This window comes from Populus nigra, chromosome 2 (assembly GCF_951802175.1).
Source record: "Populus nigra chromosome 2, ddPopNigr1.1, whole genome shotgun sequence".
Classification (NCBI taxonomy): domain Eukaryota; kingdom Viridiplantae; phylum Streptophyta; class Magnoliopsida; order Malpighiales; family Salicaceae; genus Populus; species Populus nigra.
In genome coordinates, this window is record NC_084853.1 from 26,659,410 (window position 1) to 26,731,498 (window position 72,089).

The 72,089-nt window shown below is 32.8% G+C and overlaps 5 protein-coding genes across 7 annotated transcripts; 1 reads left to right on the forward strand and 4 right to left on the reverse strand.

Annotated features, from left to right (window-relative positions):
• Window positions 1-3,603: 3,603 nt before the first annotated feature.
• Window positions 3,604-4,044, reverse strand: LOC133682895 (ATP synthase subunit alpha, chloroplastic). Its single transcript, XM_062106441.1, has one exon. The coding sequence runs from the start codon at window positions 4,042-4,044 to the stop codon at window positions 3,604-3,606; it is 441 nt and encodes a 146-aa protein (XP_061962425.1).
• Window positions 4,045-9,106: 5,062 nt separating this feature from the next.
• LOC133682881 (chromatin modification-related protein EAF1 B-like) lies at window positions 9,107-21,994 on the reverse strand. 3 transcript variants are annotated; one of them, XM_062106428.1, is made up of 23 exons: window positions 21,689-21,994; window positions 19,944-20,136; window positions 19,763-19,817; window positions 19,584-19,681; window positions 18,024-19,485; window positions 17,819-17,938; window positions 17,404-17,670; window positions 16,869-17,057; window positions 16,629-16,709; window positions 16,336-16,393; window positions 15,735-16,255; window positions 15,562-15,615; window positions 14,591-14,648; window positions 14,290-14,486; window positions 14,128-14,181; window positions 13,955-14,035; window positions 13,575-13,712; window positions 13,323-13,439; window positions 12,809-12,906; window positions 12,415-12,630; window positions 11,943-12,318; window positions 9,744-11,537; window positions 9,107-9,532 (listed from the first exon to the last, which is right to left on the reverse strand). In XM_062106428.1, exons 2-22 carry the CDS (start codon window positions 20,084-20,086, stop codon window positions 9,894-9,896), a joined length of 6,027 nt encoding a protein of 2,008 aa, XP_061962412.1. In that variant the 5' UTR covers window positions 20,087-20,136; window positions 21,689-21,994; the 3' UTR covers window positions 9,107-9,532; window positions 9,744-9,893. The 3 variants fall into 3 exon arrangements, with proteins under 3 accessions (XP_061962412.1, XP_061962409.1, XP_061962410.1); XM_062106425.1 differs by having other exon boundaries at window positions 13,323-13,442; XM_062106426.1 differs by having other exon boundaries at window positions 13,323-13,442; window positions 19,944-20,146.
• Window positions 21,995-24,339: 2,345 nt separating this feature from the next.
• Window positions 24,340-26,737, reverse strand: LOC133682897 (protein XRI1-like). Its single transcript, XM_062106442.1, has 6 exons — window positions 26,678-26,737; window positions 26,412-26,522; window positions 25,532-25,595; window positions 25,340-25,439; window positions 25,218-25,264; window positions 24,340-24,713 (listed from the first exon to the last, which is right to left on the reverse strand). The coding sequence occupies exons 1-6, from the start codon at window positions 26,735-26,737 to the stop codon at window positions 24,340-24,342; spliced, it is 756 nt and encodes a 251-aa protein (XP_061962426.1).
• Window positions 26,738-45,256: 18,519 nt separating this feature from the next.
• On the reverse strand, window positions 45,257-46,617 carry LOC133683195 (small ubiquitin-related modifier 1-like). The gene is made up of 3 exons (XM_062106741.1): window positions 46,415-46,617; window positions 45,762-45,911; window positions 45,257-45,499 (listed from the first exon to the last, which is right to left on the reverse strand). The coding sequence occupies exons 1-3, from the start codon at window positions 46,523-46,525 to the stop codon at window positions 45,425-45,427; spliced, it is 336 nt and encodes a 111-aa protein (XP_061962725.1). The 5' UTR covers window positions 46,526-46,617; the 3' UTR covers window positions 45,257-45,424.
• An 11,014-nt stretch (window positions 46,618-57,631) lies between these two features.
• On the forward strand, window positions 57,632-61,213 carry LOC133682604 (uncharacterized). The gene is made up of 5 exons (XM_062106017.1): window positions 57,632-58,114; window positions 58,364-59,590; window positions 60,112-60,261; window positions 60,344-60,524; window positions 60,852-61,213. The coding sequence occupies exons 1-5, from the start codon at window positions 57,890-57,892 to the stop codon at window positions 61,034-61,036; spliced, it is 1,968 nt and encodes a 655-aa protein (XP_061962001.1). The 5' UTR covers window positions 57,632-57,889; the 3' UTR covers window positions 61,037-61,213.
• Window positions 61,214-72,089: the final 10,876 nt, after the last annotated feature.

The window sequence follows — 72,089 nt, forward strand, 5'->3', positions numbered from 1 at the left end:
TTGGGTTATTTGGGTCTGGTTTCTACTCCTATTCTCCCCTAGGATAGGCCAACCTTCTTCCTCCATGTTTTTCTCTAAGGCTAACCGGTTCATGTCTCTCAATTCCACTTAGAATTGGTTGGCCGAGGACTAATTTTTTGTTAGGTTTTACAAAATGTATGGATTTATCAGTGCACATAGTCATCGTTGACTCAGAAATCATCAACGAAAACTATGTCGCTACCGATTCAGAAATCGACAGCAATGGTAGAGTCGTTTCTAGCTTTATTTATTTTTTTTGTTTGGTGTTTATATTTTCCCCTCTCAATATAAATTTCATCCTCGAAATTAAAAGGACTCGTATTGATAGTGCCTTCAGATTCTCAAAGCAAATACCACAGTAACCAACTCTAGGTCGTGTATCAGGAAATTCTCTACATATATTCATCTACCAAGGTTTTTCCCCAATCATCACTTTTAATACCAACTCCAAACATTATCACAATCATACAATCTTACATTCACATTTGTATCATGGCAGTGTATCTACACAAGTAATAACAATTCTACAAGACATAAAGATTCTATTTCATTTTTTTATCTCAAGTATAGTCACCAAATCATGCTGCAACCTATTTCCATTTACTTGAACTATTCTCACATAACTCATCAATCTCATAGCAAAATTCAAGCATAAACCTCAACATAATTTCAATTCCAGCACACAAATTGTTCTTAGCAATCCAGCAGAATCACACTTCATGCATTTCATCATTTCTTTACACATTTCATGTAAGCTCTTCAATCATATGTGAAAAATCAAAGCATCAATCATCCACATGCATTCTGTTTTAGTTTGAATAAGATCTTAGGAGTTCAACAAGGTCATTTTCATGCATTTCATCACATAACACATTTTATCTAGCCCTTTACCTATGGTCGGTCCTCAACCAAGTTTTGTTCATTCAATTTCAACCATAAAATAAATACGCGAGAAAACCACCAATTTCACATAACACATTCTATCTAGCCCTTTACCTATGGTCGGTCCTCAACCAAGTCTTGTTCATTCAATTTCAACCATAAAATAAATACACGAGAAAACCACCAATTTCTTCTTTTTTTGGTATGGGTCTAGCCCATCCTAGACCCAACAAGCCTAGTCGGGTCACTGGCCCAAACCAGCAACTCAGTTGGGCACTTTTGCAGGTTGCATGTGTGAATTACTCATGCATGCACTGCACAGTGCGAACGTAATTAAAATTATCTTCACATAGTGCCAACACTAAATGAAATGCAAAACGGGGAGAGAAGAGAAATGGTCCTCTAGTTTCCTCTGTTTGTCCTATTCTCTCTTATCCTTTTTTCTTTTTCTTTTTTCTTTCACCCCTTCTTTCTTTAGTTCGTGGCCTTTCTCTAGCTTTTATAAGGCCAGAGAATGCTTGGTTTTGTAAGGCTTAGGGACCAAGGTGAGTGTTTTTCTGCCCTTGGATCTTGGGAGAAAGGTTTTAAACCCTTGATATGATCCTTCTAAAGTTTTTAAATGGGAAACAATGAGAAAGTTAGGCATTTTTCTGCAATTGACTGACCATATCAATATCGCCTGAGACCACCTGGACCTGGTATGGGGTGCATACCTTTTGACCAAACTCATTCTTGTTTGATTTGGAGGTGTATAGCTCTATATTTGATCATTTAAAAGTGTCCACTATACAACGTAATATTTGACACTATGTTTTTGGCTAATTAGGGACATGATGTTGTGGAGATCCATGGAGAAAATGGGATGTAAACGTTTGATATTGTGGACATGGGATTGTAGAGAGAGTGTTTCTTAGTCGAATGGTAGTGGTTTCAACCTTGGACGTGGTCGGAAACGCCGCATTTAGCTGTCTGAAAGTACCCCCTTGACCAGCCAAAAATCAAAGAAGAAAAATAATAATACTTTAAACGGTGTCGTTTTGGTTAATTCCTGTAGATTAGGGTTTCCTTTTGATTTAGGGTCTGTCAAGTTTCAAAGCAGTCCTTCATCTCTTGATTTCTTTCTATTTTATCCTTAATTTGCCTCTTTTTTTATGCAATTGTGTCCCTGTCAACTTCATTTGTCACCCTTGAATTTGAGTGTCGTTTACAAGTTAGTCCTTGATTTTTGATTTATTTAATTATCCCCCTGAATGACCACTAAACTTTCAATTTTTGTAATTTAACCCCTGATTTCTCACTAATTTCGGTCCCTCAAGTTGTGTGCAATTTGCAAGTTGATCCTTGGCTCACAAAAATTCAATTAATCCCCTATTTGCTCACCAGACTTTGATTTTATGCAATTAAGCCCCTGATTTGACTAAATTAGACTTCTCAAACTTCCAATTAAGTCCTTAACATCAATTATTTCAGAATTGGCCTTCCAAGTTAATCTCCTTTTGCAATTAAAAAACCTTAATTAAATAGACAAACCTTCTTTAAAAACACACACACACCGTGTGTGTGTTTAATTTTTTTAAAAAAACATGGGTAGCAACAACAATCATATCAACCATCATATTAAAATATAGAATAATACAAAATAAACATGCACACATTTATGTTTACACAAACATCCTAAAAATGTCAATAGAGAACATGAGTTTTTCAATTCAAATAAAGTTCTACCTAATCTATTACAAGGAAAAATGTAGCTTTAACTAAGGAACTACTCCTGTCTCTGGACCCATTAGTCTTGGCTCATGTCGCAAGCAGGACTCATCAGAATGGATGATGGGTCCTGCCAAGGGCAGAACTCATTCGTAAAAAAAATTTAAAAGTGTGTAGCAAGCAGTGAAGTCCTTCTCTGACTTTTTCTACTGGTGAACGCTAGGCAGGAAGAGACCTTATAGCACCCAGAGGCGAGTTAAGGAAGTCAACTGGAAGTAGCTAGATATATAGGTAGTGTTCGCTTCTTAGGCATATAGAACGTCTTCCTTCTGATGCCTACCCCAGGGCATATCGTATCGTATAAGTTAAGTCCTATGGAATCTCTTTTTTAAAGGTGAGAAACTTTCGTATCTTATTAGCTTAGTAAGCTTCAGCATCATCACTAAGCGGCATTGTAGCAAGTAGAGAAGATAGCTTTGGTAAAGGAAGGAAGGCTATGGCTAAATCACTAGTAGTAGATCTGATAGCTATGTCCCTAGTAACAGATTGTTTTGGCAACAACAGAAAGGAAGGGGTCCATGTAGTTGCCCGCCCCCTTCTTAGTCAATGGGGCAACAGGTTCGGCATCGACTAGAAAAGAGAGAATCCACTTCAGATAACCACGCCTCTTCTAGGCAGCGTGTGGAATGGCCGAGAGCGGACCTTTTTGGATATATAATCCAAGTCGAGAGTGGAGTTACGGGAACAGCCGTCTGATGGAAAACGACTTTCACGTTCGGTTCAGAGAGCACTTTTATTTCGGTACTTATCCTCCTGTTTTATGGATGCAACAACATGGCGAGCTGTGCGTTCTGGAGTGGGACCTTGCGTAATCCTGCCTGTCCCCGGCTAGTCCCTCCATACCAGCTAGCAGTTTAGGGACTCCCCTTCTTTACTGAGTAGGGTTCCCGGGTGCCTATGCGATTATTAAGTCAGGGTGCTACTGTACCAGAGTCATCTATCGTAGTAAAGGAAAAGTGCCTGCCTCGCACTCTGAGGTAGTCTTTCTATCGTAGCGAATTGCGCAAAGGCTTCTAATTCTGCGAATTGCGCCAATTCCAATTTTAATTTACCAGCTACTTGTTTCATAACCTTAATTTGAGCTACGGATCCTACTCTAGAGACCGAAATACCCACATTAATAGCAGGCCTGATTCCAGCATTGAATAGATCGGCGGATAAGAATATTTGTCTGTCTGTAATGGAAATTACATTAGTAGAAATATAAGCCGAAACGTCTCCCGATTGGGTCTCAACTATTGGTAAAGCAGTCATACTTCCTTCACCTAAAGAAGAACTTGGTTTAGCGGCTCTTTCCAAAAGGCGTGAATGCAAATAAAAAACATCTCCTGGATAAGCTTCACGTCCAGGCGGTCTTCGTAATAGAAGAGACATTTGGCGATAAGCGCAATCTCTTCCAGTCTATCCAATTGCATAAGGACATCCGGTTCTAGCATCGAATGGCTCTTTCTTTTTGGCTCTTCCAACTTTAGAGTTTCCTAATTTAAGAAGTCCCTAATCTATTCTATCAGTACTACTAACGAGCTAACATGCTAACAGTAGTTAAAAACTGGTCTTTCTCCGGCTCCCCTTTTTACCTAGCATAATAACTAACAGGCTTAGAAGACTAGCAGTTCTACTAATAGGATAAGAGTGAGTTGGAAAAGGTTATTCTTCTCATTCCTTCCCTTGATCTGACAGTGCAGAGTAAGAAGGGCCTAAAAAACATTACCAGTAATCTGAGGCAAGCGCATAAGAGAGCTAGCTTGTGTAAGAGTCATAAGAGGACTAAGAATAAGAAAGGTCCAACTCGTACTAAGGCTATCGGTACTACTCTTCCAAATTTCCTAACGTGGAAAAGGTATCTACTATGTTTACCCTTTCAGAAAGACCAGCTCTCCCCTTAGTTGGTTTAGTCCACGATTAAAAATTCGGTAAAGGTCCATTTGTCATATATATCCCATAGCATATCTAATCTAGTATATGAAATATATGAGAGGTCCATATACATTGTTTTACATCCCATATTCCATTCTGATACATGGAATTCAATCATGTATCAATTTGATCTAAAAATTAATCAATCCAATTTTTCGTTTTAAATTTTTAAATATAGATATATTTTTTTTTCTTTTATAAGGGAAGAAATATACCATTTTTTATGTATTTCTAGCCGAATAAAAAAAAATTGGATTGATTAATGTTAACAAAATTAGGAATTCCTAACGAATTGAAGATTATTGTGTATACCAAATTCAAACAAACTGACATTCTTATTTAATATTCCATTATTTATTATTACTGATCAATAAAACTATCTTAAAAAGGCGGGAGGAGGGGGATTTCATTTTATGGTAAAAAGTTTATTCATTTCAATTATTTCACAAGAAGACAAAAAAGAAAACAAGGGATCCGTTGAATTTCAAATAGTAAGTTTTACTAATAAGATACGACGGCCTGGTCCAACTGGGCTCATGTTCCGCCTTATTTCTCCAAGCCCATCTAGTATGGACGGCTACTGCAAATAGAAGGCGCCAGTCTATAGACCTTGGTCCCTAACTCATTTGCCAAATTAAAGTCAACCCATTCTTGAAATGTCTTCCTCTTGCCATTGTGAATGTGCAGTTCCTTCAAATTCAATTGCGAAAAGAACTGATTCTAGAAAATCAGAAAGTGCCACAGCGTATTATTGAACAGCAAATGAAATACCAAGGTTCACTTTACTGAAAGCGAGAGCCCAAGAGCGACGAAATGAGTTTCTAAAAGAAGTGGGGTTCTAGTCCTGCATTTGATGCTGATTATAGTGCGTCACGCTACTAGACAACGGATCTATAAATTTTATCTCAATCAAAGGGGTTTTTTCTTTTCTCCCATATAATTTGTTTCATTGATAAGAGTTTTTTTATATTATTTAAAAGTTAGGTGATCATAATGTTTTTTTATTTGAGGATGTATTGAATTTTCTTATTAAGATATTTTTTTGCATTTCAAAAATTCTTTGAAAAATTTAAAATTTTATAATTTTTTTCTCTAATATTATCATATTAAAGTTGATGGAGCTCTCAATAAATTTTTTATTCACATCATATATTTTATATATTTGTATTATATATGAGAATTTTTTAACAATAAAATCTATTAAAAAATAATTTATAAATATTATAATATAATATTATTTTGGGTAATATAAGATATTTTAATTTTATAACATAAGTGTATGAGATTCAAAGTTTTATCAACGTTTTATTATTTTTAGATTTTTTATTTAGTAGTTTTAAATTATATATATTATTAAATACATAAATAAATTATGTGTTAGGTCCTGCACTTAGCAAGACTTATTAGAGTTTAGTCCTGTTAGGGGCAGGACCCAAAATAGCTTTGGGCCCGGCTGCACAACAGGACCCAATAAGTTTGGAGACCCAAAAGCACTAGGTCCGGACTCAAAGCTAATGGCTCCTGCGTCATGACCTAACTTACTTGGGTCTGGTGTCAGGACCCAAGACTTTTATTATAAATAAAAGTCTTGATATTAAAAATATTCTTATTTGTGTTATAAAGATTATTATTTTTATTATAATTAATATTATTAATATAATAATGAATAAATTAAAAATATTCTTATTTCTATTATAAATATTGTTATTTTTATTATAATTAATGTTATTGATATTAAAAATATTTTTATTTGTATCATAAATATTATTATTATTATATTTCTCTTGCATCCAGCGTCATGACCCAAGGTTCTTGGGTCTTAGGTTTTTTGTGTTATAAATATTATTATTTTTATTATAATTAAAGGTATTAATATAAAAAATATAATTATTTGTGTTATAAATATAATTATTTTTATTATAATTAAAGGTATTAATATAAAAAAATATAATTATTTGTGTTATAAATATAATTATTTTTTATAATTAAAGGTATTAATATTAAAAATAGTATTATTTGTGTTATAAATATTATTATTTTTATAATAATTAATAGTGTTAATATAAAAAAAATATTATTATTTGTGTTATAAATAATATTATTTTTATTCTAATTAATAGTATTAATATTAAAAATAGTATTATTTATGTTATAAATATTATAAGAACTTAGGTCAGGTTAGTTTAATATTATTATATTCATTAATATTATTAAATTTGTAAAAAATATTATTACTATAAAAAAACATAAAAATGATTTGAATGGTAAAATCAATTATTATTATTATTATTATTAACTTGGGTCAGACATCCCTTTCCAGGCCCAAGAAACTTGGGATAGGAAAGGGGCCCCTCTCCCAAGGAGCTTGGGTGTGGCTGTAGCGCAAACTCAAATTCCTTGGGTCTTACAACCCCGTTAGACCCAATATTATTGGTCCTTCGCCAGGACCTAAGGCTAATGGGTCCATCATTAAGACCCAATGCTCTTGAGTCCTGCGTTAGGACCTAATTTATTTGGGCTCTAGCAGGACCCAATGCTCTTGGATCCGATGTCAGAACCCAAGGCTAATAGGTCCTGCGTCAGGACCCAATTCTCATGGGTCCGGCGTGAGCATCTAAGGCTAATGAGTTTTGTGTCAAGACTCAAGATTCTAGGATATTATGTTTCTAAATATAATTATTTTTATTATAAATATAATTATTTTTATTATAATTAAAAGTATTAATATTAAAAGTAGTATTGTTTGTGCTATAGATATTATTATTTTTATTATAATTGAAAGTATTAATATTAAAAATAGTATAATTTGTGTTATAAATATTATTATTTTTATTATAATTAATAAATTTGAAAAACATTATTATAAATATTAAAAAATAAGCATAGATTTGATTTGAAATGTAAAATTAAAAATTATTGTTGTTGTTGTTGTTATCAATAATAAATTTTAAAAAAAAATAAAAATTTTAGCACACAAATTAAATTTATTATTAATATTATATATATTATTGTTGGATCTGAAGTTGCAACCAAACTCAATACTTTTAAGTTCAATGTTACAATCAGACCTAATACTTTTAAATTTTAATTTTTTATGATATTTGCTAGCTAACTAGCAGAAAACTGAAGGACCTCGAAATCCTTTAGTTTTCAATCCTGACAAAGAGGTTTGGGTTTTTTCTGATCATTCCAGGCGCACAAGAATCTGGGGATTATAAATCCCATCAGGCGTGAACTTAACCCCCACATGCTCATTCATATTATTATTTAAGGTTGTCATTTTCGTTTCGGTAAGTGTTTTGTTTTTTCAATTGGAATGAAATGTTTTAGTTTCGGAGTATTTCGGCTTGCCGTTTTGGGATTGTACTGTTTATATATATATATATATATATATATATATATATAAACATAATTTAAATTCAAGATAAATTAATTATAAATTATGTAATACAAACACAATGCCAAACAGATATAATTTCAAAATTTAAAATATTTCTAAATACTCAAGATTAAATAGATCTTTAACTTAAAGTAATTCAACTTAAACAAAATATCAAAATATTATGAAAGTAAAATGTTTTAACACATATTTTAAATATAAAATTAGGTCAATATTATCAAGGCTAATGGAATATAAAGCATCCCTTATTTTGCTCAAATTCCTACAAAGTATAAACATGAAAAAAAAAAAACATGAATATAAACCATATATATTAGTGATAAATCTAATTTTAAAAAATTCATATCATTGTTAATGAAAATAGTAATAATAATTTTCAATATTATTATTAATATCATTGTTATTGAAAATAGTAATGAAAAAGAGCTTTTTATATTTGGGTGGTTTAATTAATTAAATTGAACAAGGTTCAATTTGATTCAATGGCTTTTCAAGAGCGGAACGGAACATGTGGAATGAAACCGGAACGTTCCGGCTGAAATTTAGCCGAAAAATCCGGAACGAACCGAGATTTTAAATGAGATAAAAATTATTCTGTTTTGTTCCGTTTTTTGAATTGGTATAGAATGTTTCGGCCATTCCAAACAAAACGGAACGGAATTAACAACCTTGTTATTATTATTGTCCACTGTTACAAATATTACAATAAAATAATAAAGCAAATGAAAGAATATATATATATATATATAGACACACACGTGAAAGGCGCCAAAACAATTTCGGAAACAAGGACTTGGAACAGTATCAAAACTCCAAAAAGATGCTGCCAAAGAATGTCCTAGTTTGTGCTGTACAAATACAATTTGCTCTTGCAACCAAGAACAAGAAAGGGAAGGCGATTTGCATTTCTTAATGCAAACCACTTTAGACTTCATTTCCATCTACAGCAAGCAACCTCGGTGATCACAACTGTTGTAATCAAGGGTGTAAAAACAAAGCTAAGCCTTCTGATGAACAGAAACGCAAAGTTCAATATGTACAGCAGGAGATGGATCAAGGCTTGCTGCAAATGGAAGAAGCAAGTTCATGCATGTTGATAGGTACCATGGCAGAGAGTGATTGCCATTCTAATTGCGTGGACCGTGTATTCACAAAACTTCTCAAAGGCTTTGCCCATAACAATGAGAGCAACTAAACTTAATCTGAAAGTGTGTAAATGATACATGCACTAACCTACTGGGGCACAAACAAAAATAAACGGGCCCCTCTGCACAGAAGTGGGGAAACCAGACAAAAAGGTGGGGAGAAGTACAAGAAATGGGGAGATGAGACCCTGTACACACCTCTATATCTGTCTCCATCTTCCCAAAGCTCTACACCGGTGGTAATTTACAAGATTTATTAAACGGGCCCCAAATAACCCAATAAATCAAAAAGAACAAAAAAAAAATGGCCCGAAGAGATCTCTTTGCTAACAGAATCTGGAAATGACAAGCCACCTCTTCTCATCTTGCAATGCCCCTGCTGCAAAGTAACCAGCTTCATCTGCATGAAATTCATGACAATTAATCTCTGCTCATCTTAACTGAAACAACTGAACTCCCCACATCATAGGATACAGCTAGTAGAATCAGAGAATTTTGCTTGATGGTAACAACCAAAAAGTTAATGTGAATGCAATGATATCCTATCAGAGTCGATCAGAATCTGCAGCTTAACTAAGGAGTGGGAAACAAAAAAGAGAAGCCAAATCTACCTGTACACAGCTGTCATAAGGGCATGCAAACCCGACCCCAGAAGTACTGACTGCTTCCTGAACTGCACAATCCACCAAATTGCTCCATTCCAGACTAGAATTCCTTGGCCTGATATGTAAACTGCCTTGTACTGATTGAAGATGCTGTGTCTACAGCTGAGACGGCTGCTGTGGTGGCAGCAGTTGAGGTGAGTGTTGTTGTTCTTGCTGTGACTTTTGTTCTTGTGGCTGCAACAGTTGTTGGCATGGGGGTGGTAAGGCTGTTGATTTTTGTGGTTGTTTGTGCGGCCACTGTGCTCCACCATTATGGCCATTCATGGGCAAACCTCCTGATAACTGCCTGTGGACTGAACCTAGGCTGACAGCTGGCTCACTCCCAGTTGCACTTGTAAGAGCTGGGCTACCAATAGGACCTTCCTGAGAGGCTGAATTTTCCATGCCAGAATCATGCAAGGGTGATTCTGATGATTTCCACTGTATCGCAGAGGCAGAAGAGACAACTGGTGCCACATTAGCTGTATCATTACAGCCCTGGGTCGTCATTGTGGATGTTCTTGTTCCTGTCCGGGAGATGTTTGGAGTTTGCTGATCAGTATGACTCTGATCATTTTGAGGCTTAGTTGCCAGATCAGAATTCACCTGCCAATTCTTTTGAAGCATTCTCTGAACAGCTGGTTGAGGTTGACTAACCTGCTTCTGGTGTGGCTGTAGATGTGCTTGCAGATGCTGATGATTAGGGACCATAACTGGAGTGTTTTGGTGAGTGGCTGTTAGTGTTTGACCAGAGAGTACTGGTTGAACCTGGCCTTGAACACTATTATCCAAATGGGAAGGCATTTGCTGAAGTGGTTTTGACGAAAGGTTTGTTGAGCCAGAATATAACTTTTGCTGTGGCTGAGAATGGTTCAGGGATTGTGAAGAAACCAGTGGTTTAGACGACTGAATTGGACTTAACCCAGCCCCAGAATACAAGCCTGGACCCTGCATCAAGTGCATGATTTGCTCTCCTTTCTCTGCACCTTGGTTTCCTGGAGGAACAGAAAGGCCATTCAAAGGAGAATGATCAATCAAGAGGTTCTGGTGCACCACCATGTTCCCTCTTCCCATCCCCTTTAAGAGTTTAGCCTGCTGTGGAGACTGTGAGTGTTGTCGTTGTTGAGGGTGATGCCGAGCAGATTGTTGGAATTGCTGTGGCTGCCATTGGCGTTGCTTTCCCATCTGATTGGTCAACCCGCTGGAACCAGTTTGGGGATTCCAGCTGACAGCATGATGTGGCAAGTTATGTTTCTGCTGCTGTTGCTGCTGCATTGAAATGGGAGTCATTGGGGAAGGTGGAGTTATAGGGGGTGGTGACAATGGCTGCGATGCAGTTGGTGATGGAATCTGAGAACTGCTTTGCATAGATGATGTTATGGGAAGTTGGGATTGATGTTGGGCATGGGGCACCAAAGCACTAGATGCAGCAAGCCGCTGCTGCTGGAGAAGCCGCTGCTGCATTTGCCTTTCTTTAGCATGGTGCATTGCATTTGTTTGCTGCTGTGAACCTGTAGTATGGTTGGAGCCATGAAGATTGGGATGATGAGGATTGCTCAACATATTGGACTGTTGTGTGGATATTTGATGCTGATGCTGGGGATGGCCTGGATATGTCTGCACTGGCGTAGTGGCCATCTGATTAGCAAAAGCAGAACTCAACCCATTGAAGGCAGGAATTCCTTGGTTGTTCCCTTGTGTTGCCTGCATCTGAAGCTCTGGTACCTTCATTTGTCTTTGATGCTCAGGGTTATGGCCAAGCTAAGGCAAAAATATAATATGTTATGTAATATAGAAGTACTGATCACTATAATGCAGTGATGCCAATGAAACGCATATGAACTTATACCATAACATCAAAATGTTGATTTCCACAGGAAAAGAAAAGTACAATTGCAAATACCAGCAGCAGAAAGCTTATTACACCAGATCAGAGTTGTAATGACCCGTGGTCTAGAATGTCATGTAACTACAATGAACACTTTATGTGTAATGCATAAAGCTATTAACTTTAAAAGACACGTATAATGCAAAAATTAATGAAACAGCCTCAGTCAAGAGCAATGCAATCGCATGCATGAGCATCCTGAGAGGGGGGGGAGGAGGGAGGGCGAGAGGGAGAAGATAGAGATGGAGCGCATATGTAGAGAAAGATTTAGTATTTACCCTCATATAATGCATAGCCTCGCGAGGTCTCATCGAGTTCCCTTGACCAGAACCAGTTCCAGAGTGCATATTTACAGGGCTTGGCATCCCAACCATATTGGGAGAAAGCAAATTGCCTGGATTCAGCATTGATGGTGAGGCTATTCCTTGAAATCCTGGCCTTGGGAGTGGCATGCTTCTGTTCATCCCTGGCATTATGCCCATACCATTTCCACCTGGTAGCATGTGAACACCACGATCAGCTCCAGAAAGAGCCCCAGAAACAGACAAGTTAGACTGCTGCAAGTTTCTATTAGATAACATTTGATGGCAGTGTTGCATTCTTTGCTGCTCGTCAACTGGTAAGGATGTCCTTGGAACATTGTATCTACCATCTCTGAGATTAAATATGACGACCCAAAATCAAAGTTTGAAAAATCACAATTTCATTAAAAACACAATGATAATGTGAAGATATAAAATAGCATACTACCTGAGAGGTGCATTAAGGGGACCAGATGGTGATGATGAGTTACTGCCAAGAACCACACCAGAAGATCCTTGCAGAGAAGAGCTTGCACCAGAAGTAGGAAGCATTGATGCTATAGCACCTTGATTTGTCATTAACAAATTGCTAGCATGTGAACCTTGATACACAATGGGAAGAACATCTGGATTTGAAGCACTTGGATCACAGAGATCAAGGGGCCTTCATCCAAACAATAAAGTAAAGTAATATTCAATTTCTTGTACAAGACAAAAGACATGAAATACATTCCAGGAAAAGTAAGAAGATAGAAATTGCAAAGTAATGAAGCTGGTTGTATAGTGATAAGCTGAACACCATAGGCTAGACCATAGATATGCACCGAAGAATAAAAACTTACATTAGGACACCTCCATTTAAGTTTGGGCAAACTTGGGAAAGAGCAATACCATGAGAATTGTGAATTGCTGCTATTTGCTTAGGATCCTGGTTTTCATTCTTCACAAGATACAGCAATTAAAATCAGTCACGAAAGTATTTTGCAAAAGGAAAATCATAAACAAAGCATGATTGTAATGCTTTCAGATACAAAATGTTCAGTCAGGTTTTTTCCCAGGGCAGGTAAAAATTCTACTTTATACAGCAGCCACAAGGAACATGTCCTCAAATTCTGTAACAATCTCAAAAGAATGGAATATCAGGAAAAAAAACATGGTAGAAAATTGAGAAGAGAAGTGATGCCTGATCTATCATTCAGCTGGCAAATAAATTTTGGTATGAAGACGGATAAATAGAGTTTGGATTTATTTGAATGGAAGGTATAAAACAGTGTTAGGTTGGGCTTCTGAGAAGTGAGAACTAGCAACATGACATGATCAGCACAGATACAGCTACACTTTGAGTGGCAAACAAACCTGACTCCTTTTGTAAAGATACTTCTTCCCAATCATGATAATTTTCTCAAAATGAGACTTCAGGGTATCCTCTTGCATTGGCCCTTGCAAATGTTGAAACAACTGTCTGGCACTGCCCTGCTTAAAATACAGCAATACAGAACAGTCAAGACTGTCAGGGTAGCAAAGCTTAAGCTCAATGGTACACAGCTAAAATTACAAAAGCAAGCATAGAGTTTCAGGTCAGAAAAGGACACAACATAGCAACCTTACCTTTGGAATGCCAGGTAAAGTTGACGGGTAGGATTGAGAAGATCCAGAATCCTCAGCACTATCAGCCCCATCACCAGCACCCTTATCCATTAAGATTTTGTGGCGTTCTTTGCATTCTTTAGGCTTGCGAAATATACACTGGACAAGTTGGGCAAGTGCCAATATATGAAATTTTCAGCAGAAAAAACAAAGAGGGGGGAGGGGGAGAGAGAGAGATGCTTCACCATCTGAAAAGTGAAAACTACTAATGTAGGGAAAAAGGAAGAGATAGATTTTTACCAGCTATGAAACATTGTAGACAGTAGACACTATTGTGTAGTGACCTGATATGCATCCCAAACAAAGAGGTAAAAATTGATAGATGAAAATATCTTATTTACCTTGAATTGAACAGTGCTGTTGATAGCATCACTTATAAGATCCCAATTAGGACCCATGTCATGCACAAGAACAACAAGAGCCTGAAGAAGCAGAACAAAGAAGTCTCAAGTACTTGATCAGAATTTTAGCAACCAAAGAACAGATTCAAGAAAGACACCAAGGGAAAAGCAACCTGGTCTTCAAAAAGTGACCAAGGACTTCCAAAACCTGGCTGCCCAGCAGACATCTGCACAGGAAATCAAATGCTCAAACTCATAGAAAGATATATCTAAGAAAACAGTGATGAGTTGAGAGCATATGGCACATGGTCAGCTACAACTTCACCAGGGAGTACCTTCATTGATTTATTTTTTCTTCCCCCTTCCCTGCCACCAATCAATTTGATGAATCTATTTGTGTTTGACATCTTACTCATCTGGGAAAGGGCTGGGGATGGGACGGACCCAGTCATTTGCGCCATGCTGTCAAAAGTATTATCTAGCAATTGCTTCATTATCTTTGGCTTCTTTGCACTATGTTGCTCATATAAACCTTAAAGAAGATATTTCAAAGTGTCAAGGATGAAGAGGAACGTGAAATCATATGTATACCTGTCAAATCACTATTAAAAGAATATGAGATGAATGGGATTTTACCACTAGTTCCATTAGAGTCAAAATGATGACTCTCTGATCTCTTTCTGAAATTATCCCTCTGCTAGTAGAAAAGCACCAGTATAAAAATTAGTGTGTTTAGAAAATAGCTTTTATAACGCAAATTTGGTAGACAGAAGATTAGACAAAAGAAAACATTGATCACTCAAGTGCTTAACACTACATAAATAAATGCACTAACAATATACCAGAAAAGTTACATAAACTCATCATAAATTTGTTCATATCATCCATTTAATAGAAAGTATGGTCAACTTGGTGTTCTCTACCAGTTTTTCAATCAAAAGACTTACCATAACTACTCCCCCATCCCAATACCCAGCAGAAATGGCAAAGTTAGGAGAAGAGTTAATTCTTTTAGAAAGACCTTGACCAACATTGTCATCTGTGGACTGGATGCAACTTTAACTAGCGGAAGCTAATACTCATAATTTCTCTCAAGTTCAGTTTATCAGTGAATTTTGCAGTCAACAAACTCAATATATGATTCCTAATACCCATAATTTCTCTCAAGTTCAGTTTATGTGACTTTTGCAGTCAACAAACTCAATATATCATTCCACATTTTAAAAGTGCTTCTGCCCAAGATTGTTTTACACCCCAAAAGCAACAATCATTGAGCGAATGATCATGTTTTGACACATCACTGCAAGGTTCTCTGTCATATTTTGCATCAATTATGACTAGTGTCTGCTTTTCTTCGGCCATAATTTTATTAAAATGGTGATTACATGGCTCCTTAGCAATTGAAGTCGTACTTCAATTCATACGGTGCTCTCTCCAGGAACACCAAACATTTTTTTTAAAAGTCTCTAGACCAAAATGCATGCTGAAATTCTAAATTAATGACACTACAACCTGAATTTTACAATTACCTGGTGCTCATCATATTTTCTGCTTAAAAAAAATGCAAAATTATATCTAACATCCAAACCTAAAAAAAGTTACATCACCTGATCATTATGAACAGTGGAATCCAGCTGCCAGCCCTGCTCATAAGCAGAACCCTGCAAAAATGGTGTTAGTCAACAAGCATTACAAAGAAAACCACTTTAGAAAGCACCCAGACTTTATTAAAATAAACTAAGCCCCCAGCATCAGCTGAACTATGAGAATTCCTAGGTACCAGATGTTTTGCTTTCTTCTTCTTCTTCAGTTTTGCTGACGTCTCGGCATAGTCATATGGTAACTGCCTTTCAAAATCTGCAGCTGACTCGACCTCCACACTTTTTTGTATTTGTGATCCGCCATGCAAAGTACTCTGGTCATCCTGAAAAGAATTAGTATCTCCACTTGACGCATCTGTCTTCATTGGAGCCTGGGGTAGAACCCCAGTGGTTCCAGCAGTAAAAGGACTTGTAAACCTCTGCCTAGAAGCAGTACGCATGCGTTTTGTTGGAATTGAACCAGTGTTAAGATTATTAGCAGGCCTTTTCCCCTTCAATACATTTTGTTGAGGCCCGGTGGTGCAGTGTCCATAAGGTGAATCAGTTGCCAGATCATATGATCTTGCAGAAGGTGACTTTGTGAAGCTTTTCCATTTCTTCTGGTCATGTTTTCCTTGCTTGCTACCTTCAAAGACGCCATGCATATAGTAGGCACTTGTTTCTTCTTCCTCATCATATGCATTGTCATGACATCCAAAGTCTGAAATTTGGGAATGAACCAATGAAAGAGAACAAATTCAATCAACAAGGAACTAGTAGATAAAGTACATTTAGCATTACCTGCTGGAGTGTCATACATAGATGTATCAACCTCATCCTGCATGTTATTGTGAGTTTTCTGGAAGAATAACAAAGTTCAACAAATAAGCAAGATTAAGATGGAACAAACTTGAAAACAACGCGATGAGGGAAAAAATCAACAGTTTGTAGTTTACAAGCATCAAGTGCCAAGCCAACTTCGCCCGCTAGAAGTCATTCTCCAGTATTCTTTCTAAATTTTGTCAAACTGTATGTCTTTCAAGCATAGAGAAAACCAAGAACATGTTCCATAGCTTTCAAAATATTTTAATTACCTCACTTTGCATGATATGAGATTCAATGGACAATCTGTACATTGCCATGGCAGCTGAGGGAACTGCATAGAACAGGCTTTTCTGCAAATAAAAAGTTGAATGCATAATGAGTGATTTATGTGCAAACAAGGTTAGAGTAAAACACACAGGCATGCATCTAAGAGATCAAAAGGAGATGGCTTTGGTAAACATAAACAAGACAACAGATATAAAAAACATAAAGAAGGTAGGTATGCATACTTCCGTGAGGTGATCATCCCATGAAATGTCCATCATGCCTAAATCAGCTATTCTCTCAGGAGTTGCTGGTACTTCTTGAAGGGAAGGAACTGGAGAGCTGTTATATTTCAAAAATCTTAAAGCATATCCATGAATGGCATGGGCAATCTTTTTGACAGGCTTTTGTATCTCTAACTCTTTGCATGCCACCTGCTCATGAACAAAATGTTCAGAATGGGTCAATACTTAGTACGAATAGGACGAAAATCATACCATTTCAGAAAATTAATGCAGTTCTAAACTCCACTAAAAGCATATTCATTTTATGTTTATCAATATCCAAAGGAAAATGAACTTTGATCCAAAGCTGTCTTTGTATGTGTGTGTGTGGAATAAATAATATCTCCACTTATCAGATGAAGTGCATTTCAATTAAGTGAAAAGTTTTGCGAAAGTGGGAATACTATATATTGAAAGCAAAAAACAAAGGAAAAATGAATTCCAGGCTGTTAAATAGATGAGTATGGAAAAGGTGGTTTCCAAACATTGCTAGCACCTTATCAATTTCTCCAAACTTGTTGACAGCAAATTCATTCCCATAAAAGATTATCGACTCATGCTTGCCATTCTTTGAACCAAAACTTTGACAATTGTTACTTAGATACACCTCCATTGAGTGCCAGAACTGCATGACAGCCTTAGCCAGACTATAAGCAACTTTTTTTAGCTTCAGATGCTGATTTCGTTCCTCAACTCTCAATCTGGAAGTAAAAGCAACACGGCGACATATTTGAGCAGCAGCAGTCATCTTCCAGAAACGCTCCTATGAGGAAATAGAATAAATAACAAAGCTTAAATAAAGATTAAGTTAAATATAGGCGCTAATAGTGAGTTCTTAAATGTACAAGATAAATTCTTCACGAGGGAAAAAAAACAATTGAGCAAGAAATTCCTTATATAAAAAGTCAGACCTGTGCAAAATCATTTGCCAACCATGCCATTTCTTCAAGGACAAAATCCCAGTGAGATTTCCAGTTACTCTTTGAGGGCACAGTTCCAACAGATAATTCAGCAATCCTCTTCCGCTTAGCCTGCAAGCCAAACTATGTCAGTTCTTTTAAAAGCTTTTTGAAGAAATAGATGTGGTATGTTTAAGAGATAGTATGAAGGAACAACCTCGATAATCCGTGCCTCTTCCAAAACAGAATCTTCATGAGCCTTGTCTACCAATTTCAATTGTGTATTAGAACAAGATTGTGGGTCAAGGGCCGCAGAAGATTTTTTCTCTAACAAAATAAGGTGGGGAAGCTCTTGAATAGATGGATCATTATAGCCCTGGGGACCACTGGGGTAAATGTTTTCTCTGTTGGAATTGGAACCGTCAGCCAACATCTTGCCCGCCTTTGTATCAGCCTCAGGTGCTACATGGTCATTTTGTTCCGCCCCTTCAAGATTATGACACCTCACCTCATTTTGAGGGTGAGAACAACTTCTCATCTCTTCCTCACTTTTGACAGTAGAATCATTGCCAGAGTAGTTTTGATGCACAGAACCATCATTGATGGCAGTAACATGTTCAATAGAGTAGTTTTGATGCACAGAACCATCATTGATGGCAGCAACACGTTCAATAGACTTAGTCTCTTTCTTTTCATTTCCCATATTACCTGATAGTAAACTTTGTGTTCCTTCATGTTTTGATAGTTCTTTAAAAAGTATTTCATTGGTATCATCATTTCTGTAATTGGCACACAAATCACTTTCATTGTTTACATCCAAGCTTATGCTATTTTGGGTGCACGAGGACTCTGAATCGAATCCTTTAGTTCCCATTGCTGTGTTACCATTTTGACCTTCATCTCCATCTTTTTTCAAGTCACTAAAACCATTAAGCAGACCCGGACCAGTTTCATTCTCAGTCTTTGTTGATTCAGCACAAGGTAGACCTTCAGGACAAGCAGAAATAACCTGCTCCCTTCCTCCATCATGATCACATTCCTTGGAAGCATTCTCAGTATCAGCTTCTGAAGGTTGATCATGCAGGTTATCCCTCAAGACATTGGACTCTGTAACATCCAGCCTATATTCAGGCAGGTTAGCAACTGTTTTCAGTGCCTGCACACAATCAAGTTCCATGTTTGAATGGGTATTGGAAGCCTCAATCTGGGAAACCATACCATTTGAAGCTGGAGACTTTGGGTTAGAGACTAAAGTGATATTCTGGTCTTTATGATTGTCTGTTTCAGTTACCAACCCCTTCACATCCCTTGCACCTCCTCGAACTGGTAAGGAAGATCCATGACCACCTGAACTCTGAACAATATCAGTTGAACCTGATCGAGCACTATCACGGTTTGGTCTGGACCTATTCCTTCGAGCATATGGCCGAAAAATAGCAGAATCTTCAGACTCCTTGGCATTATGAGTCCCATCCATCTGTGAAGACTGCTCTGATTGAGTCACTTTATTCCTTCTACTAGGATTTGTAGGTTTTCTTTCAACTTCAAGTAACTCATTTTCACCATCAAAATTGTCAGCACTATTGGGCTCACAAACTGCAGTAGCCCCTGGTCTCCCACTACTTTCTACAGAATCCCCGTGAAGTGATGTTGTCAGTGGAAAATTGCCTTTTGCTTCACTGTAATACAATATGGAGAGGGGAAAATTGAAGCAGGAGAAGCATTAGCCAACTAGCAAACTATAAGTCAGTCAAACACCACAGCAAAAGGAATATACCTAGTACCAAACTGTTCAACGTGATGATCCGTGAGTGAAGTAGACTGGACACTAACAGAAGCTGCATTCACAAATTTAAAATCCAAAGGATTGCCACCCTGCAAGTAAGGAAGAATTTAAAAGGGAGGTAAAAACATAAAAGAGTTCAAAATAGCAAGAAAAAGCTTAAATTGCCATACTTTCTCAAGAAATTCTAGCTCCCTTCTCCGTTCCTCACGAACATCATACTCTTGTCTGTTAACATCAAATTTTAGTTGCCAATATCAAGAAATTTAGGACATATTTTTCTCATGTAGCGAAAGAAATGCAGAAATTACAAAAACTGATAGTAAAACACACAAAAAAGCATGCCAGTGTTACCTAAGTTCTGCATGAGCCTTCTCAATTGCTGCTTGCCGTGGAGAGGTTTTTATACCAATACCAACTCCGCCATCAACAACCCCACCCATGGAATCAACTTCAGCATTTACTAGGGGAGCAGACCCTGGACCACATCCATGCATTACCACTTCAGTAGCTAGAGGCCTTGCACTCCTCCCATCAATTCAAAAAACTGTCGAATTCTTTGATTAGACATAAGACTAATATTAGAATGAAGAAAAGAGTGGCCCACAATGAAAAGGCACTTTCCCCCCAGTAAAATGAAAATGAAATTAGCATCGTATGCATGATGGATAGATCTTCTTGTATAAGTGTATCAGTCTTTTCAAGTCCAAAGGTTTGACTAAATTAGGTTGCATGTGTATTAGATAGATGGGCAAGTCTAGATATCTTATTATGGCTTATTCAAAAATTCAAGGAGCAATGGTACGTAGCAAAAGTAAAATGTCAATGCATTAGATCCGGCCATCTATATCAGAAAGGTAATCATCCTGTCAAATTAAGATGTCTTAATATTATATATTCTCCCTTCATTCCATAAGCATAATAAGCTACATGGAAGCATGCAGACATTAAAATGCTTGAGTTCTTGAACTGACCCGGTAAATAAGTATTGCATGCAATAAAAGATGCAGGAATTTAGATCTATGCAGCAGCTTAAAAATTATTTCTCCAAAATAGAAAAGGAAATAAGTGGACATCCTTTTAGAAAAATTTACAGCAATGCATCATGCTATGGAAACATGAATGTCGAAAAACATATGATAGCTCCCCCAGTGCCCAAAACAGAAATAAAAAAATGAATACTCGAGCAAGCCAGACAGAGAGCTAAAAAGTTTGCTGTTCCAAATCTATAGCACATGTCATTTGCAAATCAGCTTGTAAAATAATCTAGCTTTCTACAAAAAGTTGGAAATTTTTTAAACAATCTCAACTCTGCTTAAAACAAAGGAATCACAAGAAATAAAGCATGGAAACATCATGAATGCATTCCCAACTATTACACAGTTTTCTCTTTGCTAGCAAGAATCCTGAAAATTAAAGAGACTCTTTTTCTAGCCATAAACCCTGAAACATCTTTTGTAACCAACCCAACCAAATGATTTCCATGGCCAGTTATACAGCAGAGTTGCTATGCCATTCTCCTTTGCAAGCATCACAAAGCCCCACCAAACTTCCACAAGCAAACGTGTATTATTCACAGTGAGTCAAGCAATCTGTTTCAAACAGGTTAGGTTTCTAAAAAGAAGCAAATACATTATCCATAAGTGTGCAAAACAAAGCAATTAATGATCACACAACAACCAAATAAATGTACTTAGTTCCCACAACATGCATTTCTACGCAAATAAGCAGCAGTGGCGAAATACATTAGTGCCAACGTCGTTTCAGATTCACACACAAGCAAGCAGCAGTGCCAAAATACATTAGTACCCACGTCGTTTCAAATTCGCACACAAGCAGGCAGCAGCTATTCAAAAACTTAAAACCCCTAGCTTACCAGTTTAAGACACGAGCAAACCAAGTTAGTGCATTAATTCCCCACCACCTTTACGCATACAGATATGACTTACCGCATAAATCCTTGAGCATTTAATCAAAAAAGGAATTGCCTCAAACAAACCCTAATTTCGCACAATTCTCAAAAATCCAACATTGCACCCCAACTCTAGGGTTTCCAAAGTAGTAGCAAAATTCACTGAAAAAAGTAAAGCAATAATCACCTGAATTACAAATTTGAGAAGCTAGGGCACGGCTTTTAGTAACCACCGAATTGCACGCTTTCTCTCTCCTGGGGTTTTTTCTTTGGAAATCAAAACGAAATGAAATTTGCCCTAGAATTTAACAACACCTTCGAAATTTAACCATCAGAGCGACTTGCTCTGCCTCTCTTTGCCTTTAATCCTGTTCTTTGTTTTCTTTTTTTCCTTCGTTTATTGTTATTTTTTTATTTTTGTTCTATCTGGTATTTTTGTGCGCGTGTTTTCTTTTCCAAATCGAGGGGGTACTATGCGAGACCTCCCCCTCCCCTCCCCCTCCCCCTCCCCCTCCCCCTGCGTGTAGTAGTGGGCCTGGGTTTTACAATACATGAAGAAGAAGACGACGCCGATGGGCCCTTTTGTTTTTAATGTTGGGCTTTCGTTAAGAAAATTTGAATAGTTTCAGATTTTTAATTGCAAGTAGCTTGTACATCAATTAAATGCCCTTTTTTTAATGGATTTTAAGGTGAATCAATGTCATATGTTACTATACTATATCAAATTAAGATAAATTTATAAAAATAAAAAATAAAAAATAATCACAAAAATAATATAAAAAAATAAATTACTAATGCAGAATGATAAGATCGTAAAAGAAAATAAGCAAAAAAAACAGTCAAATGACATTAACTTTTTAAATTCGTGACCTAGGTTATTATATTGAAAGCGCTACAAATGGAAAAAAATATGAAATCAAATCCCTAACAAATCAAATGTTGAAAGAAGAAATAAAAAAAAATCAATTACTCAAAAAGATCTAAAAAAATTTTAATTAAAAGAAAGAGAGTGAAAAAAAAAAGAGGGCAAACAAAAATTATCAATTAAAGGGTTGAATTGAAATGAAAAATAGCTTTAACATAAGAAAAAACAAATGAAAAGAATGAAGGTCAAATTAGAAAAAATAAAACAACGTAAACTTTGATTGAATGATGAAATTGAAAGCCAATAAAACTTTAATAAAAGAGCCAAAGAAATAAATTAAAAAATCTAAAGAATAAGGATTGAGATAAAAAAAAAACACATATGAGAAATTGTAATTGAAGAACTAAATTGAAAACAATCAAAACTTTTATAAAAGAAATAAGAACAAAATAAGAAATCAAAAGAACGAGAACTAAAATAAAAAAAAAAAAAAAAGCAAAAACAAAGAACTTTGATTGAAGGATGAAATTGAAAGCCAATAAAACTTTAGCAAAAAGGCTAAGGAAATAAATTAAAATTAAAATAATAAGGACCAAAATGAAAAAAAAAAAGAAATTGTAATTGAAGGGTTAAATTGAAAACAAACAAGACTTTTATAAAAGGAATAAGAAAAAAATTAAATCAAAAGAATAAAGACTAAAATTAAAAAAAATAAAAAGGACAATCGAGCACTTTTTTTATACAAAAAAGAGAAGAAGGGGAGAGAAGAAAAAATGACTACGTGTGACAATTCAACCATCATGCGTTGTCACACGCCATATCATGAGGAAGATAACACGATGACGTATTCAAAGACACGATGAAAGATTATGTTTGGGTACCAAGTGGTGTTACACGCACCGCCCAAATAGCGTGGACGTCACCTACTCACTGGTGCATAATGAAAATGTGCTAGTAGCTTTCTTGAATAAAAAGTAAATGTGAAAAGACCAAAACATCCCCTTAACCTTGGTAATCATAAAAAAAAAAACATGTGTGAAAGTACAAGAGTACCTTCAAATGCAAACCTTATCTTTTTTTTTCTAAGGTTAATAACGTATTTTAATTGTATATGAAGAAAGGGAAAACAAAAAACCCTTGCCCAACAACCTAACATTTTTTTTATCCTAAGGTAAAGAAGTATTTGAAAAAAACTAACATACCCATAGCAATCTTATAATGACTAATGAGCTAGTGGAAAAGATCAAAACACCCCACCCTCGAGGCTTTTTTTTTCTACTCAAGAGCAAAAATATAATTTCATTGTAGCAATACACGATAATATTACAGTAAAACACACACGTTTCATATATTTTGTTAAATAGTTAGTTTATTTACAAGATGTGTTTCCAAACACATGAAGGTTTTGTAATTTTCCGTAATAATAATAATGATATTCAAGATTTGCTTCCTGAGAATGATTATGGTCAACTGATATCCCAAGTTACTCCTCCAAGGTGGTAAACTAATATTGGCACAATACTCTACCAAACCGAAGTTCAAGAATTAATGTCAGAGAAAACTAAGTGCAGGCACTGCAACAAACAAAAAATCGATCAAGAACACGAAAGAAAGAAATGGATTTGTCAAGAACATCAGTGAATTATGATCTTTGAGGCCGACCAAAACTTTGAAAAATGCATCCAGCTTCAACCAAAATCAAACAAGCGGTGCTTCCACTCAATTTTAAATACAGCTTCTAGTTCTTGATGCACATGTCCAGTACAAAAGCTTTGCACATCGAAAGGATTCCAGTGAAAGCACTTACAGGGTATTTTTGAAGCCAAAAGCACATGGAGTTTTTACTTGTCGAAATAACCAAGCAACTATGTATAGAACAACAACCATAGAAACCTAAAATGCTATCTGGAAGCATAAACGCTATGAGGTGATATATGAATTCCAAGAACAGTATGAATAAAAAAAATGAAGCACTACCAACTTCTGTACTTGAAGGGTTGAGAACAACATAGCAAAAAAACTCGACCGTAGAGTAAAGGGGACTCAGGCTGCAACTTAGGAAGACACTTATCATATAAGCCTTTAGTTCTCATAATTGTGATGCTTCCTTTCCCTTCTTCTGTGCGAATTTTAGTTTTGCCAACAACAGGCTTCCCGAAAAAAGCAGACATGAGGTAAACGACGGGTTCTTCATCCTTTAGCTTTGCTTTCGATGGTGGAGTGTGGATCCGCTGGTTTATTTCATTCAAAGTGACATCTCCGTGAACCCTACAAGGTTTGATAAAAGCAAATGGATAGGCAACAGAAATAGCTAACTTCGTGGGTATCTGGATGAAGGACTTCATACCTAAGGGTTAAAAATAGAACGTCAGGCATAATTACTTTTTATTTTTCAATTTTTGAGTAGTAAAAATATCCAAAACAAAAAAAAAAGAAAAGAAATCCAATTATCTCCAAAGACATAAATAAGAATAAGAATAAAGTCGGGAATGTTATAGTGGCATGGTACTTCTATGCTTTATCTTGCTTCTCCTTCTTTTTTGGCCAAAAGAAAACAGAAACCAGAACAAAGTTAAGAAAATATCAAACTCAATGACCTCAAAGAGAGATACTTCCAAGTTATCAAAGGATATCTAATAAACAAGGGATGATAGCACATATTAAGCTTTAGTATATACAAGCAAAAAAAAAAGAATATTTGAGAATAGAGAGACTTTTAAAAACAACATTTCGAGGGTCATTGCAGAAATCTACAGTAGCAAACTAACATTTATACACCGTACATGACACCTAAGTGCTTAATAAAAAGTGACTCGGACACTTTCTGAACTAGAAAGTTAATTTCATATACCTGAAATATCAATTTGAATATCAGATGCTCCAGGGAGATTCTTTGTTCTCAGATAACAAAACAATTAGATTGTAGTTGTAGGCTAATAAGGTGTAGAAGTCTAAAGTTCAAACAAAGCATACATATTATTGGGACTAAAATGCATCTCCGAGTCATTAAAACAGTATGCGATCCACCGCTCAGATGACTGATCCAAGCCATTGTAACTGGAGGCAGAAATATCTATAAAAATATGACGCACTGCGATTACAGAGCCTAGCATAGATATTCAAGTTCATATTTGTTTTAGCAACATAACTTTGCAAGAGATAAACCTTGATAACCAGAATCCCACTGTGATGCTTGTGGCAAAACTTCTTCAAGTGACTCTTTTATCTCCTAAAGATGGAACCAAAAACATAAATTATGGAAATATTCAATACGAATACAAGGGAATATAGGGACTAATCCATTCTCTAAAGTAAATGGAGTGCACATTGATACTCCATATGAATAATATAGGAAAATAAAAGGTCAAAGAAAAAAAAGATGTTCAATTAGCTCAATCTAATATTTAAGACAGATCTGAAAACTGCATTGTAGGCAATGTTCTCAAAGCTCCATGCCCATTTCATAAAATAACTAAGATTAATCACCACACCTACTACAAATGGTTTGCATGGATACACATTGTATGATTTTCATAACCAACAACAAAAAACTAGTATAGTATAAAATTCAAATTTCACATTCTTCCATCATCAGTCAGGTCACAGTGTTCCCAAGGAAAATTCCAGTTTATTTTGGCTTAAATCCGAACTTGAAAGTCCTGAATTCAAATCTTGATGGGTTGGAGGCATAGAGCCGATGAGATAGAGGATCACATCTCATGTCGTATCAAGGGCTTTTAGACCTCCCAACATAGCAGAACCAAATTAAAAATAACAGCGTGCTTTAAACATGAGTAAATAGATAAGCAACACTGACATTTGATTTTAAGAATATAGGAGTTATTTCTTCATCACAAAAGGGGGAATCTTTTAATTGAGTGTCAAACTATAGCGGACACCTTTTTAATTGCAAACAAGTCCCCCTCCATTCTTCATGTTCCTTGTTCATGTTAGCTAAAATCCACTCTTACAAATGAGATAGAATAACCAGCAACTATCAATTACCAAAAAGGAAAAAAGGAAAAGGAAAAAAGTAAGTTGGAACTAAAACACCACCATCATGATCAACATGGCAAGCCAAATCCCCACAAGCCTTAACCGGAGTTGTCTCATCAAGCATGTAGGAAAGATCTTCTCCGTTTGGAGTCACTTCATCCTATAAACATTGAGATATGTCTATTAAAAAAAAATAAGAGCAACTATACATCAACAACTTCATTTTTTTTTTTTTGTGTTTCATCAAAACACGAGGTGCTGAAATATATATCTTCTTTGGGGAGAAAATTAAGATGCATTGCAGCAGCAACTTACCACCATTGAAATGTTTTTTAAGACAGTGCTCATCACGTTGCCAACCCCAATGTTCCCCATTGCCACTTCACAATGCAAAGAAGAAAACAAATTTAGAATTACATACACACATTTCTTACATCATAACAAGAAGCATAAGAAAATCACAAGGAAAATTTAGTGAACTATATCACAGTTTAAGATGAACAAATTAAGTAGTGAAAGTAATGCATAATCACAAACCACACAAGCAAAAATCAAACCCGAAATGGAACATACAATAGCACGATAAGAACAAACATCAAATAGCAGCAAATAACATCATAAAATTGCAGCAATTGGATCAAATTATTGTATAGTCCTAACCATGCATTAAAAAAAAACATAATTATCTTTTGGATCTCTTAGCCCAGATGATAACATTATACCACAATCTTTGCTTAGGTAAATTTGCATGTCATTATAAATTTAGCATAACAAGACAATAAGTAAGTAAAATACAGTAAAAAAACAAAAGCCAAAACAGAAGATAGAATGACCCACCAATACATTTAAAGCCCACATCCCTCATCATCATTTTAGTCCCAACAAAAAATAGAAAACAAAAATAGCATTTCCAAATAAACCCGGTAAAATAGAAATTAGATATTTACTTGTCATTGTTATAATCCATCGCCTTCTCTTCTCTCACTCGCTACTCGCTACCATAAAGAAGACAACAAAGATCCGGCTATGGCTATATACTATATGGTCAGTATGTACACAGAACAAGACAGTATAGTTAAATATTTTCGTACTACTATCTAATCGCAGTATGTATGTTATCGGCATGAGATGTCTGCTCCTTCTCTCTCTTCTTTTTCTTCTTTTATTTGTTTATTTATTGCATTTGCTCAAAAAAATCTTACGGATTTTTTCTTGTTTTCCCTTTATAAAAAATAGAAGAAAGAAATGGGGAGAGGAAAATAAGTGCACCCAAATTATCTTTAATTATTTAATTAGATGTCTTTTAAAAATATTTTTGTTTTAAAAAATAATATTAACTGATATTTTTTATTTTTTTTGATATATTGATATTAAAAATAAAAAAAATTAATATATTTTTAAGCAAAAAATACTTCTAAAAAATATATTGTGTCACAATATTAAATTATACAATATACTAAAAGGGCTCAGTGTTTTTGTTACTGTTTGCCTAGACACTAAACACTGTGGATTGGAGTAGTGTAATGACAGAGCTACCCTTGCCACAGAGAGTTGCAAGGACAACAGGGGAGGGGTGGGGTTGTCTTTTCACTGGGATGCATTTGGCATTGAAGGGATGGTTGGGGAGAAATAGTCAGTTCCAATTTTGGTGGGGCTGCAGGCCCTAGGACGCGGACACCTGGCACTGGGGCTAGCAAGCCCTGAGCATTGAGCCAGACCAGCACACCACGTGGTGATACCTTGCGCTTGGGTTGCCCTGCCTATACGCTGGGTCAGACCCGCACGCATGACTGTAGACTCTAGTGAGACCCAAGGCTCATGGGTCTAGCATCAGGACCCAATTCTCTTGGGTCCTTGTCAAGACTCATGGCTCATAGGTCCTATGTTCGGACCCAATACTCTTGGCACCTGCAACAGAACCTAGTGCTCTTAGGTCTGGCGTCAGGATCCAAGGCTAATGGGTCTTGCGTCAGGACCTAATTTTCTTGGGTTCTTTGTCAGGACCCAAGGGTATTGGGTCTTATGTTTCTAAATATAATTATTTTCCTTATAAATATTATTATTTTTATTATAGTTGAAAGTATTAGTAACAAACATATTATAATTTGTATTGTAAATATTATTAGTTCAGTTACAATTAAAATAATAATATTTATATCTCAAATAATAATATTTTTTATATTAATACTTTGAATTATAATTAAAATAATAATATTTAGAACACAAATAATATTATTTTTAATATTAATACTTTCAATTATAATAAAAATAAAAATATTTATACCGCAAACAATAATATTTATACCACAAATAAAACTATTTTTAATATTAATACTTTCAATGATAATAAAAATAATAATCTTTGTACCACAAATAATAATATTTTTTTATATTAATACTTTGAACTATAATAGAAATATTAATATTTATAACTCAAATAATACTATTTTTAATATTAATACCTTCAATTATATTAAAAATAATAATATTTTATAGCACAAATAATAATAATAATAATTTTTAATTTTATCCTTTAAATCAACTATATGGTTTTTCTTTGGTGGTAATAATATTTTATTTCAAATTTATTAATGACAATAACGATAATAAGAACAATAATTTATACTTTTACCATTCAAATGGGTTCTACATCAGGACCTAATGGTAATGGGCTCTGTATTAGGATCCAAGTCGAATGGGTCATGTGTCAGGATCCCAGTGAAATAGGTTTTACTACAAAACCTAATACCTTTGGATTCGGTTTCATGATCTGATTGTCTCGGGTTCGATGTCAGGACCCAAGTTTAATGGGTCGTGTGTCAGGATCCCATTCTATTGGGTCCTTCATCAGGAACCAAGGTTTTTGGGTCTTGAGTTTCTAAATATAATTATTTGTGTTTTAAATATTATTATTTTTATTATAATTAAAATTATTAATATAAAAATTAGTATTATTTGTGTTATAAATATTATTATTTTAATTATAATTAATATTATTATAATAAAAATATTATTATTTTACTTATAAATATTATTATTTTTATTTTAATTAATATTATTAATAAAATAAGTAATAAATTTGAAATAAATTATTATTAATATTAAAAAACAACCATAAATTTGATTTGAAATGTAAAATTAAAAATTATTATTATTATCATTATCATTAATAAATTTAAAAAAACTATTATTACTATCGAAGAAAAACCATAATTATTTTTTAAAGATTAAAAAATATAACAATTTAGGCAGACAAGTTAAATTATAATATTTATACCACAAATAATATTATTTTTAATATTAATACCTTCAATGATAATAAAAAAAATAATAATATTTTTACCACAAATAATAATACTTTGAACTATAATAGAAATATTAATATTTATAACACAATTATTATTAATATTAATATTAATACCTTCAATTATAATAAAAATAATAATATTTATAGCACAAATACTAATACTAATACTAATTATTATTATTTTTTAATTTTTATAAAAATAATATTTTGCTAATGATAATAAGAAAAATAATTTATATTTTTACCCTTCAAATGAGTACTGCATCAGGACCCAATTATCTTGGGTTCTGCGTGAGGACCCAATTCGCTTGGGTCCTCTGCCAGGACCCAATGGTAACGGGTCCTGTGTCAGGATCCATTGATCTTGGATCCAGCCTCATGATCAAAGTTGAATGGGTCCTGCGTCAGGATCCAACGGCAATAAGTCTTGCGTCAAGTTCAATCTCTTGAGTCTTGTATATAGACCCAATTCATTGTGGTCCTGTGTCAGGACCCGATTGTCTTGAGTCCAGTATCAGAACCCAAGCTTAATAGGTCTTGCGTCAGGACCCAATTCTATTGGGTTCTTCATTAAGATCCAAGGTTCTTAGGTCTTAGGTTTCTAAATATAATTATTTGTATTTTAAATATAATTATTTTTATTATAATTAAAAGTATTAATATAAAAAATAGTATTATTTATGTTATAAATATTATTAATTTTATTGTAATTGAAAGTATTAATATTAAAAATAGTAGTATTTGTATATTTGTGGTATAAATATTATTATTTTAATTTTAATTAATATTATTAACAAAATAATTAATAAATTTGAAAAAAAATATTATTAATATTGAAAAACAACCATAGATTTGATTTAAAAGGTAAAATTAAAAATTACTATCATCATCATCATCATTAATAAATTTAAAAAAACTATTACTATCGAAGAAAAACCATAATTGGTTTTTAAAGATTAAAAAATATAAAAACTTGGGTAGACAAGTTAAATAATAATATTTATACCACAAATAATAATACTTTGAACTATAATAAAAATATTAATATTTATAACACAAATAATACTATTTTTAATATTAACACCTGCAATTATATAAAAATAATAATATTTATAGCAAAAATACTAATACTAATTATTATTATTATTATTATTATTATTATAAAAATAATAATTTTTAATGATAATAAGAATAATAATTTATATTTTTACCGTTTAAATAGGTCTTGTGTCAGGTCGCAATTCATCTGGGTCCTGCTTCAGGATCCAATTCACTTGGATCGCGAGTCAGGACCCAATGATAATGGGTCTTGTTTCAGGATCCAATGATCTTGAATCTTGTCTCAGGACTCAAGTCAAAAAGGTCATGCGTTAGGACCCAAGGGTAATAAGTCGTGCTTAAGGCCCAATCTCTTAGGTCCTGCGTCTAGACCCAATTTACTAGGGTCTTGTGTTAGGACCTGATTGTCTTGAGTCCAGTATTAGGACCCAAGCTTAATGGGTCTTGCGTCAGGATCCAATTCTATTGGGTCCTTCATAAGGACTCCAGGTTCTTGGGTTTTAGGTTTCTAAATATAAATATTTGTATTTTAAATATTATTATTTTTATTATAACTAAAAGTATTAATATGAAAATAGTATTATTTGTATTATAAATATTATTATTTTTATTATAATTAATAATATGATTAAAATAATTAATAAATTTGAAAAAAAATATTATTATTTATATTATAAATTTTTATAATATTTTTTTAAGAATAAAAAGTGAGTCCATAGCGTAACGCGGGCACCTAACTAATATGTACTATAAGAAGTCTGTTTTATGAAAAAGAATTGCCTTTAATTATTTGTTTATTATAATAATATTCTAGATTTTATATACGTGTTAATTATATGGTGTTTTTAATTTAAAAATATATTAAAATTATTTGTTAATTTTTTTTATTTATAAAAAATCTAAATTATAAAAAATATTAAAAAAATAATTTAATAATTTTTTAAGATAAACACAAAAACTAACCATATCTTCTTTCATTTACGGGTTTAACGCATGAGCTAACGATCCAAATCTATTGTGCAAACTATATAATTTTAGCTTTTAGATACCTAGAGTTATTATACTTATCCTCCTTACATAAACATAAAATTTCATCATGAAAATTATTCATGAATTCTACCTACGCATGAGATTTATGGGTGCAATTATACTAATAACCAAAAAAGAGTTGAGATTCAATTTAACTGTTAATATAAATATAGTAAACAATGTTAATATATTTTTTTAATAATTTTGAATCAATTTCAATCAATTTCGTGTTTTAACTAAAGTAATTGGTGTGCGTTATATATTAGTAGTCTCGGGTTTTACTCCTTGGGTCATAATATTTTATTTAAAACAAATAATAAATAGATTAATATATATTTTAGTATCACTCAGTAAACACCAAAAAAAAGAAAAAGAAAAGTCAGAAATGACTCCACCGTCGCTATCAATTTCTTAATCGGCAGCGGCACAGTAAAACCCAACAAAAATTAGTGTTGGACCGGCCTATTCTAGGAGAAAATTGAAATAGGAACCAGCCTAGGATAACTCAAAAGAGGAATAGGTATCAAAGATATCCAGCACGCAAACACCCTCCTCTCATTTAAGACGGGGTATAAATGTAAAAAGAGAAGGAGGGTGACCTTTCTTTTTCCCCAAATGGGCGGCCAACAGCCCTAGATTACAGCAATCTCCCTCTTTTCCAAAGCAAAACCGGCCAACTGTATACATCAAATCCTCTCCCTCTTCCCAAAGAGAAGACCCCCAACCTAGCTGCATGCATCCCTCTTGAACCATAGAGAGGAAATAAGAGTTAAAGAGTACCAAAAAATGGTTGAAACCGTACAAGAGAGGGTGTGTAAAAGGTTGGCTGGTGTAGCTAGAGAAGGAAGGAAGGAAAAACCAAAACTAAAAAGGAAGAAGAAGCGAAAAATCGTGGGTAAAAGGGTGAGAAAAACTTGTTAGATCTCTTCCTAAAACTACTGAAAACAGTAAGGTGGTGCGACCGAAATCAAACCTTCGACTGGACAAGTACACTTGCGGGAGGAACAGGTAGGTGATTTCCACCCCTTTCTACCACAACGTTAGTTTTTGAAGTGAATTTATTACGAAGGATCTATTGTTGTGCTATATAGAATGCTAAACTGTCACGAATGGTTGTATGAGTATTATGAAGGATCTACCGTTACATTATACTGAATGTTAATTGTTACAAATAGTTGAATGAGTATTACGAGGGATTTATTGTTTTATTGTACTGAACATTAATTGTTATGAATGGTTGGATGAGTAATACGAAAGGTTTACTGTTGTGTTATACTAAATGTTAAACTGTTACGGAATGTTTATTGAGTATTACAAAGGATCTATTGTTGTGTATACTGAACACTAAGCTATTACAAAATGTATGTACGAGTATTATGAAGGGTCTACTATTATGTTATAGTGAATGTCAAATTGTTATGAATCATTTGAATGGGCATTATAAAGGATATATTATCATGTTATAGTGATTTCATAAACCGCCTATGGAACATTAGATTGGTTAATGATTAACTTCGGCTAATGACATCCTAGAAGGATGGCCAAGTTGCGTTTTTTTTATTAGCTACGGCTAATGACATCCGAGACAGATGGTCGGGATGAATAAATGATTAACTTCGGCTAATGGCATCCTAAGATGATGACCAAGATGAAGAAATGATTAGCTTCGGCTAATGACATCCTAAAGGGATAACCAGGATGAATAAATGATAGCTTTGGCTAATGGCATATTAGGTGGATGATCGGGATGAATAAATGTGTTAATCGCTCAATTAGTCGTCCGAACCCTTTTGTAAAGACTTGTAATGAAAAATTGAAATGGAACATGGATATGTATGTGCGAACATATAGATGTGATGTGTATGAATATACGTATGTGGTATTCTTCTTATGAGGATGTTACGTTGTGAAATTACATGAGGTTAGGATAAATGAAAGTACTAGTTGTGTAACTTGCCGCTCGACACTCTTATATGAACTCATGATGATAATGAGAATAGAACAAAAATATGAATTTATGAGTATGTCAATATGATGTAATGTAAACATATGACTATGCAAGTATAATATTATGGGCATGTGTATTGAGAATCTGTTTTATGAGAATGTTGATTTACGTTATCCTACATGAATTGTGCCTTGTTAATGAATGAAATGCAATTATAAATCTGCATAATAATATGGTGAAAAAATCTAGAACCTGACGACTTGTGTGTGTGTGTGTGTGTGTATAATTCCATCGATTTTAGCTTTGAAAAAGCCGAGTCGTTACACACTCCATGTCGAAACTCAAGTGGTCAGAGTATGTTTTGCACACTAGATGCAACATTTTCTTTAAAATAAACACATATAACACGTTATTTGTATTTGTATTTTTTTTCCAAAAAAAAATGCCCGTGCATCTTGGTTTTTTCAATAGCCTCATGAGGATAGCTGGATCTGGGAGTTATAACTTAGTTTCAAGAACTGATGTGTTCATGTGTACTTTGTTTTGTATATACCAAGTATATCAAAGACCTATGCTTGTTATGTCTTAAACAGATAATAACATTGATGTTTTCATTAAACTATTTAATTGTTTATTATTAATTATTTATAATTCTTGTAAATATATGTACTGCAGCAGGGATGTCTCACCAACGAGGTACCTAGGAACCCCATTATACGAGAACTTACTTTTGCAAAGAACCATGTAGTCCTATTTTAAATCACAATGTATTTTGTTTGAACTAAGTGTACTAAATGTGTATCTATTATTTGATACTCTTGTTTAATTTCATGACGTCTATTAGTAGTATAGGAGTGAAAACTTATGATTATGTAGGTATATTATAATTTGAGCTTGTAATCATGCAAACGTAATATTATGTGCATGTGTAAGAATTGTTGTTAATGAAATATTGATTGTTGTTTGGCATATGGTTTGAGCCTTAATAATGAGTGGAAACCGGTTTATCAATTTCTGAAATGTTATAAAAAAAATTTACCGTTGTTTTGGCTTTGAAAAGTCGGGTTGTTACAATTGGTATCAGAACACTTGGTCTGGATTCTAAGGATCATTGATAATTGTGTTGTTGTGATGAATTTCAGGATGGTGCGCACCTGACAAGAGACATGTACTAAGCCGTCCTCCTTAGAAAGGAAGGGCGGTGGTCGAGGTGCCTAAGGTTGGCAAGATAAAGATCCCTTGGATGATATAACATCGCAAGCTCCAGTAAGTTTACCTGAAATCTTGCGAGAAAGAACCGCGGTAGCAGGGGAAGGTCGGATGCCTAAGCGAATAGAGGAAGTACCCCCAGCTGCTACGGGGCAAGAAGAAAGGTTAGATGCACAATCATTGACTATCCCAACAGGGGTGCCCCCGCAGTATGTAGACTTGGGACTTCTTGTTCAGATAGTTAAAACAATGATGGAGGGCATGACCGGCTTGATGACACAAGCAGCTCTCTCCACGCAGATTCCGCAAGTAGCCCCTGTGAATGTCACGACCACGGGCAACGTGGTGCTACTCATACAATTGGTCAAGAGTATGAGGGAAATGGGTTGCAACCGTATATGTGGGAACAATATGCAGAGATAGCTGAGAGGTGGATAAAAAAGGTTGAGAAGACCATGATCTAGATAAATATACCTAAGAGTTTAAGGGTAAACTATGCCACCAGTTATTGTCCAATAGGGCCATGACATAGAGGAAACAATTCAGCTGAGGCGTGCGCCGAGACACTGACTTATAGTGACTTCAAGACAGAGTTTGAGAATCAGTTTTATTCTATATGCCATCGCAAGGTGAAGGAACAAGAGTTCTTGGCTTTAAGACATGGGATATATCAGTATTAGAATACGAAAAGAGGTTCCATGATCTCTCATTATTCGCCCCACATTACATGTCGACAGAAGAATATATGATTGAGAAGCTGAGAGATGGCTTGCGATAGGATTTGAGACAAGGATTGATTGACTTACGGTTTAAATTCGTGAGGGAGTTAATTGAGGATGCATAGGCTCTGAAGGCCTGTATTGGAGAAGGTCAATAGGGGCATTTAAGTACAAGCAAAAAAAGAGATGTGGTTTATCACAGAAGCAAACCACCATTTCCAAAGAAAGGAAAGAGCAGAGTGTTTGAATAGTACAGGAAAAAAGGGCCTTAATAGTGCTGCTCCACCAAAAATTAAGTGGGAGAATGATGGGGGGCAATTACATTCAAGGATGAATTATGCAGTAGGGACCGATGACTGTAAGGGTATTGACTATCCTCCTTGTGTACAATATGGATAATGGCACCCTGGGGATAGCTCAGTTTCACTAGGACGATGCTTTGTGTGCAGAGGGGAAGGACATAGGTGGAGAAACTGTCAGTATCTAAGGCAAAGATGTCATTACTATGGCGGAAGAGGTCATTATAAGAAGAAGTTCCCTAACAGGGCCACTGGGTAGGTACAGAGCTATAGGCAGCCGAGTTCGAGCTATTAACAGTCAGTCATAGTGAATATGTCGGTGAGATATTCTCAATCAGGGGCAAACTCCAATCGAAGGAGGCCGATGAAACAAAATGACTGGACCCTAAGAAGGATCTTGCACCTGACACGGGAGGAGGTCAGGGTTACAACGGATGTGGTGGCAGGTACGCTACTAATAAATAACCTTAATGTGCATATGCTGTTTGATCCGGATGCCACTTACTCATTCATTGCTAGGAAAATTGTCAATAAATTAGGAAAAGGAGTAGAAGTGGTAGAAAAGGGGTTTGTAATTGAAACTCCGATGGGGAACATGGTTGAAACAAATAATATATATGTGGGAGTGGGGTTAGTTTAACTAGGTATGAAATCGAAGTAAACTTGATTCCTTTAGAATTGCATGATTTTGATATAATTCTAGGCATGGATTGGGTGGGTAAATACAAGGCCCAGATAGATTGTTATGCTAAAACTGTTACATTCTAAATACCTGAAGGTAGGAGGATGGTTTTTAAAGGAGAGAGAATTCCCAAACCGACCGCCTTAATATTGGTTGTAATAGCTCAAAAACTTCTGAGAAATGGATGTATGGGATACCTCACTTACATCTTAAACTCAAATGACAAAGGTCCGCGACTGAAGGATATTCCTGTGGTGAAGGAATTCTCGAACGTGTTTCCTGAAGAACTACTAGGACTACCCTTAGAGTGAGAGGTAGAAGTGTCTATAGATACTTTCCCTAAAGTCCCACCTATAGCCCAACAACCATACCGGATGGCTTCAACAGAATTGAATGAGCTAAAGACTCAACTGCAAGAGTTGCTAGACAAGGGTTTTATACGGCCTAGCAATTCTTTTTAGGGAGGGCTGGTTCTATTCGTAAGAAGGAAAGATGGAACCCATAGGCTTTGTATTGACAATCGTCAGTTGAACAAAATAACGATGAAAAATAAGTATCATATACCACAAATAGATGATTTATTTGATCAAATAAAGAGAGTGGGAGCACTTTCAAAATAGATTTAAGGTCAGGGTACCATTAGATGAAGATTAAAGAGCGGATGTACCAAAGACCCGCGGGACCATTGCAACCATTACAAATTCTAGAATGGAAGTGGGAGATGATCACCATGGATTTTGTGTCTAGATTTCCCAAAGGTAGGAAAGGAAATGATACAATATAGGTCATCGTAGACCGCTTGACGAACTCCGTATTATTCTTGCTCATAAAAATGACCGATTTGGTAGACAAGCTTGCCAAGATTTACATAAACAAGGTGGTATAGCTCCATGGGATTCCAATATCCATTGTCTCGGATCAGGATCCCAAGTTCACCTCCCTGACTTTGGCCTAGCATACAGCACGCCTTGGGGACAAGATTGGATATGAGCACTGTAACAGCCCTAAAATTTCTAGTAATATATTTTGAAAATTCATGATTTTTTTTTTAAATTTTTTTTTTGACAGGGTTTCCCCTAATTTAACCTATCCCAAGTTATCGACAAAATCAACATCAATCCCTAATCAACTATTTCCACAATTCAATGTTCTTATTATACTCCAACATATCTCAATCAACAATATTTCACTTTCTTTAACATATCAACTCAAAGAATAATTATTTTGCTAAAATGAAGAAAGAATTATCTTAACCATGATACATAAACCATAAATTATAGACTTAATATACTTCCTTCAATCATATATAATCTTTTAAGTATTGTTTAACACAAATGATATTAGCTACATGCTTATATATATCACTATTATAATTAGAAAATATTTACACAACAGAATATAAGTTAAATAAGCTAGTCCATTTAAATTCGTACATACACAACATTATAATCTTCAAAATATACAGAAAGTAATGTTATTATTAACAATTTACATATCCAAAAGATTTACTGGTAATAGAAGTAAACTCTAAAACTACTAGGAGGCGCGATATTGAGATGAACCTGCATAATGATTAAAAAGATAATCATGGTCAATTAGAATATTTACATTTGCATTAATATATATATATATATATATATATATATATATATATATATTAGTTACTCAAAAAAATTTCTACATTTACTATCATCCTCCAAGTACTATTCACAAATCAATAATCCAAAATCTAAATCTGTCCACATCATAGAACTTCAGTTCTAAACCAATACAACTGGACCACCAGCACTAGTTCCATACCAGAACAGTTGGACCACAAGCACTATTTCAATACCAGCACCAGTTCCATACCAGGATAATTGGTCCACTAGCTGCCCATTCACAGGGCACCAGTACCATACTAGGATAGATGGTTCACAAACTGCTCATTCAAAGGGCACCAGTTCCATTCCAAGATAACTGGCTCACAAGTCTTCCATTTTCAAATAAATTATCATGGAAAAATCTACCAGCATTCTACATAAAATTTCATTGACCGAGAGAAAATTTAAATATCTAAAGTTCAGAGAAAAAAATATTCAAGTTATTAAACACCTACTCTAAAACTCAAGTCAAGCGAATAGGACGTGCGAATAAGATTAACATCGCTCAATGAAAGAAAAAATGATTGTATTATATGAAGTTAATGAAAAGAGCTTATTTACCTAAGTTAATAATGAATTTGAAATTATGTTCTTCAGCTTATTATTATTATATTGAAGATTATTCTTTATTCTTATATTATATTTGAATTGTAACACGGACATCACATAGCCACGGCACATAGGAATTATGTTCCGCATGTTTTGATATAAATCATGTAATCGCATGTTTAGGATGATATGCATTTTGTGTAACAATGTAATAGTGTGAAATTACCGATCGACACTTTTGTAAAAACTTGTAATAATAACTTTCTGAAAATAGGGATGTAAACATATATGCATGATGACAAAATGATATGAATGTATTGTTTATATACCCTTTATGGCAAAGATGTTGGATTATGTAATCATATGAGTATTACACTATATTAATTAATGATGTTTGTGTGTTCCCTCTACAATCTTCAACGAAAAAAAAATTATCAACATTTTCACGTCGTTGACCCTTTTCACTATGTCATAAATTGATGAAAAATCCTGAGACATTACAACAAGCATGATCCAGTGAAGACGCATTGGGTTTGGCACTAGCCAGGCCCAACCTCGATTGGGTGTGGCAGTGTGTCAAACCCTAGGTATGACTGTCAAGCCCCAGGCACGCCCAAGAGAATGAGCATCCTCCCTTTGACTCACCCAATGGACGGACCCAACCTCTCTTAGGCTCACTAAGGGAAGGACCCACCTCTCTTAGATCTAGCCTATGAGAAGAGCTCAGCCTCCATGGACTCATCTACATTTGACGTCTTGGACCCTAATCTCCTTACACCTTTTACGTGTATAAAAATCCTTCAGTGACCCACTATATTTTCATCAAACATTAATACATATGTAAGGGATATTTATCCCTCATTAAATGTTATCATGGTAAAATTACACTTCAGACCCCTCCTATTCATAAAAGGACAAGATTTAGGGGCTATAAATGCACCATGAGACTTCCATAATAAAGGTTCGCAATCTTCATTCTCTACTGTATATATATTTTCAGGTCATCTTTATCTATAATATTATTGTATTTTATCTTCTAAAAAGATAGTTATTGAAGAACCGGAGAGTCCTCACCTCCATCAAAGGGGATCTTTTGCAGGTACTAGTCACAACCTACATTGGCTTACCAAGCAACAAGTATAAACTATCAACCACCTTGGTTAGGGAGAATAGATGAAATTGCTAAGACTAATTGATTAACCAATTATCCAACCTGGAAGCCCTATTCTTAGGCTACTTGTATTTTTTTTAGACATTATCATTGAAAAGTTTAATTTTAAAATTACAAGAATCAAAACACAAAATTGTAAGAGCACATTGTTGTTATAACTATAAACTAGCTTAGCTTGTTAGAGGGGCTTTGCAAGCAAGTAAAGAAAATAGTTCTTTTCTAATGACTAGTGTCCTTTTTTCTTTGTTTTTGTTAGTTTTTAAACAATGTGGAAATAAATATATAAAAAAACTAAATCAATAATTAATTAGTTTAATAACTATTTTATTTGTAACAGTTTGTCACTAGTCACTGCTCTACATAGATGAAAGCATCGCATGAATGGATTTATCAGTAACAGTTTGTCACTAGTCATTATTGTTTTTGTAACGTTTTACATTTTATACATAGAATACATTTCCTACATAGCTAACTAGCTAAAAGCACCACACCTTGGTTTTATCTAAATGTGACTAGATTACCTTGTTCAAAATTCAATTTTACTCAAAAACAAATCTCACGTCGTCATTGTTTTTGTTTTCTTAAAAAACATTGAGATGATGACATTTTTTATCAACATGAATTAACCCGTCAAACTTGCCACATGAATTATAGTCTCAATTATGTTTAAAAACTTTGTTTTTTGGAATCATGTTTTTTATTTAATTATACAAAAAAAAACACGCAAAAAAATTAACATTTAAGAAGAAAAAATAAAATATTTAAAAAACAAAGCACTTGTTAATATTATAAAAAAAAACATGTTACAATCTTATTTAAAAAAAATAAAATTTGAATTATATTTTATTAAATAATATCCTAGATACATTTTTAATTAATTTATTTAAATTAATTTCAATTAAAAATTTAAGTGTTGGTTTGACTAAAAAAACAAATATTTCAAGATGACACCATTTCACCTTATTTAAAAAAAACAGATATTGAAACAATTATGTTTTAGAATGAGATAGGCTAGCCTAGTTAACCCATAAAACTCGTGACTTGGATTATGAATTTAATTAGGTTTAATAAATTATTTTTAGAATCTATTTTTCTTTTAATCAAATGACACTAAAACTAGACATTTACAATAAAGCAATCAAATTAAATTAAAGATGAAAAAAATTCATCAACGGCTTTACAGAAATATTGTTTGCTAGTAATATAAAAAAAATTGTCATATTCTAATTGAAAACAAAGTAAAAATTGAACAACATTTTATAAAATAATATCTCGAACATATTTTATAGCATTTTATAAAATAATATCTCAAACATATTTTATTTAATTTATTTGAATGAATTTAGATTTAAATTGAAGGAAAAGAAGACTTTGTTTACCCTTTTTTTAATATTGATATGACAATGTTCTGGTTTTACCCGGTTAAACCCAAGTTAATTAGTAAAACTTGCGATCCAAGTTAAAGACTTGGTTTGGTTGAATAATTCTTTTTCAAGAATAGACATTCATAAAAGCCGGTGAAATAAAATTCAAGGAAAAAAAAATCATTAAGGACTTTTTTTAAAAAAAAGAAGCTATTGTTAATATTAAAAAAATAATGCTACAATCTTATTTAAAAAAATAAAGAAAATATTGAATGATATTTAATAAAATAATATGCAAAATATATTTTAAATTAATTATTAGAAAAATAACCTGTAACATTCTATAGTTTGGTCGAAAATGTATTTTTTCACTGTGTTTTGAAAAATTACAATTTTCCTCCTAAACTTTGGTGCGCATTTAACGGTTTACATCTTGTACCTAGTGCGCCCAAAAATTATCAAAAAAAAGTATTAGATTATTTACATCTTTGTCATTACTTCTCATTTAATGATTAAAGAGTCTCTAAAGTAAAAAAAAAAAAAGTCATTTTTTTTTCATTTAATAACTAAATAACCCTTATATTAAATATTACAATTTTGAAATTAAAAAAAAAAACATAACCATCACCTTCAACCTTTTCTCCTAAACTTCAAACCTCCCTTCTCTAAGTCCACACAAGAAGCTAATATTTGGAACTTCTACATATGAAAATTGGTTTCCTCCTAAATATCTCTAAGGAAAGAGGCTTTCTCTTTAAGCAAGTAACCCCCATCAACTTTCAATTCTATCAAGGATAATGCAGTCACACCCCCAACACTATTGAGCTTTTGCATTATAGTATTCAAGTTCTTTCTCTAACTTCATGGAAAAAAAACCAAAGTCTTTTGCAAATAGTGTTTCAAAATGGTTTTCACCTTTCAAAGTCAAGTCCAAAAGAATACCACAATTCCCAGCAAATGTCATCTCCATGGTACAGACAAATAGCCCACCATAACTAATGTCATGACCACCACACCCTAGCAAAATTATTATAGTTGCTTAGAGGTAACCTAAAACCAATCTAAAATTCCAAATCACAAGATTTGTTTCTTAATTTACCATTACTTGAAATCCACCTCAAATTCTCAAGATTCAAATCCTAGCAAATGCCTAAATTATTTAACAAATAACAAGAATATACAGAACCCAATTAAAAAATCTAAGCAAAATTGATGAAATTGTAGAAAAAATTCATATAAAAACAGATTTTTCATGGTTGATTTTTTGACCTGAGTTATAGTCCTTGAAAAACTTCACACAGAAATGGATTTTTCCTTGATAAGTTTTGGGCTTGAGTTGTACCACAAAATAAGTCTCGCATGAAACGAAAAAAACTCTAATGCTTAAATCAGTTTTTGAATTTGGTTGTTCAAGTGACAAACAAAGTAGATAAAACAAATTAAGAAGATGAAAATGATGTTTTATAGAGAATAGATTTATGTGCTAATAGATTTATTTATTCTATAATGAAGAGGTGGTTTTAAGTGTTGTTGAGATAATTTATCATTCTTCTCTCTTGTTAAACCTAAAAATATAGTCTATCTTGAAAAATATCTGAAAAATATCACCTTTCAAAAAAACACTCACCATGAAAGGTGACATTTTTTATTGTGGTAATTCTAGCTAAAGTTGTAGTTAAAGTCATAACTTGTACAACTCAATGTTCTGGAAGTTCAAAAAAATAAGAGAATAGAGAGAAGGGAAGGAAAGAGAAAAGAAGGTGAGACTCGATTTAGTATATTTTTCATGGATGAGGTTGAAATAATATTATTCATGAACGAGCTTTATTGATTATTCATGGATGAGCTTCATGAATGAGCCTGAAATAATATTCATGAACAAGTCTAAAATAATATTATCTATGGATAAGCTTCACAAATAAAACTAAATAATATTATTAAAGGATGAACTTGAAATAATATTTACTGATATAGTAAATAAATAAGCCTTAACATGGTTTTAGGTTGTTGCGAATTAACCCAAAATAGCTCGGTTGGGCTAGGAGATTCAACCTAACTAAGCTATTTTATTTTTTTTATATTATCATAAAATAATCCACTTTATCTTATTTACTAGTAAGGCTTAGATTCATCTTGTCTTTTTACCCACCTTGTACACAATCCTCAAACCTATTATCATTAAACTCTATAATAAAGATCTTGAATTTCACAAATAGATGTAGAAATGGGTTTTGCCGTTTTGAATCTGGATTTGAACGAAACCTTATGTGAGATTTCAGTACACACTAAACAATGAAATCGTGCGAGAAATCGATTACAATCACTAGTTTTTTTTTTTTAAAAAAAAAAAAGTGGGTTTAAAAGGAGAGAGATTGATTTTTTATTTAATATAAATTGTAATTTTCAAGACATGATAGAAAAAATTTATATTAAATTAAAAAAATTTAATCTAATTTATTACATTGAATTTAAATTTATATTAAATAAAAAAAAATTAAAAAGCACAAAAAGACCAGGCACTTATGTTTAGGTGGACCAGAACACCTTGCCTACAAAATGAAAAGAAAGGCTATGCTAGTGGACCTCCAAGACCATCTCATGTTCTTTCTTTCTTTCTTTACTTGGCTTAGGTACACTTTAAAACAAAATATAATCAAACATGTTATTTAAATACTCTACTTTTGCCAGAATTGGTTGGAAAATCAAACTAGAATATTATAAACTCAAAAAATTATTTTTTAATTTATTTTTATTTAATAAACACCCCAACAGTTAAAAAACAAAAAACAAAAAAGAATGAGTGGTGTTGTTGACAAAATTTAACCAACCATCAACTCTTTCACTTCTTTGTTTTTCAACTACTTCCACATCAAAAAACTGAAAACTATACAAAATAGAAATCTAAACTCTAAAAGCAAAAACTGTCAAATTAAATAAAAAAATAAGCAATTTTAACCATACAAAAAAACCCTTAATTTTAACTATAATATCAAATTGAATCTCTCCATTTTCAATTTTTTTCAAACAATAAAACCAATATATATATATATATATATATATATATATATATATATATATATATATATATATATAATGTTGAGATGAGCCTTGTTGCAAACGAAATCAGAACAATCTCTCAGACCCAAATCCAAAAAAAAAATAAGAGTGATTACTGAAATTAAAAAAAAAAAAAAAAAGGATTCAAGGAAAAAAAACACAAAACAGTGTTGTGTCCCCAGTGAATAGTCACTTTTATTTTTAATGTAATGTAATTAACAATATAAGCAAACAAGATTAATTTTGACATGAACTTTGAAAAGAAATTGTTTTACTTTGATGGCTGTGCTACTTACCAAAAACATGCCCATCATTTCCACTATTATTCCTTAAAAACATTGCAGACAATGCTCCTACTAATGCACTTTTAACTCATTGCCATATCACAACCACCATAACAGAGCACAAAAACACCAAATTGTCCTGAGATTTATTTCATGACTGCAAATCATGAAGCTTCACAATTCACATCCACTCCCACAATTGTTTGTTTCATCATAAATGGAAAGTAAAATCTCCGGGTTCAAACAGATGGCAAGACATGAATGAGGGGTAGAGCAGAATTTAAAATGAAAAATGAAAGAGAACAGGAAATCAAGGAGCTATTCTCTTAATAAAAAAGGAGAACCATTCCATCCCAATTGCTTGATGAACGATTAACATGTACAGTAAAAATTGATCCAAGAACAAACACTAGGCCCTTAAAATCTGGTGCAGAATAGGAGTCAACCGCAATAACAGAACAAAAAGTCACAGGAAGCCATCAATCGGGAATCAATTACCATCACTTTAAGCAGAAATAAGAAGAGCTGAAACTAAACCAGGCAGCCAATGAAATAGGGGTAGAAAACATCCACATATTAAAACCATACTGAAAATATATAAGTAATAGGAGAAACCTCAAATTAGAAATCCTCCAAGTATGCATCAGTTTCATTTCATTTACATTAGTCTTTCCGTAGAAGAAGCCAGATAATGGGTCCGACTCTACCTTGATTTTTATATTCTATCCATGTTGCCCACCAGTCAGTCAAGGGATGCATGCCCCCCTCCGGTTTGGTGCAGCATCGCATCGATTTCATCGCCATCTTCCATGTCAAGCTGGTACCAAGCGGAAACAAAACATAAACCAGATGAATAAAAACTATTACAGAACCAAACATCCACGAGTAAGCTTCTATGGTGGTCTGAGAATATGCTTTATAACCACCACTATGAACAATCACATGTAGTAGTAGTTTGTTTAGTGCTCGCAAGAGCAGAAAAAGTATGGATGTGCTCAGCGCACAAAACAAAGATCGATACAGATCATAAAAGGGAAACTAAACTCCAAACCAAACAAACACTAAAATAAGAATTTTACCTCATCTGGAGTCTGTTCTCCACGGAGTCTGCGCCCATCAAATAAAAATGCAATCGAGTTAAACTCAACTGACTGTCTATCACAGTACGCAGTCATTAGTTTCCGCAGCTGGGTGCTTCGCTTGATCCTGAAGAACACCTCATTGCCATCCTACACTTGAAGAAAACAAAAAAAGTATAGTCCATGCTAGAACAGGAGAGGTAATTAATAAGGTGCAGCTAAAGAATAAAAACAGTGAGATTACGGTATTACAATACAAAATAATCAAAAGCAGATTTCGGGAAATACACATTCAGCAGTAGTAAATACAAAAAATCGAAACTCCAAGCTATATCCAACCTCCTCATAACATAACCCATTTCAGCAACCACCCAGGAGATTGATCTCTTAAAACCCTTGCAAACACACAAGTATTTGAGCGGCAGCACATCACTAATGAACCGTAAGATTTGATAACCTTCTCTCTTTTTCTTTTCTTTTTTATATTAATCAACTCTTTACAGATCAATCTACAAAAGGATTTATACCATTAAATATTCACAGAGCAGGAGAAATTAGGAGATTTGCTTTCCATCAATCAAAGCAAAACTAATTTCATCATGGAAACCCTAACAGAACCACAGGAATTAAGGGGAAAAAAAGAAAAGAAATACCTGGCCTTTGACTTTGAGGTTAATGTGAGCGGACTGATCTCCTCCGGGCTTTTTGTCTTCCTCCTGGCCGCCACCACTACCGCCGCCGCCACCACCAGCGGATGCAGACATTTCTTTTTTATGTTCCTAGGGATTTTGTTATATCACGGGCTTCTTTATATCTCGCTCTGCCACTACCAATAAGCGCTGGAGGACAAAACGCTTCCCGCTGCGTTTCATCTACGCTACTTTTTATATATCATAATCAAAACCCACACTACACTCGCGGAGGGTCGCGTCCGTCGTGTTATCGCGCGCGCGCTCTCTCTCTCTCTCTCTCTCTCTCTCTCTCTCTCTCTATATATATATATATATATATATATATATATATATTAAATCTCATTTTTTATTTGTTGTATGTGAGCCTTTTCTAATTAATAATATTAAAATTAGATAAATTAACAATAATATTGTTAAAACTTCAACGTTAAAAAGCTGTTTTATTTATACAAATGGAATATATTGTTATTATAGAGCTGGGGAAAATCTTAATTTAAAAGAATTTATTTATGATATAGATTAAAATATATAGTCAAATCGGTTGATGCGGAGAGAACGGTGTTCTAGGAGCGTGGATGGCGCGTGATACAGGATCTATTTGATAAGACTTTGGATTCCATTTTGGATTTTGAAGTGGGGAGATGAAAAAGGTGGAGAGAGTGGACGGTTGGGATGGAATGGGTGCGGAAAGGAATCGGACGGACGGATGAGTGTGAGTTTAGAAAGGTTTGGATTCTACGGTCATTATCTCTGCTTTTTTTTATAACACATTACTTGTGAGAGTACGATGTGTACTTCTTGATTTATTTATTTTATTTTCTAATTGGTGGTGGTTTCTTATGATCATGGAATAGAAATAGATTCTTCCTTATCTGTTGATAGTGGTGATTTTTGTTTGTATTATGAATTTGGTTAATTTTATCTCAAATTTTATTTGATTTTTCTGTTGTTATTATTTTAAAAAATATATAATTTTTAGTATTTTAAACTAATTCTCTTTTACGTATGCTAATAAAAACTCAATCTTTTCAAAATAAAAAAAAAACTTTCAGGTTAATAATTATTTTTATCTTTTCTTAAATATTAAACATTAATAAATTATAAAGAGATAAAAATGATTTGGAATGATGAATCTAAATAAATCATATAAATTAACGCCTTATTCTTAATATATTCTCAAATTATTTGTATAGTTGAATACACAACATATACAAATATTTTGCACATAAAATTAATTTGAAATTAACACTAATAACAATTAAAACATTCAATCAATATTCATAATTATCTAGTGTTGATTCTGATATCATTGTTGAGTTTTTCGAAACACATATACCCAGCGGAAACTGTAAATTTAAAACAAAATTAGAAGTCTCAAGGATTCCGCTAGACATATCTAGAGTTATTTAGAGTTTGTACGAAGATTATCTGAAGATCATATGTTCTTTTTGGCTTTGAATATTTGTTTCGAGGATGGGTTGTCACAAACCACAAACCGTTCAAATGTTTAGCCTCTAACGATAATCCACATAAAACTCCAATGAAAAATCTCATAAACCCTTTTAGGAGATAGAGATTATTATACCTTAGAGTTTTTTTTTTTTTTTTGTGTTTTAGATGTTTATATACTATATTCTACTCACCTTTACATCATTACTCACAAGGGAATAAGAAATATAACATTCTATTTATAAGAAAATCTAAAAACCTTATAAATAACAAAATATCAATTTTCTCCTTAAATAATATCACATGTATTATTTTAGGCTAATTTTAGAAATTTATTCAATTAGATCTTTACTTGATTGTTTTTAGATCTAGAATTGTAAATCTCTTGTATTAATTTCATTATAGTTCTCAATTTCTAAAATTTATTTACAATCATATTACACTTAATTAATTATCTCATTTTAATTTCTAACCAATAGTTTTTAATTGTGTGACCCATTAGGTTTCCTAATAAATTGGTCAAAATATAAATCATAATCCTAAATAAAATATAATATGATTAAATAAATCAAATTAATTTATTTATTATCAATTCAACAATTAATTGATTTATATTTGAAAATCAAGTACAATGTTTAGTAACCTATCATGATCCTTCAAATATTAGAAAAGTCATAAGTGGTATGATTTAACTTTTCAGTGAGTAATTTTTCAGTGTAATTATTATCCTTTCATCTATAATTTTCTGATTTAGACATTATAACATGAAGTGTGTCTAACTATGTCAAATCATGTTTATTCTCAACACTATAGTCATTGATTCTTTGAATAATATTTGAAACTTTTTCAAATTTCATTCCACTTTATGTGAGGGTTTATAATCAATAAAATTTGATAATAGATGAAATATTTTTTCTAATTCCTTAAGGGTGATGAATCCTCTTTTAATTATTTTAGATACCTTAGTTCATGTTATACCTGATATTTACCTATTTGTTACCCTTGATTAAAACAACATGTAGTAGGATCAAAATATAACATTTCATATGTAATACCCCACATTTAATTGGAACAAGTAATTATATTATTGCTCAATCCATAGAAAAATCAAGGCTATTTTTTTATAAATCAATTTTTACTAAAATTTTGTTACAGTTTCCCATTTTGATGTACCGAGTATCTACATAAATCTTCTCCCATCAATTCCATTTCTCATTTTCGCAATTCCATCAACACATACACACACACACACACACACCATACGGCTAAGTAATATTATTAACATAAATTGCATCACATTATTTCCAAGCAATATCTTAATATTACACATCTAAACATTACTAAAGTACTAGAGTAATTACATTACATTAATTTTACATGAAAATGACTAATCCCACACGATATATTTTCATATGCATTTAAAAATATTTTCCTGTACACTAGAAGTCTATTATATTATTATGTTTACATCAATATATTCAAAAGACTATTACATTACATTATTTTTTTTTTTACCCGTAGGTATTCAGATCAACTTACACACACCTCGATTAATTTTCGAGGCCCTGAAATTACATTACATTATCTTAATTTATAACTATGAAGTCTTTTACAAAATCTATTACATTATATTAATTTAATCTATAAATATGAAATCAATCACTTAATTCACCCCCTATGTCCCCGGTCTGGAATGTGAATGTCCTGTACAACAAACATATAAGCTATAAGAATTAACTAGTTATGTGACCTGTGCTTCGTCGTGGGTCAAATATTTTTATTTTTCAAAAAAAATTATTTATACAGGTTTTTTCAAAACATTTTGATAGTTCAAAATATATAACAAATCAAAAAGTTTATGCACATATGTAATCAAATAAATTAAGAATTATGTACCTTAATAAATCAATAAAAAATCATTAATGACACCTAAAAACAAAACTGGAAAAATCGAAAGACAAATGTAGATTAAGATATTGATTCTTGAAAAATAAGACATTAAATTGATTGAATAAAAAAAAAGAAATAACATGTAAGGCTACACATATTAAGAATATCATATAAAAATAAATATTTTTTTATTTTCAAAAACATAGTTTATCTATATAAAAGAAAAAAAAAACCATAAATGAACCAAAAAAACCACTCCAAAAATTAAACACATAATAAAAAAATCAATATTTTTTAAAAGAGACCCTCTGAACAAAATAAAAGAGAGGAGGTTTTGTCTTTTTTTTGTTTTTATTTTTTTAATCGGTCACGTCAAGGTTGTTAAAATCACGATTTTGACGCGGCACGGAAAATGCAAAATAAACTCGGATCGTAAAAAAGGATCGTAAAATCGTAAAGAATTTTAAAATACATTAAAAAAATTCATGCTTCAAATAAAAATTCATACATAGTTCAAGCACCTTAAAATATATGCTTCAAATAAAAATTCATACATAGTTCAAGCATCTTAAAATACATGGTTCAAATAAAAATTCATACATAATTTAAGTAACTTTTCATTAACTAATAATTAACAAACTTAAAACAAACAATTTGTTGGTGTGTCATGTAAACTAAAATCAGCTTCATTGCCTTCATCTTCCTCATTATTCCTCAGACATTTATCAATATCATTAGCATCAAGAGAATTATTAGTATCACTACTAGTACCAACACCAATATTATGAACATTAGTGCTACTACTAGTACCAACACCAATATTATCAATGTTATTTAACTCAAAACTCCTTGAATTCTCTAAATTGTCATCAATTTGAATCTCCAAATCATCTTCAATACCATGACTCTTCATTTCAGCATCATTAGGAATTTCTTCTTCATCACTTTCATCTTTTTTACCATTTTTTCTTCGTGTTGCACTGTCAATAGCACCAAGCAAATCAAAGTTTGAATGTTTTTCTCCCTTGGTTATCCAATCATCATCAGATGAAAGATCATCTTCTACACCAAAATCATCAGCTTGCTTTTTTACTTGGTTATCATTCAATTTTAGATTGCACATTACAAATACCAAATCATTCATTTTTCTCTGGTGCAAACGATTTCTTCGTTTTGTATGAACCTGAATAAACAATTCAAATTTATAAGATTTTTATCAAATATTTCAACATTTAAAATAAAAAAATAAAAAAACTCACCATTTCAAATGCACTCCAATTACGCTCACATCCAGATGAAGTACAAGTTAAGCTTAGAACTCGGATTGCAAACCTTTGTAATTCTGGACATTCATCCCCATAGGAATCCCACCATTGAGCTAAAGTTTTTTTTTCTCTTGCTGTCTTGGCAGCCTCAATGCCAAACAACCCTTTTGCATCCTTGAATGATTCAAGTTGTTAGTCAATTTTGCACATTTCACTTACATTAGACACCATCCTTTCTAAGTATTGATATAATCCAATTTTAATATTGGCATTAACCTTAAAATTGGGATTATAATGATAATAAGGATTCAAATAATAAGCTACTACATGTAAGGGTCTGTGGAGTTGAAGTTCCCATCTTGCATCAACAATATTCCATATAGGTGTGTGTGTGTGTGTATATATATATATATATATAATATCATTACAATATAGGAATATCTCTATTGGAAGTATCTCTAAAGACATTCATATTAATAGATGACAACATTTGAAATAAAAATTAGCAAGATATATACCTTTTTTTCGCATAACCAAAATTCACTTGTATCTTTTTTTTTGCTTCATCCATTGCTTTATATATAAAACCCATAGCTGGTTTCTCATATGAATCAATTAATCGAAGAACTTTAATTAGAGGATACACTGCCTTAATACATATAGTGATATCATGCCAAAACATGTTGTCTAAAACATAATTTTAAATTCGTTTCCCTTCTTCTATTCTTACAAACCTACATGAACTCCATTGTTTGGAAGTAAACATAGTCATCAGCTGCATTTTATGATCATTCAAACATCCTAGATTCAAATATACAGTAGCAAACCGAGTGGCAGTAGGTCTAATCAAATCCCTTCCTTTCGTAAAGTGCCTTAGCATAAAAATAAGAATAGTTCTTGAATAAATATATGAGGTGATTCTCCTCCCCTTAGCAATAGTTACTTGATGAACCTCTAACTTCTTCTCAAAATCTTCTAATATCAAGTCAATACAATGGGTAGCACATGGTGTCCAAAACAAACTCTTTCTTTTTCCATCAATAATTATCTTGTTGTCTTATAATTTGCAGCATTATCAGTGACTACTTGGACAACATTTTCCTTCCCAATCCTCTCCACAATGGCATCTACACATCTCAAATATCTTATCAGCAGTCTTGGACATATTAGAAGTATCCATCGATGACAAAAAAAATTGTCCCTTTAGGACTATTAACCAAAAAGTTACAAATACAACGCCTTTTTTTATTTGTCCATCCATCACACATTATTGAACAACCTGTTTTTTTTTTTCCATTCTAGCTTGTACTCCTCAAGTAATTTCATTGTTTGATCCACTTCTTGCTTCAAATATTTCTCTTTAATATCATGGTAGGATGGTGGCTTGAAACCTGGCCCATGCTTTGCAATCAATTCAAGTGCCTTAATAAATTCAGGGTTTTTTACACAATTAAATGGAATTGCACAAGTGTAGAAAAACCTTGCAATTTATCGACATGCTTCTTCTCTAATATCCCTTTTTAGCAATTGATTTAGGGTAGTTTGTGTACTTCCACTCCCACTAGCTACTCTTTTTCCTTTGTCCTTGGAGCTAATTTCTTTTATTCATCATCATCATAATTTCCACTATATTGATAGGCCTTTTCTTTTTAGTTGTTTTTAGATTTTTCACCAAAACACCCAAAATCATCTACTTAACATTTTTTGGTACTTGCTGACATGGCTCAACATCCTTACGAGTGCAAGCCAAATACTGTTTGAAACGAAAAATACCTCCACTGATAATTTTTTGACAATACTTGCATTGAACTTTTCTAGAATTCTTATTAATATCTATACCATGTTGCCATCCCACATTAAGCCTATTACCAGAAGAATTTTTTCTAGATGCCATAAGTTTAACAATTCAAGAATCAACTCAAATCAACCCTATAATCAATCCAAACATTTTATGATTGTAATTAAATTTTTGTTAAAAAAGAAGTACCATAATACATATGTTAGAACAATAATGTATTTAGATATTAAACATCCTATCTGAACTATCTAAAAAAAAGTACCATAAAATTGAATTCAAAAACTAATTAAAATCAGTAACCTAGTTAACAATTTTAAGAAGTAAAACACTGAATCCAAAACACATAATAGAACTCATGACTTATGTTTTTCTCCAAATGCTTTATTTGTTGTTTGTAGTGTTCAATACAATTAACTCTTTCACCCTAGAGTCCTAGAAAACCATTCTGGAAAATAAACAAGTCAAACCATCAAGGTGAAAATAGTCAGAAAATTAATCAAGAGAACTCGCAATCATGCATATATCATTCAAACATAAAATCCATAAGAAAACCATTTTCACACAACCAAATTAAAATTACAGAAAAAAGAAAAGATAAGTTAGTCAAGATAAATTGAAATAAAACTATAATACCTGTATAATTCCCACTTGCACCTTAACGGGATAGAACACAGATCTACTATGAACCCAGTTTTCTGCCATCTATATAACATTCAAATTCAAAATATTTTTTTTCAATGTGTCTCAAACAACCTCAATGGCCTTCACAAATTAGAGTCATTAATCAACATCTAGGATTGCAAACACTCCTACACTTATAAAGACATTTTCTTTCTAAACTACACGTAGGAATCCAATTTTATTAAGATGTAAATCAACAAATTAGCAATTCATCGGCATCTCATAAGTCAAATTTGCTTAAAATTACATATCAAAATAAAAAAAAAAGCTCATTAAAATGTACTCAAGCATTAACAAATAATTAGCAAACACTGCTAAAAGAGTCTCTCTTTACATAGACTCAAAATGAACCAAAATTCTGAGTAATAATAAAAAGTGAAACTGTAAACCCACTTCGAATGAACTTAATTAAGACCAACAAAACTACCTAAACAACAGTCACGCAAAGATTAAAGCACCAAATTAGACAACTTTAAATCACGAATAAAAAAAACAAATATAGGTTCTTACCTCTGATCTGTGCAGATCAATATTACAACTAGAGAAAATCAATCATAAATCCAATCAAACTTGGAGCCTGCGAATCCAAGCAAACTAATGTTAGAAACCTTAAAAATAGAGTAAGAAATAATTAATGTTATTTTAGTTTATTTGTGTGCATTGTGCACCGACAAGGAAAAAAACAGCACCCCCTAGTAGTTAGCAATAGAGAAGAGAGAACCATTCAACCCATTCGGACAGAGAATAACTTACGATAGTTTGTGGAGATGGAGAGATGCCGCTGTTATTGTCTGAACTCTGGATCTCACAGTGGCTAGTGAAAAGGACGTCGTCGATGATGGAAAAATAAAAAAGAAGAGGGTTGTTGGTGGTGGACCGGTGGTTGATTGTTGGACAGCTGAGAGAAGGAGACTAAGGATTTAGAAACTTGGGATTTTGATTTTGTTCTGTGTGTGTGTGAAAGTCGATGAAAGAAAGAAAGTGTTACGTGATTTTGCTTTTGTTCTATAATAGCAATAGGCCAATAGTCACTAGACACCTGGAGTTGGAGGAAACAGTAAAGATAAATTATGTTCTTTGCTGAAAGCGTTAAATCGGTGGTGAAATCATGATTTTACGCGATTTCACCCAATTTACCCAATTTCATCCATTTTCGAGTTTTTAGAACGATTTAGCACGTTAAGTATATATTGACTCGTAAAATCGTATGATTTTAGGAGTCAGATCATGATTTTAACAACCTTGGGTCACGTTACTTTATTTTTTTTCAATTGCATTCTTTAAAGTTATATTTTCATGGTAACTATAGTTATCAAACCCGGCCTGCGGGTTGACCCAGCCAAGGAGCTGGGTCTCAGGTTACATGGGTTGACTCGAGTCAACCCAGAGAAATTAAATTTTTTTTAGGTTTTAATATTTTATATGAAAAAATTAAGAAATAATTCATGTGGATATAGACTATACATGTTGTAAATAATTAAGTTTAAAAGATTATTTCAAAAGGTTTTTTTATCCCACATTGAAAACATACTATCTTATTTTTTTAAGTTTGTGTTTGAACCAAAAAGATTTTTATCCCACATTTAAGAAACATAATTTTTTTTTCTTGTGAACATAGAGTATATATACTAAAATGTTTCAAATCCCACATTGAAAAAATAAAATATTCTTTTAGTATTTATATAGTGAACTTTAAAATGAGTTAATAACCAACTGAAAATATGAAAAAAAGGGTCTCTGGGTAGGAGAAAAAACATATTTGAAAAAAAAAGGGTCTCTATCGGGTTTTGCCGGGTCATCCGAGTTTCAGTTTGACCAGAAGGGTTGACCAGTTTACTTTAGGCTAATTGTAGGTTCAAATCAATTAAAAATTGGTTTTTTAAGATTTTGATGATAATGCACTATAAACAAAATATTTAAGATGATATTTAAATTATTATTTAATTTTTCCATAATAATATAGATTTTTATAGGGATGTCAACAATTGTTTTTTAATCATTAGATTCCTAATATGTAAAAGAAAATAAAATTGTGCTCATGAATATTTAATGAAAATAAAATTTTATTTTATTATTTTTAATTGATTTTTAACATAATATTTTCACGCTAATTAATATTTTTTTCCTACAAAATATTGAGAGATTATCATAACTTTTTTAAAATAACTTACATTTGAGATGAACAGGAAGTCAAAGGGCCTAACACCTCTGACCTGGGTAATGCTTTGCATGATAATCTTCAATTTGAAGCAAAATATTAAGAGATTATAATATATTTTTTTAATATTAAGTTAATGATATATTAGATTGACTCGAGATACACGGCTTAACCTTTGAAATTCACGATTCAAATCATAAACTCCACTAAGCTTTTCAACTTTATTAAATTTTTTTTTTACCTTAAACAAAAATAAACGCTAATGAAATTGAACACTAAACAAATGCTAAGATGTTTGTTTGAGATTGCTATAACTTTATAGAAAAGAAAACTAAGATAACTTATAAATATCAATTCAAAATCAACAAATGTTGAAGGATGATAAAAAAAATCTAAAAGGATTCAATAAAAAGAAAAAAAAACTAAAAGATGAGTTTTTTTTTTTTAAAAAGCTATTTGGCATTATTATTAAACTATACTCAATGGGTCAACTTTGAAACCTCCTCATCCGACTCCTTCTCTAACCCGAGTTTAAAATTAACAGGCATGGTAGTTGCCCCTATGTGACCTAGTCAACATGGCGGATCAGAAAACAACTAAATGAGCGGCAAAAATATGGTTTGACATAAATAAAAATCAAGATGACAACTTCTTTTTTGAATATTAAGATGATGACATTATAGATCGATCTAGGTTTCATGGCTTAACCTATTAAACCTGCAACCTGAATCATGGACTTTACTAGGTTAAAAAATTTTGTCTTATTTTTTTTTAATGATATAATAACAAAAATATATATTTGCAAAATTGAGCACCAACCAAATACATAAACGTTTGTTTAAGACTGTGATAATTTTGTAGAAAAAAACCAAAATAAATTATGACAATCAATTTAAGATTAACAAAATATTAAAAGATGAAATAAAAAAAAACACAGAAACAAATACTCAATGAAAGAAAAAAAAAGAATCAATAGAATTTTTTATATATAAAAAAAGTCATCTTTTTTATTGTTCATATATAAAATATACATTTTTTTTTAGTATGGTAGTTAAATGCTTTTGATATTGCTGGTTTAGCAATTTTAAACTTTAGTCAATTTTTCAATAAAGTCTTCCATAAAAAATATTAATTTATTGGAAGATGTGTGATTTATTATATATAAATTACCTTTTTTTAAAAAATTAAATGGTAATACAAATTCATTTATATTTGTCATAAAATGTTAAAAAGTTTGTTTCGTTTTGGCTCTTGCTACATGGTCGTGGATTTAAGTTGTGATTGCTGTATACTGTAAAACATAATTTTATAAATGATTTAGGTAGAAAAAAAACAAGATTTGAAATATTATGTAAGAGTTTTTTTTAAGTAAATATAAATTTTATGAATACTTTAAATGATACACAATTTCTTTTAAATAATAAAATAAAAAAGAAACAATAACTAATACATAAGTTTTATTAAAGCAAATAGAAATGCTATACAATTCAAATTCATATTTAGTAGTAGTATTTTTTTTTATTAATTTTTTTTTAAAGAAACTCGAAAAATTAATATATCTTTAAGTGTAACTATATTTCATTTTTTAAAATTAAGCAAGGTATAATTGAAATCCTTACCAAATACTTATATGATATTTTTAATTACTTTTAAAAAAATTTATACTTAAACTAAATAAGCTATTTAACTTGATTATATTTTAAATAATCAAGTTATCCATATTAAACCCAATTTAAATTCATTCAAGCGAAGACAAGTAAGGAGAAAAACATGATAAACAATACTAAAAATAATTGGCCCAAAAGGTGTTTTGAGATCGTCTGTTTTAAATAGTATTTTTAAAATATTTGATGTTTTTAAAATTAATTTTTTATTTTTTATTTTTAAATTGTTTTAATTTGCTATATTAAAAATAATGTTTTTCTATCAAACATCATCCAAGGGTTATCTCACTGATCCAACGATCTGGCTCTTTTTTCAGGTCTTTCCCCGAGTCGGTCGGCAACAATGCCTATCAGTAGGATTTTGTGCCAGAGAACCAGAAGGAAGACCATAAGCTGAACGCAGCGAGTCGGAATCAAGATTCAAATAGAAAGGGGAGCGTAGGTTGGTGTGGTCTCTCAACTCTCGAACGGCGGATTGTTTCCATCTCACAACACTGACCCACTGAGTCACCACTCTCTCTTACTGAATCAATGGAACTTCCACCAAGATGGGCTTTCTTACTCTTTTTACTGTTATCTTCAACAAAGGCCTCTGGATCGGCAGTAGATAAAGAAGAGTTCCAAGAAGAATTGTTGTTGAAGCCGTTGCCTGATCGGAAAGTGTTGGCTCATTTCCACTTTGAAACTAGAGCCCCTCCTTGCAATTCCAATGGCCGCCGCCACCATCATCTCTTCCCTAAAGCCATTTCTCAGATGGTAATAGTTTTGTTTGACTCACTTCCCACAATTTGTTTTTTTTTTTTAAAAAAAAGGTAAAGGAAGAGTGTGAAACTTGATGTTTGGAGTAGTAGTTGTAGTGTTAAATTTGAATTTGTGTTATTTTTCTTAAACTAATTGCTCCGCCCACTTCAATTGTAGACTTTATGTTATGTCAATAATATATATATCTTCCTGGATTGAAGCTAGTGTAGTGTGTATAAATCGTGGAAAGTTTAACCTGGACAGGTGGAGAAATTCCGGGTCAAGGAAATGGAATTATCGTTCACACAAGGTCGGTGGAACTATGAACGCTGGGGTGGGTTTGACACCATGTCAAGCAACAATGCTAAGCCTCCTGGAGTTGAGTTGTGGGCTGTCTTTGATGTTCCTAAAGAGCAAGTTGATGCTTCTTGGAAGAATTTAACCCATACCCTTTCAGGTCTTTTCTGTGCTTCAATTAATTTCCTCGAGTCATCTACCATGTATTCAGCCCCTGAATGGAGCTTTAGGCAAGCCTCTGGCAGTCTGAGGTATGGTATGCTGCCCCGTGAGGCTGTTTGCACTGAGAACCTAACTCCATGGTTGAAGCTCCTTCCTTGTCGAGATAATGCTGGGCTTTCTGCCTTAATGGACAGGCCATCAATTTATACAAGTGTTTATCATTCTCAGCGACTGCATTTGACTTCAAATTCGTCTGATCTTGAGGGGTTGAATCCGGGCATTGTTCTAGAACAAACACTTACTGTTGTTCTTCATCCCAGTAGTCAAAGAACTAGCTTGACTCATATTAGCGAATCGTATCTTCAACCAAGCTGGTCTTTGAGTTCAATTTTTGGTAGGAAAGTCAATGGGAGATGTGCTCTTGCTAAGTCTAGTAAAGTATATCTTCAGCTTGAGAGAGGCCTAGTTTCTGAACTGGAGAAAAATATTGGCTCTGAAGGGTATGATGTTGAAGCCAACTTTGAATTGTCAGTTAATCCAGACAGGGTACTTAAAGAAGAAAATAGTAGGCATGGAATAGGCTCCTCTTTACTTTATGAATTTTCAGTTGACAAGTACAGCAACTCTAAACCATTTGATCTAGGCCTGACATGGAAATTTCCTGTAATATGGTCATGTGAACAAGCTCCATTACATGCTATTAGATTTTTGATGGGAAGCGGGAATGAAAGAGGTGCAATTGCTATCTTGTTGAAATCTACAGATTTGAATGACAGTTCCCCGGGTGCTGATAGTGCTAGTGATGGATGTGAGTTGCATGTTAATATTTTCCAAATTGTCCCTTGGTATATCAGGGTATATTATCATTCTCTCCAGCTGTTTGTGGATGATCAACTGAAGGCAGTTGGAGCTTTTGTGGAAAAGATACATGTTATGCCTTCCAAAGACAAGATATCTCCTGGTATGATGGAGATGGTACTGAAGCTTCCTTGTGGTGTGAAATCAGCTGCTTTGACACTAGATTTTGATAAGGTATGCGTAACACTTCATGTTTTCAAGTTTGACTTGGAATTATAGAGTGATTAGTGAATGAATTCGAGTGTCATAAAATATGTACAGTGGTCAATAACATCCACTGGGAAGCCAAACCATGGAAACAGTGGCTAAGGGCAAATAGATTATAATTTCCTGTCTGCAAGATTTGTTTATTTTTAATCTCAGATTCTGCCTGATTTACTTGACATGGACAATGCTTTGAATGGACATTCTTTTTTTTAGTTAATCTGCTGGATACTAAAAGCACATTATAGTAGCTTTCTCAATGAACGTAGGGCGTCGAATCAAGTCATCTAAATGCTCCAATGTACTGAATCTTGCTATAGTGATGATTTTCTGTTGCACCTAACGCATAGAGAAAGATAGTAATAGTCTAGCAGAATGGAAAAACATAACTGTTATTAATGATCACATGCACAGGACTTATGATGTTTCTAAGACAGCCAAGCTGCATTGGAATTGTGTTTCTTATCTACTGCTTTATGATATGTCAACAGGGTTTTTTGCACATTGATGAATACCCTCCAGATGCCAATCAAGGATTTGATATTCCATCAGCTGCGATAAGCTTTCCCAACTTCCATGCAAGTATGCATTTCCCTAGCAACGACTCTGAGAGAGAATCACCCATGCTGTCTAAATTTCAGGTGATATGATATTCGAGATTCTCAATGTGCTTCATATTGGACAATCCAAGTTTATTGGATTGATTGTAGATTTGTGATGCAGGAAAGCAGTCCTGTTCTCTCGTACACTGAAGTATTACTTGTACCTTTGACAACTCCTGATTTTAGCATGCCATACAATGTCATCACTATCACGTGCACAGTGTTTGCTCTGTATTTTGGATCGCTGCTCAATGTACTTCGGCAGCGGGTTGGAGAGAAGGAAAGACTTATTAAAAGCAAAGGTAACTTCATGGCTTGAATTGTGTTGTTGCAGGATCACTGGAATATGGTCTGTAGATATGGTCTATGGATGGCCCTCTCTCGAGTTAATTCAATAATTACAATCTAAATGTTGGTGAATCAACAAAAAATTTAAATTGCTGAATTGAAATGTTAATTATGTGATGATATCAACGCACATTAAAATGTGTGGATCTGAGACATTTGTTCTGAGCTAATCATTTCCAATATCTAAAAAGGGACACTATCTTTGAATAACAGTTTTCTATTGGCTCGACTTGCACATGTACTCTGCTCCTGATCTTTGTCTTTCATTCCTCCATTTGCAGCTGCTGCTGTAAAAACCGGTCGCCCTTCTGAACTGCTGTCCAGACTGTCAGCCAAGCTTAGAGGAAGATCACAGGAGCCTTCCCAATCACCTTCAGAATCATCACCCGTGATAAATTCTAAATTAGTACTTAAAGTCTTGTTAATGGCTGCACTTGCTGTTGCGTGGCAATATTATTTTGGATGACAACATCAAAGGGTAAGTTAGGGACCTCCAGTCCAATGTACAACAATACGCGCAGAAGGAAAGCATTGTAAGGGACGAGTAAAGTGATTTTTCTACCATTGAACTACTTGTAGCCCAATTTTGTATCCCAAGTCGTACTTTCTTAGGTTCTATATTAATCAATTGGTATTTTCGAAATCTGTTTTATATCCATCGCCAGCCAATCTTGATTGATTGATATTTTCATCCGAATTGAGGTTTTCATGTGCTTTTTTTTTTTCAAGTGAATGATTTTGAAAAAGCAAACCAGAGTTGTGTTGTCAATTTCGTGCTAAAAAGCTGGAACAACAGCACAAGGGTTGATCAAATGACCAATACCAGAGTTGGCTCCATTTATTACACGCAAACACAGAGAGATTTATTAGCACATTGAGAGTTGGCTCCATTTATTTTTTTCTTCTTTAGCAAGCTGACATTTTCTTTTATCGACCGCTTCCTCTTGAAGCCAAGACCATTCCATCTTGGCATCCGATAACCTTCATCGCATTTTGAAGAGACAAATCCTCAGTACGTCTTTAGTTTCTTGTCTTCTAAATCAAACATGTCAGCATGCACAAAGACCAAATGTTTCCCTTCATCTTTTTATTCAGAGCAAGTCGCTATCTTGATGCTGTCGTCTGCTACTGCTCGTTCTCAAGTTCAGCTCTGTAGTTAGAGCTGAGTTTGTTTAGAAGTGTGGTATAGTTATTTTTTAAAGTGTTTTTTATTTAAAAATATATTAAAATAATATATATTTTTTATTTTTTAAAAATTATTTTTGATATCAGCATATCAAAATGATATAAAAATATTAAAAAATATTAATCTGAAGCAAAGAAAAAAATTTTAAAAATTTTAAATTTTTTCAAAAGCGTTTTTGAAACGTAAAAACAAACAGACCCATTAATATTGATGTATTAGATCTATATGGGTTCATTTTTTAAATTATTCGGAGAGAAACTTAGTCTCAATTGATATCTTTACCATAGAATAAAAAGAAAAGAACAGTATTACGGTCACAACACGAAAGCATACGAGTCTATGAGCTACTACATTGATCTCTTGATAGTTCCTGAGAAAAAAAAAAAACAATACTACTGCTACTAATAATAATAATAAAAAAGATAAGAAAGAAAAAATGCAAATAACTTATACTTAGTGCTAAATTTAGAGAGCTTGCCATCAACAATAAGAGCTTCCTTCTCATCTTTACCAGTACCCTTTGCAGAGAAAAGGTTAAGATGCGATCACCATGTAATAGAGGAGGATACAATATCAACCCCTTTACTTATGAACTTATGAAGTGACCGATGAAGCTTCAAAAAACTTCATTGGATTCGGGCTTTCTTTACAGAAAACCTTAGGTTAGATAATGAGTATTACATGCAAAAGAACTCTTCGATGTTTAAGTTAATTTAAAATTTTTTATGTGGATATTATGCAAGAGAAATGAACGATAATAGATAAATATTTTTTTCTGTATTAAAAATGAGAAAATCCCCTTCTCTCTCCTCTAAACTTGGGGATATATAGCTTTTCTTAAAAAAATTACAAAGCTATTTACTTGGTAAAGTGACAGTTTTAATATATAGCTTATCCCATCAAATGATAGTTTGCTCATATCATCAGTAGCTCACCTTAAAAGTGGTAATTATATATGAAATATGGCTTGTACAACTTGATATGGTAGCCTAGAAAAATAAGAGATAAGTGATAAAAATAAAAGGAGAGAGAGAAAGGTGGTGAGACAGGTAAAGACCGACTTTATAAGGCTCAGTTAGGCATAAGCTCGACTACCGAGCCAAAACTTTTCATTTAATGTGTTATCATTTGCCCTCAAGTAAATTTTTAACTACATTGTTAAAAAATTACTTTACCTAAAAACCAAAAGCAATGAGAAGAAACCAATAATGCACGAAATTTTCAAATATATCCATGAAGGGTGTGAACTTAATATGAACATCAGTGACATTAATGCATTAAGACTTGGCAATTATTGGAGTGCCTGTGGCTATGTTGGGAATCTTGGGACACCTTTCATATGGTTGTGCTAGAGAATTTGTTAGTTTGTATGCTATGTAGTCAATCAGTTGGTTACACTTGATACTATTTTATTCATGTAGAACATATTTAATTTTATTAAATAAAGACAATATTTATCTTTAATATTCATTTATATTTAATTTATGAATTTAATGTTTGATAAATAAATCTAGAGTGAAGATAAAGTCCATGAAACAAAAACAATTTGCAAAGAAAATTATAAAAATATTATAATTATGAGATTCCTATTACATCAAAGTTTTGTTCCTAAATGTTCCTAATCAATGCTCTCTTAATAATGAACATTTATTAGAGCTGTTAGACTAGTATATATTATGTTCTTTTCTTTATGAAAGAAAATAGCTGATCTCATAAACTGAGGTATGAGAGATACCTAAAATTAATATATAGATACTTGTCAGATAATATATATACTGAACTAATCCGTATAAGAACTCTATATGGAGATATCACTTGTGTCTATAAAAAAACTCATATGATAGTTGTGTAAGTGATCCTTAAACTTGAGATCACTAAGTTATCTTATATATGAAGTGTTATTTTTTCATCCGATTATATGTAATCCTGTTAAAGGTAATAAATGGACAAACATTGGATATAACATAAACTATATGAAGATATTTGAGTGATCAAGAGATGATTCATCACCCTAGGTGAATTAGAGAAAATATTCCACATGTTCTCAAATATTATTGATTGTTAAATCCTCACGCAAGGTAGAAAGAGATTTGAAAAGAGTTTCAAATATTATTTAAAGGATCAATGACTATAATATTATAAACAAATATGATTTGACATGACAGACACACTTATGCTAAAATGTCTAAATCAGAACATTATTGATGAAGGAATAATAATTATACTGAGAAACCGGTCATTTGAAGGTTAAGTCAAACCACTTATAACTTTTCTAATATTTGGGGGATCATGACATGTTGTTAGATGATGCACTTGATCTTCAAATATAAATTAATCAATTATAGAATTGATAATAAATTAAATTGTTTAATTTATTTAATTCTATTTATTTAGAATTATAATTTATATTTGAGCCAACATATTAGAAACCTAATAGGTTATACACATTAAAAACCATTAGTCAGAAATTAAACTGAGATAAAAAATTTAAAGTGTGAATTGATTGAAAATAATTTTAAAAATTAAGCAGTGTAATGTATTTAATTCAAAGATTATAATTCTAGTTCTAGAATAATCAAGAAATTCAAGAAATTATCCTTAAATAATTTATGAATATTATTTAAAGGGCAAATTGATATTCTAATTCTAGTTTTAGGGACTTGATTGATTAAATTCAAGAAATTATCCTTAAATAATTTATGAATATTATTTAAAGGGCAAATTGATTTTTTTTTTTCATTTATAGGGTTTTTAGGATTCTCTATAAACATACTTATTATTTTAGAATAGAGAGAAAAGTTATGTCGAATAGTTTCTACAAAAAAACTACGTAAACACAAAATTAGAGCTAACACTCTAGACTTAGCAAGTCACTCTCTTCTAAATAGGGATTTTAGAGATTTCTCACAGGTAGTTCGTGTGGATTACCATTAGAGGTCGAACAATTTGATGACTTGTGGTTTGCGACAACCTAGCCGTAAAACATATATTTAAAGCCGAAAAGAAGTTCAAATCTTCTGGTAATCTTATAATAAACTCTAAATATATCTAACGAGGTCCTTGGGACTTTTGAATAATTTTTAAATTTATCATTTTCACTGCGTGTATGAATTTCAGGAACCTAACAGAATCTTGATCCACCATGATAACATGATAATAACAATTGTGTCAGGAATCTTGGTCCACCTCTTCACTATTCCATATGGTTATGCTTGAATCATTTCACCATGATAATGGTTGTCGGCAGAATCACTGCTATAAATAACTAGTACTCTCCTTTTCTTCATAATAGTATTCTTCTTTCTTTTGAATTATTTGTGGTTAAACCCTTAGTGTGCAAAGAAATATGAGGAACCTTACTCTTTTTTTTCCTGCTTGCTTTTAAATATCTGTTTGGATTAAAAAACTTTTGGTATAGGAGACTCTGGAGCTGGAACTTCTACTAGTGGAAGTGGTGGAGCTAAACCTTCCCATTCTACTGGTGGAAATAGAGGAGTTGGTGTTAGTTTAATATGCCCTGTAGCTAATCGGTTGCCTATATGTGACATTATTATATTCATGTAAATACATATTTATTATTAATAAAAGCTTAATTTATCTTTAATATTTATATAATATTAGATTCATGAATCTAGAGTAAAGATAAAGTTTATGGGACAAAAATGCTAAGCAAATAATTATGGGATTTCTATTACATTAAAGCATTGTTCTTAAAATGTTCCTTGTGATGCTCTCTTAAATACTGAATATTTATTAGAGTCGTATAGAATGATACATATTATGTTCTTTTCTTTATGAAAGGAAGTAGTTATTCTCATAAGCTGAGGTATAAATGATACCTATAACTAATATGTAGGTGCTTGTCATAAGACATATACATTGAACTAATTCGCATGAGAATTCCATATGGAAAGATCACCTATGTCTATAAAAAGGCCCGCATGATGATTGTGCAGGTGATCCTTAGACTTGAGATCACTAAGTTATCTTATATAGAGAATGTTATGCTTTGATTCTATTATATGTTATCTTAATCGAGGTAACGAAGGGGCATATATTGGATATAACATGAACTATATAAAAGTATTTGAGTGATCAAGAAATGATTCATCACCCTAGGTGAATTACAAAAATTGTTTCATATGTTCTCAAATAATATTGACTGAGAAGTCCTTGGCCAATGTGGAATGAGATTTGAAAAGAGTTTTAAATCTTGTTCAAATGATCAATGACTACTAAGTAAAGAATAAACATGATTTAACATGATAGACATACTCTATGATTTAATGCTAAATTGAAAAATTATTGATGCAAGGATATTAATTATACCGAGAAACCAGTCATTAAAATGTTAAGTCAAATCACTAATGACTTTTCTAATATTTGAGGGATCATGACACGTTGTTAGATGTTGTACATGATCTTCAAATATAAATTAATTAATTGCTGAATTGATAATAAATTAAATTATTTAATTATATTTAATTAGAATTATAATTTATATTTGGGCCAACATATTAGGAACCTAATGAGTCACACACACTAAGAATTATTAGTCAGAAATTAAACTGAGATGATTTAATTAAGTATGACTTGATTAAAATATATTTTAGAAATTAAAGACTAGAATATAATTAATACATGGATTATATTTCTAGACCTAAAAAAATCAAGTAAGGACTTGAATGAGTTAATTTATAAAATTATCCTAAATTATTGATATTTTGCTAATTTATAGGATTTTTCAGATTTTTCTATAAATAGTAAGATATGCCTCTTATTTTTGTAGTTGTTGTTTGTTAGACAGAAAAACTATGCATGTCACATAATAGAGAGCTAACACTTTAGGCATAACAATCCTAAATAGGAATTTAGGAGATTTTTCACTAGTGGTTCATATGGATTACCATTGGAGAATGAACAATTAGACGACTTATGGTTTGCAACAATCCTTTCTTTAAAGAATTATTCAAAGTCAAAGAAGATCAGATCTTCATGTAATAAATCTCTAAACAATTCTAGATCTATCTAACGGAATCCTAGGGACTTTCGAATAATTTTGTTTTATTGTTTCTGTCGCATGTATGATACTTGGGAACCTAACAGTTGGACCTTTTCATCAAGGTGATAAGAGGCATCTATCCTCTAGACAACAAACTAGCCAAACCTAACCCTTAGACCTATATACAGGTTTTGTAAACATTAATGTTATTACTCAACTAACCATAAACATGAAAGAATAAGTAGGACACCTGAGGTAATAATTGGGAATTTTGAGATCACAACACCTATGTGTATTTTTAAGTTTGGGTATTTCTTTTCCTTGTCTAGTTTTGTTAGAGATGTATTTTTCTACCACAACCTGTGTGTGAGCCAGTTGCATCCAAATGAGTGGATGACTCTAACAACTTTTTATAAGTATTTGAGACTTAAAGATCAAGTCCCAATTGTTGATTTGTTTATATATTGCTATAATTTATCTACTTCTTTTTAGGGTAAGAAAGGGTTGATATGGTTTTATACTTTTTCTAGGAGGAGAATACGACATCCCTTGAACGATATTTTTCAAGGTAAATCACTGTCAATAAAAAATTAGATGAATGATTGGTTAATAAGAGGTTATAATGGTTCAATAACATCTTCTAAAAAGGTGTGGGGATGTTCTTTGGTTTGGAGGGTATCTGTCATATATAATATTGCTCATTCTTTATGCCTAAATAAGGAGAATGTCTTCAGAAATTTTGCTGATAACTGTCAATACTACCTTCTTCGGTTGGCTAAAGGGTATTTTCTAAGCTACAATATTTATGGTACGAGAGATATTTTTCATCTTCCTTGCTTTTGAAATATATTTGTTATACTAATATTTGTCTATGTTGTTTACACGTGGGCTCTACACTCCAAGACTATTAAAAACAAGAAGAAAGATCAATGAGCTCCAACTTCTTCTTTGTTGTCATCATCATCATTAAAAGGATACTCAAGGGGGGAAAGAGTCTTAAAAGGAGGAATCTTAGAAGGGAGACAAGACTAAAACAAAGAAACCTGAACCTAAAATAGAGGTAATAAGAGAATCACAACAAGGAAGTGGTGAGATGGAGACTAATATTGACATGGAAACTGCTGGGAGCAGATATGCTTTGCACTGGAGGAGTAAGAAGAGATATAGTTAACAACCCGTTATTCCTAGTTCTTTTATGCCAATGACACCAATGCCAAGTCCACTTTCAAGCCATTATATGTTGTTACCCCCACCAAGTCTTGTGCATGTTGCAATATATCCTATTAATACTCATGTAAATTTGAGTGGTAACACCATTTTTAGCACTTCTTCTTCTCCTTTCCTTTGGTTTCACCAGCCATTTACCTCAATTTTTTTTAGCTACAGAACAACCAGTGATTGTGGTTCCCAACCTAAAAAATCTTTTTTAGTGGGATTTCAACCTCATAGAAAGGTAATTTATACTGATAGATAGAGACTTTATAACTTCTATATTTGGGGATAATCCTTTGACTGTAGATAGCAATGGCTAAAATATAGATATTTTTGCCAGAATATCTTAGTTTCCCCGGATATACACCAATTTAAAGGAGGTGGTTTGTCCCATCAGTTGGCCAATAACATGTTTGTAGCTTTCCATATGAGTATGAAGATATTGATATCCTTATTATTATCATTTACTATTTTTAGCACTACTAATAGAAGGTTCTTTTTTTTTTTTTCCAAAATTTCCAAATGCAAGTATTAGCTCTCTAGAGATGGGAAGAAGAACATGAGCAGATAACCAAATCTTTAATGCTAGCTTATCAAGAGATTATAACTTGCAAGGAGAGACAAACTCATATAGAGGAGAGTCTTCATGAACTATAGTCTACCTATTGCTTACACATATAAAGAAATGCTCTCTATACAGAGCTTGCATCCTTTAATGTTGTTATTGTGGAGTCCAAACAAGAAGTGGTTAGTCTTAAGAAGAGAATTAAAGAGTTTGAAAATACATTTTCTGATGTTTAGAGTGTAGTAGTTGGTGTGCAATATGAACTTGCTAAGGTATAGGGTGATATGACTTGGTTACAAGCAGAATGCACACATTTCCAGGTACTAGGAGAAAATCCATATGACTTTGAGACTACTTACAACAGCAATCCCGCATTAAAAATAATAGTGGAGGACGGATTGGTTGACATGATGGGAGACGTTCACTTCCAAAACAATTCTTAGAACATTAATATAGATTTCTCTTATTTGTTTCATGGCAATGTGCCTTCTTTTAATGAGATTTAACCTAGAAGAGCTATGATGACCTCTGAAGGTCAATATTTGTTTGATGAACTAGACTAAGAATATGAGACCACAAGTAGTACTTGTATTTTATTTGATGTGTTTGGCATTATATTTTTATTATGTAATGTTTTTGTATTTACTATGTAGTATTGTGTTGTGTATGTTTTGATAATGAATTAAAAGAAGTTGAATTTATCATTTGGTTATCTATTTTTGAAGTAGAAACTAAGTGTAATTTGGAGATTAATAGTTTCATGAGAAATTGTTTATGGGGTACAAATTGAAGAAAAATAATCCAATTTGAAGAAAAATTTTAAGTTGGGTAAGAATGATCGTATTGCTTGGTTGAGACCGAACTACAAGTGTAGTTCGGTTTGATTGGGCTATCTAACTAAGCTATATGTTTAGCTTGGTTTGATCAAGGTAATGTTTAACTTAGTCTGACCTGAGCTATTATATATCTCAATCTGTCTTTGACTATTTAGAGAATATTTTAATTTGTAGAACAATTATCCCTGGGAAAAGAAAGTCAGGAGAGATAAACCTTGAAGAAAATTATATGGAGATATGAAGATTAATCATAGAGAAAATAATCAAATATTAACTTGAAGGACTTAATTAAGAGAATAAAACCTTAGAGATAGCAAGGAGAAAATAATCAAATATTAACTTGGAGGACTTAACCAGGAGAATAAAACCTTGGAGATTGCATGGAGATATGGAGATTAATATGAAGAATTAAAACTTAATTGAAAAAGTTTTTAGTTCCAAAACCAAGGCAATGAAACATATATATATATATATATATATATATATATATATATATATATATCATATTGGAGATACATAGGAGATATAAAACTCGTTGAAGATACATGGCTAATTAGAGATGCGAGAGATTGAACAAAAATACATCTTTAAATGGTTTGAGTGTCATGCATAGAAAAGTACTTTTCCTTATTCATCTTATAGATGATACACATTAGACTTAATGAGTCTAACCTTAAGAGTTACTAGTTCTTCCAATTTCCTTAATGTCATGTCTCCCACTTTAAATCTTTTGTTTTTTACTCTTGCATTGTGGTATCGAGAGACTAGGTATCAAAATGCCTCATTTTTAATCGCTATACTAAGTCTACCTTCCTCAATCAAGTCCAAGTTCACCCTCATCTCTTTATCATTGTTATTGATGAAGAAAAATAATACTTTATGATTGAGGCATCCCATCTTAGTAGGGATTACGACCTCTGTGCCATATGTTAGAAAGAATGGTGTTTTTCCTGTGGAAGTCTTTTTCATAGTCTTGTAGGCCTATAAAATCTCATTTAGTAGTTGACCTCACTCTCCTTTAGCCCATTCTATCTTCTTTTTTAATCCATTCAATATTATTTTATAAGTGAGCTCAACTTGTCCATTTGTCAATGGAAGTGAGGTCGAGGAGAATCAATGTTTAATCTTAAGCCTTTGACATTGATCCCTCATATTTTTGTTATCAAATTAGGTTTTGTTATCAGTGATCAATGTTCAGGGCAACCCAAACCAAAAATAATATTCAACTATTAACAAAATGAGTTGTCTTCTTCCAGGGGCTTTTGGGAATAGTCCCAATATATCCATTCTCCACTAGGAAAATAACCATAGAGAAGCAATGGTGGAACCACCTTTGCAGAAGGTTAGCGAGGAACTGAAGCAAACCTTTGACATTTGTCACATTTATTTACCGTATATGTAGCATTTGTGAAAACACTAGGCTAATTAAAGCATACATATGTTGTTTTGAAAGCTAAGGCTCTCACACCCTATGTGGATCCCATATATCGTACATGTACGATGTTGTGACGATCATCTTTTTTGATCGGGTTTGGGTGTGAAAAGAACACGAAATTCTTATCCTTTTATAGTTTAAAGGTTTGGAGTCTCCACCTGGTGTTTTGGTCACCAAGAACTCTAATTGGTCTATAAAATCTAGATAAAATGACTGGTTGTATATAGAGAAAACAATATTACCCTTAATACATCCAACTTAAGGTAAGTTGCATTGTTCATTTTTCTGATTATTACTAAGGCTCTGTTGTGTTTTTTTAACCATTATTTCATCTATTGTTTAAAACAGATTCACCTTACTTAGGTTGATCATGATTTTATGGGTCAAACCTAACCATTCTAAATCTAAAATATATTTTAATATATTTTATATTTTTTCCCTTAATACTAAGAATACATCTTACGTATAAGTTCGTAATTCCTTAAATATTAAAAAGTAAATAAAAGAAGAGAGAAAATGAGGGTTATTTTATTTATTACGGGCTTAATTTGCCCTTTTTTTTAATTAAAAATATGTTGTTGCGATGTCGCGGTCGCACAAATTAATTACCCTAACTTAAAACACAACATACAAGATAATATAGAGCAAGCAAGGGGTCGATCCCACGAGGAAGGTTCAAGTCAGATTTTTATGCTAGATGATATGCAACTTGGGGGGTTTTGGATGTTATCTAGGCTAAAGCAAAAGAAATTAGAAAACTATCAAGTGAAATTAAATAAAATCAGAAAATTATAAAGAGAACAAACCTTGGTCGCAAGCACACATCCACATACAGAAATCAGAACTGATCATGAAAACGAAACATCAATTTATATTCTGAATATTTATCTCTTCTCAACATTGGTTAGTTAACGGATTCGCTGTATAACTAACCTTAACCATCAAACAATCACAGTGTCCGCACTAGTAATTTAATTCAATGGCAGCCTTAAGAACTAGATAAGTTAATTAATCAAGAAAACATAACTGTCCGCAGTCTATGTTTGATTTGATTGAATGTTCTCCCTAAGATTAATAACGTAGATCCGCCACAATTATTAAACTCAGTTGCTTCACAAGTTTATATACCACAACTCTGATTTTGATATCAAACTTAGCAATAGATTGTCTACAATAATAACTTAGAGTCCGCTCTAGCAATTAAAATAAACAATCATAGGAAAAATAAGCATAGGAGAACAAACATATTCATCATATAAACTGAAAAGAAAAGGTAAAATAAA

What these genes read in the sequence shown, in the direction of transcription:
- LOC133682895 (XM_062106441.1), bottom strand. Translation starts at nt 4,044, where the DNA reads ATGTCTCTTCTATTACGAAGACCGCCTGGACGTGAAGCTTATCCAGGA.
- LOC133682881 (XM_062106425.1), bottom strand. Translation starts at nt 20,086, where the DNA reads ATGCATGGATGTGGTCCAGGGTCTGCTCCCCTAGTAAATGCTGAAGTT. An exon ending in AGCTAGAATTTCTTGAGAAA is followed by an intron (nt 19,682 to 19,762) that starts GTATGGCAATTT and finishes CCTTACTTGCAG; the next exon opens with GGTGGCAATCCTTTGGATTT. An exon ending in GGTCACTTTTTGAAGACCAG is followed by an intron (nt 14,036 to 14,127) that starts GTTGCTTTTCCC and finishes CTGCTTCTTCAG; the next exon opens with GCTCTTGTTGTTCTTGTGCA.
- LOC133682897 (XM_062106442.1), bottom strand. Translation starts at nt 26,737, where the DNA reads ATGGGGAACATTGGGGTTGGCAACGTGATGAGCACTGTCTTAAAAAAC. An exon ending in ATCATGATGGTGGTGTTTTA is followed by an intron (nt 25,596 to 26,411) that starts GTTCCAACTTAC and finishes TTCCATCTTTAG; the next exon opens with GAGATAAAAGAGTCACTTGA. An exon ending in TATTCAAATTGATATTTCAG is followed by an intron (nt 24,714 to 25,217) that starts GTATATGAAATT and finishes TTTAACCCTTAG; the next exon opens with GTATGAAGTCCTTCATCCAG.
- LOC133683195 (XM_062106741.1), bottom strand. Translation starts at nt 46,525, where the DNA reads ATGTCTGCATCCGCTGGTGGTGGCGGCGGCGGTAGTGGTGGCGGCCAG. An exon ending in ACCTCAAAGTCAAAGGCCAG is followed by an intron (nt 45,912 to 46,414) that starts GTATTTCTTTTC and finishes CTTCAAGTGTAG; the next exon opens with GATGGCAATGAGGTGTTCTT. An exon ending in GAGAACAGACTCCAGATGAG is followed by an intron (nt 45,500 to 45,761) that starts GTAAAATTCTTA and finishes GCTTGGTACCAG; the next exon opens with CTTGACATGGAAGATGGCGA.
- LOC133682604 (XM_062106017.1), top strand. Translation starts at nt 57,890, where the DNA reads ATGGAACTTCCACCAAGATGGGCTTTCTTACTCTTTTTACTGTTATCT. An exon ending in CTAAAGCCATTTCTCAGATG is followed by an intron (nt 58,115 to 58,363) that starts GTAATAGTTTTG and finishes TAACCTGGACAG; the next exon opens with GTGGAGAAATTCCGGGTCAA. An exon ending in AAGACTTATTAAAAGCAAAG is followed by an intron (nt 60,525 to 60,851) that starts GTAACTTCATGG and finishes CTCCATTTGCAG; the next exon opens with CTGCTGCTGTAAAAACCGGT.